The sequence below is a fragment of the Cornus florida genome, unplaced genomic scaffold (assembly GCF_030987335.1).
Source record: "Cornus florida cultivar Cherokee Brave unplaced genomic scaffold, ASM3098733v1 CherokeeBrave_3.0.0_Hap2_Chr11, whole genome shotgun sequence".
In the NCBI taxonomy this organism is placed as follows: domain Eukaryota; kingdom Viridiplantae; phylum Streptophyta; class Magnoliopsida; order Cornales; family Cornaceae; genus Cornus; species Cornus florida.
Window position 1 is genome coordinate 32,092,926 of NW_026775581.1, and position 72,089 is coordinate 32,165,014.

At 36.6% G+C, this 72,089-nt stretch overlaps 1 protein-coding gene and 1 pseudogene across 5 annotated transcripts; both read left to right on the forward strand.

The window, feature by feature from the left end:
* The first annotated feature begins 14,970 nt into the window (after positions 1-14,970).
* Positions 14,971-34,264, forward strand: LOC132282964 (putative disease resistance protein RGA1). Of its 5 annotated transcripts, none has more exons than XR_009471918.1 (4): positions 14,971-18,606; positions 18,921-19,105; positions 19,274-19,428; positions 19,544-19,999. XR_009471918.1 is itself a non-coding variant. In XM_059784813.1 (2 exons), exon 1 carries the CDS (start codon positions 15,085-15,087, stop codon positions 18,601-18,603), a length of 3,519 nt encoding a protein of 1,172 aa, XP_059640796.1. In that variant the 5' UTR covers positions 14,971-15,084; the 3' UTR covers positions 18,604-18,606; positions 34,098-34,264. The 5 variants fall into 5 exon arrangements, 1 of the variants encoding a protein (XP_059640796.1); XR_009471917.1 differs by having other exon boundaries at positions 18,963-19,105; XR_009471916.1 differs by having other exon boundaries at positions 14,972-18,606; positions 18,990-19,105.
* A 35,881-nt stretch (positions 34,265-70,145) lies between these two features.
* On the forward strand, positions 70,146-70,244 carry LOC132287299 (small nucleolar RNA R71; annotated as a pseudogene).
* The last annotated feature ends 1,845 nt before the right edge of the window (positions 70,245-72,089 follow it).

The window sequence follows — 72,089 nt, forward strand, 5'->3', positions numbered from 1 at the left end:
TGTATCAAATAATGCATACAAGGAGTAGTTGGAACAATTTAAAAAAAAAATCATATGCTGACTAGATACCATCACCATGCACGTGGAATCAGCAAGACTAGGAAAAACTGCAAGAGGAAAAGACAGTGAGAGAATTATAAAATAGAAAAAATTGCATGTTATACAAGTTAAATTTACAGCTAATACTACCAAACTTTACAAAATTTGACAAAAGATCACAACTAAAGAAAATATAATCAAAGACTAGCTATAAACAAGCCAACTAATTAGTTTAGTTAGTTTATTGTTTCTATATATATAAACAAAGACTGCGGTGTACTTCAAAGGAATACCGGTTGTCACTGCACGTCTTCGACACAACAATTGGTAAATTCTGAAACTAAGTAGAATAATTAAATTTCTCCAATACTTGTTACTGTAGTTGCATCACGTACAGCTTGAGATGCCGTTTTAAAGTCAACAGGCGGGCAATGTTATACTAGTTGCCACTACCTGCACATGCATTATTTGTGTGTGGGACTTTCTTCCAATCAAGAGAAAGACAGCATTGTTAAAGAATCAGCAATTGTATAAATTTTCAAAAATTCACTTTGGAAAAATCTTTTCAGTACTTTGATTTCACTTTTGAAAAAACTATTTTATTATTAACGAAAGATTCAAAAATATAATAATTTTAACTAAATAAAATTATACAAGTTATATCATTTTAGTAACTTATACAAGAAATTAATAGTCATATAATTTGACATTTAGCAAGTGACACTTAAAAAAAAAAAAAAATATATATATATATATATATATATAGATGAAATCATTGTTGTTGTCAGCATTTTGCCATTTAGATCTCACAATACTTTAGTTTCACCTCCTTTCTAATGAATCCAAAACTTGGCAATGGTGATTAGTATATTGTTTTAGATATTTTAATTGTAAACACCATAAATAAATATGTGACAAAAAAGAAAAAAGAAGTGAATGTATTTTTACTAAATATGAAGGTACATCAGTGTATTTTTCACCCATGAATTAACATACATGTGTATATATAAATGAAGTAATTATGATTATACTACAATTATAATAACTAAAATTTATTTTTCACGCTAAATAGTCCAAGTTAAATTTTTATATAAGTTTCAAAAGAACACAAATTCAACTAATTTTCAAAGTCTCTATTTTGAGGCCAATATATAATTGTTTTGAAAAAAAATAGAGGGCCAAGAAAAACTGTCAATAAATTTTAGGATTCTACGTTAAAACTTATTTGTGAATTAGCTAATTTTTAGGTGTTAATAAAATTTGGGGTCTCCCCCTAGCCCCCCCTTGGCTCCACCCCTACCCCCCATGTGATTGCAGCTAAGTGTGAAAAAATAAAAAATAAAAATAAATTATAAAATTAATATTCAAATTCCTTAAAATATGGTACTCCTAAGAATTGCCAAACATAAACAAAGACCATAAACAAATCAAGTACTTAAAGTATTAATTAAATTTTATTTATTTATTTTTTTGTGTGTCCAAATAGAAACAAAGACTATGAACAAGTTAAGTAATGAGCTCTTAAAGTATGCACTATTTTTGTGTGTGTGTGAGTGTGTATATTATTATATACATAAACAAAGACTTGGGACTTTAAGGCTTATATGTTCGTTGTGGTAGTCAAACCGGGCCAGATCGTACCTGTTTCGCAAAAATTTCACCATGTATAAAAAAAGTTAAAAAATTAAACATGGATCAAACTCATTTTTATCGAGTAACCCGTTTATTTATTTTTTTAATTTTTATTTTTATTTTTTCACATGGAAGATCATGATTCATTCTCCAGTATTCTGATTTTCAATCAATCATTTTTCGTAGAGCAATGAATTATTTTCTGAGAGTTTCAATAATTCTACCCTCTTGGTAAAGTATGTCCAAAGGACAATTTCAAATTCCGGTCAGCCCTCTTTATCTTGAATTTGATTTGATTAATGATTATATTGCACAATCTTTCCCAAACCCATCTATTTCTTTCTTCGGTGATTGCTAATACGTTTCACAACTGATCATTGGGATCCATCTTTGTTTGTTTTAGGTAGGAGTAATAAAATGAGTCAGAAATCAATATTTGTTCGTTTTTTAATAATTATGGGTGAATCATATTTAAGATAGGTCAAAAATAAATTGAATAATTTTTAATCACTTAATTTGAGAGTTAAGATGGGTTGGATATGATTACCCATATTCAATCCATATTTCACCCATCATATAATAGACACACAACACACATCTATTTTATATTACACTCAACTCACTTCTCTCTTTCACGAAGTGCTGCAAGTTAAGCTAACCCAACCTAACTCATATTTTGGGCTGGTCGTGCAGGTTTCACGGGTTTTTTTTTTTTAACAAATATACAAATTACATTTTCCTTTTCTATGTTTGTAAACATCAAATTTTTTAAGAAAATTTTATTTTTTAAACATCAAAATTTTGGGTGGGTAGGTCGGGTTTCACAGGTAAATTTTTTTTTTTTTTTTTTTTTTCAAATATACAAATTACATTTTCTTTTTCCATGTTTGTAAATATCAAAATTTTTAACAAAATTTTATTTTTTAAACATCAAAATTTTGGGATGATTAGTCGGGTTTCACGGGTCAAATTTTTTTTTTTTTTCAAATATGCAAATTACATTTTCTTTTTCAATATTTGTAAACATCAAAATTTTTAATAATATTTTATTTTTAAATATCAATATTTTGGACGGGTCAATCGGGTTTCACGGGTCAATTTTTTTATTATTTTATTATTATTATTATTATTTTTTACAAATATATAGATTACATTTTCCTTTTCCATGTTTGTAAACATCAATTTTTTTAAGAAAAATTTATGTTTTAAACATTAAAATTTTGGGCAGGTCAGTCGGGTTTCACGGGTCAATTTTTTTTATTTTTTTTTCAAATATTCAAATTACATTTTCTTTTTCCATGTTTGTAAACACCAAAATTTTTAAGAAAATTTTATTTTTTAAACATCAATATTTTGGGTGGGTCGGTCAGGTTTCAAAGGTCATTTTTTATTTATTTATTTATTATTATTATTATTTACAAATATACAAATTACATTTTCCTTTTCCATGTTTGTAAACATCGAAATTTTTAAGAAAAATATATTTTTTAAACATCAATATTTTGGATGGGTCGGGCGGGTTTCACGGGTCATTTTTTTTTTTTTTTACAAATATGCAAATTATATTTTCCTTTTCCATGTTTGTAAATATTAAAATTTTTAATGAATTCATGGGTCATAACGGGTTAACCCATATTTGATCCGTCCATTTTCAATCCGTTCGCTAGGTTAAAAATGGGCGGGTTAAATATGAGTCAAGATTCATATTCAACCCGCTTAGGGTGGGTCGAATAGGAATCTTAACTCATATTTAACCCGCTTAAAAACATATTCAACCCGCTCAGAAATGGGTGAGTTAAATATGAGTTAAGATTCATATTTAACTGGCCCGCTTAAAAATGGGCGGGTTAAGTATGAGTTAAGATTCATATTCAACCCGCATTTTTAATGGGTTAAATATGAGTTAAGATTCATATTTAATCGGCTCGCTTAAAAATGGGCGGATTAAATATGAGTTAAGATTCATATTCAACCCGCTCAAGGTTAAATATGAGTTAAGATTCATATTCAACCCGCTAGATTCATATTCAACCCGCCTGCTTAAATATGGGCGGGTTAAATATGAGTTAAGATTCATATTCAACCCGCTAGATTCATATTCAACCCCGCCTGCTTAAACATGGACGGGTTAAATATGAGTTAAGCAGGCGGGTTGAATATGAATCTTAACTCATATTTAACCCGCCCATGTTTAAGCAGGCGGGTTGAATATGAATCTTAACTCATATTTAACCTGTCCATGTTTAAGCAGGCAGGTTGAATATGAATCTTAACTCATATTTAACCCGCCCATGTTTAAACAGGCGGGTTGAATATGAATCTAGCGGGTTGAATATGAATCTTAACTCATATTTAATCCGTCCATTTTTAAGCGAGCCGATTAAATATGAATCTTAACTCATATTTAACCCGTTCATTTTTAACCTCTGAACGAGTTGAATATGAATCTTAATTTATATTTAACCCGTTCATTTTTAACATAACTCAAATCCGACACAACCGACCCATTACCCACCCTGCTCGCAGTCATGCTTCTCTTGTCAATTTATATGTTCCAAATTTGCACCTTTTTATGCATTCCGATATTGACAGGGCTAGCTTTACTAGTTGGCAAGCATGGCTTGAAGTTATAACTTTTAGATGGCCCTCCCTCCCCCGCCACCTCCTCTGATTCTCCTACAGCAACCATCACAATCCATTCCCTCCTCCTCCTCTTCACCCAAGCCACCACTTCTTGTTTTCAACACATCTAACAGATTGCCCATCCCTCATCCTCCGCTTAGACCAAGACTTCCCAGTTTTCCTACTAAAACACCACTTCATCCATCATCTAGATCCCCAATCAAGAAAGCTTTAGGCAAGACCCCATTTCCTGGTGACAGCTCTAAAACCAAGCTGAAGGCGCCTCTTACAGCACCCTCTGACAACCATGAATCACCAGACAAGCAACCTAGGTCTCCTTCAGACACGGCTTACACCATGGACAAGATCAAGAGAGATTTGCAAAATGACAGGATCCTTAATCCTTCAAATAAACCTATCACTGAAGTTTGCTACTTGCCAGATGATGTAGACGCTGAAGTTTTAGACACAACCAAGTTTGAGTTGATCTTGGAAGTCTCAAAGCTAAGAAGACAGCTGAAGGCACTTGAAGACGAAGTTGAGGTTTTAAGGGCTGTCTCATCCTTTCTTAAACCGCAAAGGGAGTTATGTTCAGACCCATCAGATAATGGTGCAAGGTATGTCACGCACTCCGAGCTTAATCTCTTTATGAAGAGAACAGAGACCAACCATGTTGAGCTCATGAAGACCCTCAAAGAGATGATGATTCGGACAACTCGCTCCCCAGCCCAGGATTCCAGCCACCGGCAGGAAGTTCAAATTTCAAATTTGATTGCCCATGTGTTACATCAGAGTAGGGGAGAGCCCCCTGACATACTGATCTCATCTAGTTCTGATTCCCCATATGCCATACCTTTGCAGAACGATGGTCAGAATCTTTCTGCACCTCTATCCTTAGGGTGTGGGCCTGCTTTGACTAACACGTTGGAGGTTTCCTCTTTGCATACTGTGCAATTGCCTCCTAGGGGGAGCCACATGGCTACAGCTGAACCTACCTCCACTCCCAAAAGAGTTAGATCATGGGCTGAGATCGTCCAACAGGCTCCACCTGCACCATCTTCTCATAAAATGATGTTTGAATACTTTGAACCATCAAGAACAGAAAATGGAACTATTGTTGAGCCTCCATGTGAGGTTGAGGATGAAGGGTGCTCTTCTTGGGAGGGGCTGTTAATTGGATGGTTTGCGCTTAAGAAACCGTCATTCAGCCTTGTGCAGTAAACAGCGATGAGACTTTGGAGTACTTTAGGGCTAAAGAATGTCTTTGCAGACGGGGATGGATTTTTCTACTTCAAGTTTGACAATGATTCATCGGCAGCTTCCATTTTGGCTTCGAGTCCCTATCACATTGTAGGGAAAACCCTCCAGCTCCAGAGATGGCACACTCAGCTACCTCAGAAGAGAGGAAAGGGCCAGTTGGTTCAAGTTTGGGTCAAGCTTTTCAACGTACCTGTTCAGTTCTGGACTGCAAAGGGGCTAACCATATTGCTAGTGCTGTGGGGAAGCCTCTTCATGGAGACCGAGCCACCGAAGGAAGAGAAAAATTGAAGTTTGCAAGAATTTGTGTTGAGGTTGACCTGGATCTCCCACTGGTTCATTCTTTCCCGCTAAGGAAGAGGGATGGTACAATTGTGGATATCTTGGTGGAGTATCAAGGGATTCCTAGATTTTGTACCTCCTGTTTGAAAGTTGGACACATCTCATCCACATGCCCTGCCATTCTACCGAGTGCAAATGTACATCCTCCCCTTAATCATTGGAAGACAGTATCTCCTAAGAAGAGCAAAAGCCAAAGGCAGGCACCTGTGTCTACCATTCCCTCCTCTCCTTAACCGACTCCTTTGGCTGCGCCATCAATTGCTCCACTGAGCTCGCCACCTGTTGTTCCACAATCATGTGTTGACACCTCAAAAGAATCCCTATCACCCTCTAACAGAATCTCGTTAATTCATACCAAGCAGCTTGCAAGGGCACTCTCTAGAGGGAAGGGCCTCAATGGCACCACTAATTATTGCCCTTCTCCACATGATAAGGGAAGCCAGTGCATCACTGCTGCTAAGGGAGACTTGGACCAAGCAGAAGGCACATCAGTTGTTGCTCCAGAGCTTCCAGAGCTTTCATTGCCAGCTTCATCTTCCTCACAAAGTTTGTCAAGCTCTACCACTTCAAAGAATACAAGCATCAGCTCAAAGAAAAGGAAAGGAAACATGGGAGGGCTGCACTTGAATGTCTTCCCCTTCAAGGGGCTAGGACATCTGAGAGGTAAGCACAAAGCACCCTCTCAATGAATCTTGCTACTTGGAATATTAGAGGCTTGAATAGCCTCCCCAAGCAGCTAGAGCTGCAGAATATTATAGCATCTTGTAAGCTTGATTTGCTGGCTATTCTAAAAACAAGGGTTGCTCATGAAAATATGGGAGGTATTCATAGGTTTGTTGCTTCTAGATGGCTGGCTATACATAATTATGATTATTCAATACTCGGGAAGATTTGGATTTTGTGAAATCCTGACAAACTCAGGATAATTCCAATTAATGTTTCAAGATAGGTCATCCATTACTCAATAATCTTATCTGACAATACTCAGCTATTTGCTTCCTTTGTCTACGCTGCCAATACCTACTTGGACAGGAGGGAGTTATGGGAGTCTATTAATGAACACTCTACACAATTTTCTGACTCACCATGGATTGTCCTTGGGGACTTCAATGTTACTCTTTGATCCAATGAGAAGAGTGGAGGTAGCTGGAGAAGGACAGTGGCCATGAATGATTTTGAGAACTGTTTAATGCACTCACAGCTAGAAGACCTAAGATTTTCTGGATTACAGTTCACTTAGAATAATATGAGCTTGGGCCATGCTAATATTGCTAAGAAGTTGGATAGGGCCCTCATTAATGAGAAGTGGACTCAATCATTTCCTATGTCAGACTGTTCATTCCTTCCCCTATCTCTCTCTGATCATAGCCCTATCCTAATTAAACTTGGGGCTACTAATGCACAAAGAAAGATCCCTTTCAGGTATTTTAATTCATGGTCTACTAGCCCCTATATCCTTCTTGTAGTGGAGCAGGCTTGGGCTACCCCTATAAGTGGAGTCACTATGTTTCAAGTGATCCATAAGCTTAAAATTCTTAAAGGGCTCTTAAAACAGAGGTGTAGGGTGGAGATCTCCCATGCAACTGCCCTTGTTACTCAGTCAAGACAGAGCCTCTCTTCTTGCCAATAGCTCCTTGATTCCAGCCCCTGGGATGAGAGCTTAAAAGTGGAAAAAAGAAGGCTAATGAAGGAATTCACTGAGCTTGCTCTTGCTGAGGAGAAGTTCATAAAGCAAAAGGCAAGAGTCAGGTGGCTAAAAGATGGGGATTGCAATAAAGCATTTTTCTTCAAGCTCTATAACTCTAATATCAACAGAAGGAAAAATACATGCATCACCGTAGCAAATGGGGATTCTATTGAGTGTGACAGCTTGATTAAAGCTGAAGTTGTTGCCCATTTCCATAGTCTCCTTGGGTGTTCTCCCCCTCACTTTCCAGGGAGACAGGCTCTCTAACCTTTTATCACATATCAGGTGCCTAGTAATTTACTTTCTATGTTGTGTGATATTCCAACTGATTTGGAAATTTAGTCATGCTTCCTATCTTTGAATAAGGAGAAATCCCCTGGGCCAGATGGATTCAATGCCCACTTCTTTCAGATAGCATAGCCAGTAATTGGGAATGATGTGATCAAGGCTATTCGAACGTTCTTTGTGAATGGTAGGCTACTTAAGGAGGTTAATAACTCATATATTGCTTTAGTCCCAAAATCCCCAAATCCTACTACCATGAATGACTTCCGGCCAATTTCCTGTTGCAACACTCTATATAAATGTATTGCTAAGTTGTTGGCAAACAAGCTTAACAGGTCCTTCCCTCCATCATTGATTCTTCCCAAAATACTTTTGTAAAAGGAAGGAATATTGGGAGTAGCGTGTTATTGGCTCAAGAGCTCCTTTACGGTTATCATAGGCAACTTGCACCTCCTAGATGTGCTGTAAAAGTGGATCTTACGAAGGCATTTAACTCAGTAGGATGGGATTTCTTATTGGATACTCTTGCTCTCTTTGGCTTTCCCCAGACATTTATACACTGGATTAGGGAATGCATTACTTCCCCATCCTTTTCTATCTCCCTAAATGGCGAGTTGCATGGACATTTCAAAGGGGTTAAGGGGCTAAGGCAGGGAGATCCCATCTCTCCTCTCCTATTTGTGGTGGCTATGCATGTGTTCTCATCTATAACCAACAAATTTATTGCCGAAAGTCAAGCGTTTAAATTTCACTCTAGATGCAAGAAGTTGGCCATCTCATACCTTATTTTCGCCGGTGACCTCCTACTTTTCTCACATGGGGACTTAGCCTCTATCTCTACACTTAAGCAGGCTCTGGACCACTTTTCTATCATTTCAAGTCTAAAGGTCAACCTTTCTAAAAGTCAGTTCTTTGTCTCAGGGGTGGAGCCTCCTATTGTCGAAGCATTTAGAGATCTGTTAGGGTTTGATCAAGGCTCACTGCCTTTCAAATACCTAGGGGTACCCTTGATCTCTACTCGATTAAAGGCTGCTGATTGCCGAGGATTGGTGGAAAATATCACTAAAAGAATTAGTCACTGGTCTTCTAACTTTTTATCTTATGCTGGCAGAATCCAACTCATCCAATCAGTGCTTTATAGCATGGTCAACTACTGGTCTAGCTTATTTGTGCTACCCAAATCGGTCCTAGCTGAGGTCAACAAAATAATCAAGAATTTCTTATGGACAGGAACAGAATACAAATACTCATGTGCAAAAGTTGCGTGGGGTAAGGTGTGCCAACCCAAGGAATGCGGGGGCCTTGGATTTCAAAGTTTGGAAATTGCAAATACTGCGGCATCTCTAAAGCATATATGGACACTCATATCTAACAGGTGAGACAATCTATGGGCACAATGGATAAGGTTACAGTTGATTTGGGATAGGTGCTTCTGGACTTTGAGCATCCCACATAATTGCTCTAGCAACTGGAAGAGAGTCTTACAGCTGAGGGGGGTTGCAAGGAACCTAATTAGATGTTCGGTTGGCAATGGGGACCTCACCTATTTCTGGGAGGACAACTGGCTACCAGGTGGGCCTCTCAATTCCAGAATTCCTGAGGAGGTCAAAATCATCTCAGCAATCTTACCTGGGCAGAAACTCTCTTCTCTGGCTTCAGATGGAGCATGGTCTTTTCCCAACTCTTTAGCTGAGTTTGTCCCTGAACTCACCAATCTTTGCCCGCCGACTACATCGCTGGATTCAGTTATGTGGATTCCCTCCCCCTCTGGATCTTTCTTCATGAGTCATACAATCATACCTTGAGACGCCTCATCCCCCGAGACACTGGAACAATCTTCTGTGGAATTCTCTATCGGTGCCGATGTGTAATTTCTCTCTTTGGCTTACGGTGCAGAATCGACTTCCTACACTTAACAGAAGTAGCATGAGAGATATGCAGGGCTCAAGGCTGTGTCTGTTTTGCAATCTAGTGAACGAATCACACGATCATTTGTTTTTCGCTTGCACATACACAAGGCCCTTATGGGTCTTTCTGCAGTTCAAGTGCAATTTCATCTCCTCAGCTTCTTCATCGACTGGTTTTGTTGATTGGGCTTCACAACGCTGGGTAGGTCGGAATCTACGAAATGCGGTGAACAAACTCATGCTCTCAACCACCATCAACAAGATCTGGATGGAAAGTGTGATACCCCTCGGATCCGAGACATGGGTTGATCAGGCCCAGGCCCAAACCCGAGGGAAATCAAATAATTAAAGTATTTTAAAACGAACACAGATGAAAAAATGAAATAAGAATAACTATTAAAAGCTGGACAGAATACTAATATAAAATCCTCAATAGCCTGATAAAACTTAATAAAATCCAACTTCCAAAACTTCCATGAATTACAACTCGGGAATCCATCTAGTGGACCCCTAAATAAAAATCTCAACTGAAACGTAAACAACTGACATAAAACCAAATACTAAAATATGGAAGGACATCCTACGTCGTCGGTGGAATGAATGATAATCCCTGCACAGCACGATCAAGCCTAAGACTGGAACCGTCCGATACCTGAAAAATAAGAGTGGGTCAGGCCCACGAACAAGTTCTAATCTAACTGCAATCCATATAGTGACCCGATACACAGATACACCTAAATACCTCACAATATCTATCTAGTCCATACATAAATATATCCACACTAGAGGACCTTCACTGGACTATAATGGGGTCTCAACCTGAGTAGAAGGCAACATGCAAAAACGCACCCAAAGGTGGGCATGAATACCTAGACCTAACCAGGTACACCTCAACCATCATATCCAGCTATGCATCCCAATGCATATACGCTCCCTAACCAACGACTCTGAGACTCATGCCCATATCGTGGTGCCATAACATATATATAAAGTCCGTCTAACCCAAGGTATGCCATTTTATTGTTTATTGAATTGACATAAGAATTTTAATCCAGTTTAGTCATTCAACTTAATCAGTCGATCTGACTTAAACACAACCAACATTTAATCCAGGTAGTCATTCAACTTAATCAGTCGATCCAACTACACACAAACACAATTAATCCAGATAGTCTTTCAACTTAATCAGTCGATCTGACTAAACAAGGTTTAGGATTTAATATTTTACAATCCTTCCCTTAAATCCAATAGGTTAGGTTTATGCGTTTTGAGCTAAACCATCCCTAGTATGACACCGTCCCATACCGGTTCATACCATCCTCCACAACCATGTAATTGACAGAATCTATTAATTCAGCAATTAAAATTCCACATATATATAATCCAAAACCAATATCCAAGTAATTGCAGGAAAACATTTAAAGTTTCAACAATTAAATTCAAGCATTAAACCATATAGTTGCAGATTGTGATTTCATAACTCAACAATTAACATTCAGATATGCATAGATCAAATCTAATATAGCACTGACTCTATCATGCATTTAAAATCCATTCTATAATCATATTATAGTCCAATAAATTGTTAAACTTATTTTAAGCAATTTAGTTCCTTCCATCTGGTAACAGCGTACTAAGTTGTATACTTGTACCCTGTTTTAATCCTTTTAACATAGGACCATACACTAATCCATAAGTCTAATTTGTTAACTAAAATACTTCTCCGTACATCTAAAACTTAATTTAGAATCATGCTTTAGCACCCTAAACTGTCAAATTAAAACTAGACAATTTATTACCTTCCGGCCGTCAACTGCATAGAAAGTTCACTAATTTTCTACTGTTTGTCCCATAGACTTAGAGGTCAATTTTAATCAATTTATGGTCTTAATGAACCCCAAAATAAACTATCTAATCCCTCTGTAAATTCCCAGAGGTTTCAAAACAATTCCAACGCTCCAACAGTAGCAGGTAAATAATAAAAAAATCAAAAATTGAAATTACAAGAGAGCCTGCTCAATTTTTGGAAAGAGCAGGCTCTTTTTAGAGCCTTGAGCCTGCTCCATTACTTCATGGAGCCGGCTCTTTACCTAGAAAAGATGAGGGAGCCGTCTCCCTCATTCCATGGAGTCGGTTCTCTCCCCTTCTAAGAGCCGTCTCCAACCTCTGCAATTCCTGCGACTCTCTGCTTTGCTTCTGGTCACTTTCCACCTCTACCAGCCTTTCTATTTGGCTTTAAAACAAATCATAATAGTCCTACTAACACCCAATAGCATCTCAATGGTTTTTTTACAGTTCGTTGGAATCAATTACAGAGATTGGACTTTCAACAGTTTTAATAGGCATACTGAACCAACACTGAACCCAGATTTGCAACTACCGTAACAGAGATCTAAAACAGAAATAGCAACCTTCCTATGAGATTTACATAACTCCAGTAGTCTTTCCATACTTAGTTTACAGTAGTTGCATTAAAAAACAGAGACAAAAACTACGACAAAAACCCTCATGCTTAAAGGACATAAAACTGAACCAACTTGCATGCACTGTAACAGATATTGCAGAAATCATCACAGAAATAATTCAAAGCATACATATGATTAATTTAATGTATAACATACATGAATGATTTAGTTGTTAATTTCCTTAAAACCCTAGAGCATATCTAGGTGCACAGAACACGGCTCAAAGGGAAAAAGGAAGATAGAACTTGCCTGAATAGGTTTGCAAACAAACCCTTGCTGCCGTTGGTCTCAGTTTTCTGACATCCACTGAAACTTGTCTAACCTCCTAGAACCTTTGCTCCTTCCTTCTCCTTGGTTAGACCTTGGAACCCCAATCGAAATTCTCACAAACTGCTCTGTTCTCACCAAAACTCCCTCTGTAACTCTCTCTATTTGGCAAACTTTTCCGTGTAAAAGCTACGACAATGTGTAACCCTAGGTTTAACATATACTGAGGTATTTATAATTGCAAGATTAAAACCCTAATCCACAGAGCCCTAACTTCGTCGGCCCACAAAGTAACCCAGTTTAGATACATATTAGATGCTTATGAGACGGCTCCAAAAACTCTAACTAAAACGTATCTAAAACCCTAGTTAATGGGAATTACATAATTACCCTGTTCAAAAATTAAATACTTAATAAATAATTAATTTAATAAAACCCATTAATTAAATCAAATAAGCAAGCAACGAATCACTTAAAACACATAAAAATAAATAAAGAATAAACTGCAATTAAAGAATAATTTAAATAATAAATCAACTAATGCACATAAAAAAAATAAAATCCAATTTAAACAATAAATTAAATACCAGGACTATCCTTTTGAAATCAGGGGTATTACAGAAAGAAATGAAAGAGCCTTTAAAAATCGAAGTTGCAATCAATCAGCGCTCCTCAATAAAATTACAGATATGATAAGGCATAAACTTTTATCGAAACAAGTACGGGACTCACCATCGACAAGACGGGTGATGCTTGAATGGAATCTCCCAGCTTCGTTCATCCGGCCGTCGATAGAGCCACCAGATGGTTTGAGTTAGGGCGCTGCACTGAGTTTTCGCCCTTTACCCTTGCACCGGAATGAGTCACGGCTTAGACATGAATAGTCTTCAAAACCTAGACTAGGAATGTGTTTACTAGGTGATGGGCTGGGCCCTGAGGTGTTACTCTTGTTTTTCTTTGTTGGTCTCTTTGTTATTGGGCCGTCTACATTTCGTGGGCTATGTCCATGTATTCTGTATTGCTCCATAGTTTTTTATATAAAGTTTATTTACCTTCCAAAAAAAAAAAAAAAGCATGGCTTGAAGTCCCATCTGTGAATTAAAACTATATGAAAAATAATAATAATAAATCCTATTAGATTCTTCAAATCGGGACCACTAATTTTTTATTTAGTTTTTGTTTGACAATGTATAAATAAGTTAGAATTTAATTTATTTATTTATTTTGGCTCTTAAATGACCAAATATTAAAATAGTAATAACAATTTCTCAATGCTGCCAATCCCATTCCCAACTTCAATATACATTTTTATATATTTTTTTTATATTTTTATTTTTATCAACCGGTAAGTGACCCAGCACTACCAAACTTTTACTTCTTAAAAGGAAGTCATGGGTTTGAGCTTTAATAGAGACATGAATGTGTGAGTATCAAATAAGAAAAAAGAAATAACTAAATTTTTTAATTTTTTACATGTCAAACTGCAACAAAAAATAAATATTAAATCAAAATAATATTGATTATGATTATAACTTATATTTTTGCTCTTCTTCATCATCATTAAACATATCTTAATCTCGTAGGTTCAAATGACATTAATTCTCTTTTCCTGTCGTGACTCAAATTCATAGGATCTGAGTCATGACCCGAAAATGATATGAATCGGGCTTTTACCCAAGCCCAAACGCTAAATCGAGACAAAATTGTCATTCCAAGACAAGGAAGGAGGGTGAACTAACTCTAAATAAGTCGAATGAGGTTAATTCAAGTCATCTTAACCAATTAAAGGCATCCCTAGAGATTCTAGCTACTAAAGTAATGATTTCTCACAATTACGCATTCTCAGTTTAAAAAATTTTCTAACCGACCTGCACTAAAAAGGGTATAACTTATTCTTTGATTGGAATTTGGGAATGGGATTGGTACCATTGAATAGATGGCTTAAAATCCTTGAAATTGTGCTCCAATTTGGGTTTGAAATGAAGGCGATATGGTCGATTGAAGTTAGCTCAAAATTGCTGATGAACAGGAAATGTAGGGATTGCAAATCAAAGTGCAGTCGGCTTCACCTTGAAATGAAGTTATTGAAGTCGCCTTGTGTAGTTTATTATAAAACGTCAATCATTTTATAATTCAATTTTTACTCCCTCCACTCCAAAATTTTTGGGTGTTTTGGGGAATTCAATTTTTTTTTTTATTGTAGGTTTTTAATATTTTTTTATTATATTGAGAAAAATAAATTTTTAAATTTATCTTTATTAAATGACAAAAGAGTACTCTTAAATTAGTATGGATTGTTTAATAAAGTAAATGTCAAAAAAAGTGATTTAAGAATGTTATAAAAAGTAAAACATCCATCTTATGAAGGAGGTATATACTTTGGAACATACCAAATAGAAAGATATTGACGTATTTTGAGAGGGACAGAGTAATTTATAATGCTCCCTATTCAATAATTGTGTATTTCATTCTCTTTTGCAGCAGTGCTTCTTTATAAAAGCTTTCTTCCACTTGCAGCCTTGTACCACTTCAACTTGCTTTTCTAGCATTCGAGTAAACACAGAAAAGAAAGAGAGAAAATATGGCAGAGGCTATTCCTTTTAGCATTGTAACTGAAATTCTGAAGAAGTTGGGCTCTTCAGCTCTGAAAGAGATTGAATTGGTGTGTAGTGTCAAAGATGAGGCTCGCAAGATGGGGGGTACGGTTTCCACAATCAACGCTGTACTTCTTGATGCGGAGAAGCAGCAATCGACAAACCATGAGATTGGAGATTGGCTTGCAAAGCTCAACGATGCCGTTTATGATGCTGATGACTTGCTGGATGACTTCTCCACAGAATCTTTGCGGCGGAAGGTGATGACTCAGAATAAAGGGGTCAAGAAGGTACGTATCTTTTTCTCAAGCTCAAATCAGCTTATTTTTAGTCTCAAGACAGGTCATAAAATTAAGGCCATTCGTGAGAGACTAGATGCTATCTCAGCAGATAGGGATGGTTTTCACTTTACTGAACAACCGCTAGAGATTGGATCTGAGACTAAGATCTCCAGGGAAAGTCATTCTTTTGTGTGTGTGGATAAAGTTATTGGGAGGGAGGATGATAAAAAGGCAATTGTAAAATCATTGATGAATTGTAATGTTCAAGAGAATGTGTCGGTTGTTGCAATTGTTGGAATCGGGGGAATAGGAAAGACTGAACTTGCAAAGTCGGTATACAATGATGACGAGGTCAGTAAACATTTTGAACGTAAGATGTGGGTGTGTGTTTCTGATGTCTTTGATGTAAAACAAATTGTTGAAAAAGTCGTAGAAAGTGCAAGCGGTAAGAAACCGGAGGGTCTTCAGATGGATAGAGTGCAAAATGACCTTAGGAGAGAAATTGAGGGGAAAAAATATCTGCTTGTGTTGGATGATGTGTGGAATGAGGATGGGGAACAATGGATAAGATTGCAAGGTCTGTTGATGGGTGGTACAAAGGGAAGTATGATTCTGATAACAACTCGTAGTGAATTAGTTGCAACTGTTTCAAAGACAAATTCAATGTATACTTTGAAAGGCTTGTCTGGGGAAGAGTCTTGGTCTCTATTTAAGCAACTGGCATTTAAAGACGGAAAAGAGCCCGATAATCCATGTCTAGTGGAAATAGGGAAGGAAATTACGGAGAAGTGTGCTGGAGTTCCTCTAGCCATAAGGATTTTAGGAAGCCTATTATACTCTAAAGATACTGAGAAAGAGTGGTTTAATTTTAAAGATAAAGATATGGCAAAAATAGCTCAAGAGACGGAAATTAAACCAATGTTGAAGTTAAGCTATGATCACCTTCCCTCGTATCTAAAGCAATGTTTTGCATTTTGTCGCTTATATCCTAAAGATCATATAATTGATAAGCAAGAATTGATCCAATTGTGGATGGCACATGGATTTATTCAGTTGTCGGATAAAAGTCAAGATATGGAGGATGTTGGAGATTCATACTTTATGGATTTACTGAGGAGATCCTTTTTTCAAGATGATGAAAGAGATGATTTTGGTAATGTAATAAGTTGTAAAATGCATGATCTTATGCATGACCTTGCGCAATTAGTTGCGGGAAGTGAGAGTTCCATAGTGAGTTTGGATGCAAAAGATGTTTCTTCAAGAACTCGTCACATGTCGTTTGATTTGTCTATGGGTATAAATTTTTTAGGGACAATTCCAACTCACTTGCTTAGAGATATCAAGATAAGAACATTTTTAATGCCAAGCACTACATATATGAAACTGGAAAAATCGGTGTGTGAAATGATTGTTTCAATTTTCAAAAGGTTACGTGTGTTGGATATGCATAACTTGGGGATGAAGACAGTGCCGAGTGGCATAAGTGAGCTGAGGCATCTGAGGTATCTTGATCTTTCCTACAATGGTGAGATTAAGACTCTGCCAAATTCCATTACCAAGTTGCAAAATTTGCAAACCCTAAAACTTAATCGTTGTGAGCATCTCAAAGAATTGCCAAGAGATATTAGAAAAATGGTGAGCCTTAGACATCTCGAATTTGATGGTTGCATTCGTGTGAGTGATGATATGCCGCGTGGGATGGGCCAGCTGACTTCTCTTCGAACATTAACACAGTTTAATGTGGGTCCATGTAACAGGTTAAGGGAATTGAAAGATCTAAACAATTTAAGGGGAGAGCTAAAAATTAACCTACCAGTGGAATGGGCAACATTAAAAGAAGAAGCAGAGGAAGCGAACTTGAAGGGGAAGAAATACCTCGAGTCACTGAGTTTGAGTTTTTGGAACTCTAAAAAGGAGGAGGAGGAGGAGGAGGAGGAGGAAGAGGAGGAGGTGTTAGTGTTGGAAGCTCTCCGGCCACATGCAAATCTGAAGGAGCTCAGAATATATGGGTATGGTGTTGTGAGATTACCAACATGGATGATATCATTGTCGTCCTTCCTCCCAAATCTTGTTCATGTTTCTTTATTTGAGTGTAATGGATGCAAACTTCTTCCAAAATTTGAGCAGCTTCCTTCTCTCCGAGCTCTTATTCTTGGTGGTTTAACTTCCATAGAGTACATAGATGACAATTACAGTACTTGTAGTAGTACTGGTACTGGTGGTGGTAAAGAATTAGATGATGAGTCCTTAATCTCTTCTTCTTTTCCATCGTCATCATCAAGAGGAGGAAGACGAGAGCCAACAACAAGAACATTCTTTCCATCACTGAAATGTCTCGAACTCTGGGACATGCCTAATTTGAAGGGATGGTGGAGGAGTAAAGCAGCAGCAGCAGAAGATGAAAAACAATCAACAGCAAACAATCAAGAAGTGCAACTACTTCTACCATCATTTCCTTGTCTTCTTCAATCAGAGATCACGGACTGCCCTAGGCTAACATCAATGCCTCTGCAACCAACTGTTGTAAAACTAGAATTGTGGAATGTCAGCGAGAAGGTAGTACAACAGCAGTTACTGATGATGCCAACACCAACTACTCTGACAGTTGCAACGCCATCTTGTTCTGCTTCACCTGTTCCTCTTTCCAACTTAGAGGAACTGTATATAGGGAAGATAGAGGATCTAGTTACTCTGCCAGAAGTGGCATTCCAGCGCCTCACTTCTCTACGGAGACTAAAGATTTGTTATTGTGGAAGACTAACCTCTCTGTCCAGAGGGATGCGACATCTCACCACCCTCCGGTTTCTCGAGATCAACTGTTGCAAAGAGCTTGATTTGTCAGACGGTGATGATTATGGCATGCATTTTCAAGGCCTTAACAACCTAACATCTCTTGATATTTTCACGATCCCAAAGTTGAAGTCTCTTCCTGCGGGGCTTCAGCGCCTTACCACTCTCCAATCTCTATTCATCTCAGATTGTGACAATTTGAGAAGTTTACCAGAGTGGATAGGCAATCTCACATTACTTCAACAACTTTACATTTCCAATTGCCCGAGATGGAAAACACTGCCCGAAGGGATGCGTCGGCTCACCGCGTTACAACATCTGCAAATTGAATATTGTTCACAGGAACTAAATGATAGATTCCAAAAGGAAACGGGTAAAGATTGGCGCAAGATTGCTCACATCCCAAATGTTCAAATACGTACATCTTACACATAGAAGGTACGTATCATTCGTAATCTGAATTCTTTATATATCCACCTTAAAACTCTTCATCTTGTTCGTTGTTGCTCTCTTACCTTGTTCAACTTTCAGCTGATTTTTTATGTAATATGGTCAATACAGATACATATTTGGACATCTATATTTTTGTAATGTTTTATCTTTATCTTACATTAATTTTATATTAAGTTTGTGAGAAGCATGGCACAGTTAGAATCTCTTATTGGAAATCTAATCAGAATGTTCTCATTTTTATTTCATTTCAAGCTTGATAACTCATAGAATTCCACTTTCAAAAAAACTCAATCATGTAGTAGATGCAAGCATAGCATGAACAGGGCCTCTCATCTGTGCAGTCTCTTTTCTTGATGAACATTGAACAGGGCCTCTCAGCTTTATCCACTCTATTTTTCACACCAAATTCTTGGATCCACGTACGAGTGTAGGGATCATCTGGAGTGAGAACTCATTCCATGAGCAATGCAACTACTCAATAGAGGTGGGATAATTTTTAATTAGAACTCATTCCACGAGCAATGCAGCTACTTATTAGGGTTTAAGTTCTTGCCATTTTGTTTTTGTTTTTTGTTTTTTTTTCTTCAAACTTCTTGCCCCTTTTATATTAATTACAAAAGCTTGATCTCTATTTCATAAATTTTCTTTGTAGAAACATGTAATCCAGCCTACCCAGACCAACAAAAGGATCCAGAAGTGCCCACGTTGCTAAAATCTACTGCGAAGGAAAGCTTGCTCCAAACTTGTAATCAACTAAAGAAACTTAGTCCCGAAGATTTATGCAACTATTACGCGGACACGTGGAAGGTATCCATCCTCATCTGAATCTTTTATCCATCATAACCCATGTCCAGTGGTCCAGTGGTTTCCTCCCCCAATGGGTTGTCTAAAAATGCAATTTTGATGCCGCCTTTAATGCTAGGACTGCTGAGGCTGGTGGCGGTTATGTGATAGGGGGTGAGGATGGTTGTGTTGTCAAGGCAGCTGTGTTCTTTTTCACTCATGTGGCTGATGCTTCATCTGCTGAGGCTTTGGTGCTGAAACAGACTTTGACAGTTGCTGCTCAACAAGGGTTGGTGAGGTTTTGTATTTAAATTAAAGGTGATGCTCAAGCTGTTGAATGAAGGTATTCCAGCTGTTGTTACTGAGGATATCAGAGTATTGAGTGCCAATTAGCAATCGAATATATTCCTGGAGTTGCCAATCTATTGGCCCATGATCTTTTGCCAATGTGGTTAGCTGAGGTGGTGAATCTTTATTGTAATTTCAAAATTTTGATTAATAAGTTTCTTTTGCCATGGAAAGAAAAAACAAAAGTATGTGTTCGTTTCTCAAAGCCGCCTGTGTGTAAAATAAAATGCAAGAGTATTTTATGGTATCAGGTGTCTTATTTTCACTTTATATTTCATTCAGCTAGACTGTTTTAGGATTCACATTTTAGAGCTTCTGTCTAAAGTAAAATTTTCTTTCAACTCTATGTCATTTCTATGCAAAAAGATGTAGATCCATATTTTGACTATGAAACCGTAGGTATGGAAAGCAAGTGGTAATTCCTAGGGAGAACCCCATACAGAAAAGCAATACGCTAAAAGCGGCACTGAATAGATGTCTTGGATTTGGAATTGAAAAAAATTTAATACAGATTTTCAAATCAAAAGTACCGATTTAATGTTCTTGAACATAATATTAGGTTATTTTAATATTATTATAGGGTAAAGTGAACTAAACCCCCATAAGCTTTCCTCTCTTTTCCAAAAAAACCTCCCTAAACTATGTGAAATACACTACACCCCTAAAATCACAAAACTATCCTATACAATCAAATTGGCGAAAAAAAAAAAAACCCACCAAAATTAAATAGGTCCTCAACTATCAAAACTCTTCATTTTACCCCCAAACCCATGACTGCCATTAATTGGACTTAGAAATGACAAATTTGACCTTATTATTTAATATTAAATTAAAACTTACAAATTATTTTTTTAAGTTACAAATTATTTTTTTAAGTGACAATTTTACCCTTTCATTAATCATGACTCAGCGTTGTTTGTCACCAAATTGTTTCCTTCTCTGTTCAATTTCACGCAGAGACTTGTATTCATATATCCATATATATATCTAAGGTTAAGTGCAAAAAAACCTCTGATATATAGGATTTGTGCAGAACTAGTCCCTACTTTTTGAATATGTGCATATTAGTCCATAAAATAAAATAATAATAAAAAGGTGCAAATAAGCCATTCTGACCACTTTTTGACAAAAAATAAATATGAAAACCCTATTTCACCTTGTTGATTCCTATTTTACCCTTCACCCATATGTGCATATAACAACCCCCTAACACCCATTTGGTCGCCCCTCTCTCTCTCTCTCTCTCCCTCTCTCTCTCCATATCTACATATTATAATAAAAATTGATAAATAATAAAAATATAAAACTGATAATATAATAAAAATTATAATAAAACTGACAATATAATAAAATCTGATAATATAATAAAAAACTGATAATAAAAAAATATAATAATCTGATAATATGTAAAAAATATAATAAAACTTGTAATACAAAAAATATAATAAAGTGATAATATAATAAAAATATAATAATCTGATAATATATAAAAAATATACATAAAATCTGATAATATAATAAAATTGATAAGTATAATAAAAATAAAAAATATATAATAAAAACTGATAATATAAAAAATTCATAAAATATAATAAACTGATAATATAATAAAAATAAAATAATCTAAAAATATATTAAAAAAATATATAGAATCTGATAATATAATAAAAAAATTATAATAAAGTTGATAATATAAAAATATATATATAATATAATAAAATGATAATATAATAAACTGATAATATAATAAAATATAATAATCTGATAATATATAAAAAGCATACAATATTTGATAATATAATAAAAAATATAATAAAACTGATAAGTATAATAAAAATAAAAATATATAATGGTTTTTTAAGGGTATTATCATCATTTTACATGGCCCGGATATATAGTTATTAATTTATTCAACTAAAGTAAGAGTATTATCATCATTTTAAGTCTCCAAGAGCCTATTTGCACCAAGATCTTTTTGCACTGTATTGATAGTAAAAAGGGATTTTGTGCACTTAACCTATGTATCTATGCACCCTCCCGTGTATTAGCAATGAAGTTACTTGGTAAAACTCTGCCTGCTACATAAGTGTAATACCTCTAATTTTAAAATGATAGTCTCGGTATTTATTTATTTGTTTTAATTGTGAATTAAATGTTTTCTTTTCTTTTATTATTTTATTTTATTTTTCTTTTATGGTTATGGTTAGTAGTAATGGGCCAACCAATTGGGCCCCATGGACTACTTGGATAGAGGTTGGATGTGTATGGATTATTACCCATGGATAATGTATGTATATATATAGATATATATTATATACATATATAAAAAGAAAAGTAATTTATTAATTATTTTTATGATAACTTGGGTAGTAATATTTAATCTGATGTATATGTTTTATATTTAAATAATAAAAATATACATAGATTTGATACGTGTTATGTTTTAAGTTACTTTATAATATTATGGTAACCTAAGTATTATTGAATAAAAATTTATTTATTTAATAAACATATACTTAAATTATATACGTAACATATTTTACTTACCTTTTTAATATATATATAAAAGAGAAAGTAATTTATTAATTACTTTTATGGTAATTTGGGGAGTAATATTTAATCTGATGTATATATTTATTTAAATAATAAAAATATACATAGATTTGATACGTGTTATGTTTTAAGTTACTTTATAATATTATGGTAACCTAAATATTATTGGATAATCCATTAATAAATAATGGAATGTGTATAATTTATTTATTTAATAAACATATACATAAATTATATACGTAACATATTTTGCTTACCTTTTTAATATTTTTATTTTCATTTTTTTTAGTTGACTTGGATTGGGAAAAGGGTTAGGGTTATTTTATTTAACCTATAAATATCTAGCTATAGGTTGTAAAAGGGGGTTAGAAATATTCACGTGATATATGCTGGAGAGATAGTGTTAGAGAGGGAAGGAGGAAAAGGAAGGAATGAGGAGAAAAACCCTATAGAGAGAAGATCAAGGAAGAAGAAGTTAAACTTTCAATCCGAAAGTTTAAGGCAAGTTCTTCTTCTATCTCTTTCCCTTTGATTCGTGTTTCTGTACATGCCTAGGAAATTCCAGAATTTATTAAACACATAAGATTAAATAATTATGCATGTTTAATTGGGTTAGAACATAGGTTTTATGAAATTGGTTCATATCTGTTCTTGTGTTATGAATTGATAAAATGCATGATTTTGATTTGATTTCTTATGTGAATTTTTACATGTTTAAATTATGTATTTTTTTTATACCTGTGGAATGATGGAACGTAGAAACATGCCTAAGATTCTTGAACATTAAATTGGGATTAGGTTTGGGTTTTAATAAATTTAAATAGACTCAATCATAATGATGCTTGCTATTTGAATGTTTTAAACAAACGAATGGATTTAATCTTTTAAAATATTTTAGCAATTGAGATTAAATGTGTAGGATGAATTGGATATGGAGAATCCTTATTTAACGGTATAATAAAATATCATCATGTATAAGATTCAGTTTGTGTAGGACATATGATATAGGAAGTTTAAAGAAATAATAAGTCATTCCTATTATGTGATAACTTGATATCATATTTATCATAGTTATTTATGGAATGTTTGATGTATTTCCTTAATTGTTACATCAATTGTTGGATTGTGTGGTTTAATGTACCGGTATGGGACGGTGGCATTCTAGGGATGGATTAACTTATTAGTTAAGTCCTACCTATTTTATATAAAGGAATGGATTAACTAAAATGTTAAGTCCTACTTATATTTAAGTCAGGTCAGCTGAACAAGTTGAATGACTTATGAATGATTAATTTATTATATAAGGGAATGGATTAACTAAAATGTTAAGTCCTACTTATATTCAAGTCAGGTCAGCTGAACAAGTATGGTGCCATGATATGAGCTTGAGTCTCAGGATCAATGGTTAGGGCGCGTATATCGTCAAGGATATGTAACTAGATATAGTGTAGTTGTGTACCCTGGTAGGTCTAGGTACTCATGCCCACTATATGTGCGTTTTGCATGTTGCCTACTATTCAGGTTGAGACAACCCTATAGTCTAGTGAGGTTCCTTTAGTGTGTATATATATATACGGACTACTAGTTACTGTTGGATTGACTAGGATGTATACGTGTATCGGATCTCTGCTTAGACTGTAGTAGAGTAGAACTTGTTTGTGGGCCTGACCCACCATTATTTTTCAGGTGTTCGTCATGAGTAAAGGTTGTTCGTGCTGAGCGGAGATCAGTCTACTTCATTCTTCCGATGCTACATAGGAGTTCCTTTATGATTCAGTTTCCTGTTTTAGATTACTGTCATTTGTTTAGTTTGGATTTTCTAGGGGTCCACACAGTATGGATTCCAGAGTTGTATTTTGGAGGATCAGTTGTATCAGAAGAGTTTATTAATTAATGGAAATATATTATGAGGTTTATTATTAGATTATCATTTTAGTTTCTTGTCAGCATTTTATTTATTCTTCTTTATTCTTTTGTACTCTGTGTTCGTTTATTATCAATTTGTTTTGATATCCTCGGGTATTCGGGAGTGGGCCTGGCCAACCCGCATTCGAAAATTTGGGGGTATCACAGTTGGTATCAGAGCAAGCCAGGTTCAAGTGTCCTTAGGAGTGTCTTTCGTTATGTGACTTCCGCGTTGCGTCTCTTAGAGCCCATATTAGGATTCGTTGTACTTTATTTACGGTTTGTTAGGAGAAGCTGATGTCAATTATATTCTATAGTTATAGAATGGTTGGCACTAGAAAAAGAATGGGTTCAAGGTGAAAGCAATAAAGACCCAAAGGAGTAGAGGAGTATGTTATTGATTTCGTTGCCAGAAGGCAGAGTTAAGGATTGACGGTTTAAGTTCGTTTGGCGTTACTTTAAAAGTATAAGCCAAGGAAGGATTTAGGTGTACGTGATAGGTCACCGCATATCGGGACCAACACGACTTCAGTTAATCTCAAAAAGGAGACAAGCAAGGAGTAGGAGCCGAAGAGGATCCTAATGGAGGAGATTTATGTGTATCCAATAGAGAGGGTACTAAATCTTGAAGAGGGATGATTGCGCGAGGTGATCTGAATTGCTAGTAGTATAGCGAATGTTATTAGTAAAATTGGGGTTGATCAATCTATAAATAATTAAATCTTTCTTATCATCTCTAAAAGAGGTATATAAGAAGTATTGTTCAGGAGTTTGGGGATTGGATGTGTTCTTATCAGAACGAAATACATAATTTTTAAATCACATACAAAAAGGCATTGGTATTATGTTGTGACGTTCTAATTAGATTTATAAAGTCAAGTAAGACAGTTTACATTCCGCATATAAGGAGGATGAGGGTTAAGCCCTTGGTATTTGCTTAGGAAAACATTTGTGCTTTTAAGCGATGTTTTAAAGGATATGTTTCGAGATTGAATGATTATTTACGAAATTCTAAAAGGAAATTTTGAAACAATCTAGTAAGGTTGATTTCAAAGGAGAAGAAAGAACGATGTCTTAAGTAGGAGTATATTTTGTTCTATTGTGTTTATCATACGTGTTTTATTTTATTTTTTTGTTAATTACTCGGGATTTGGTATGTGGTTTAGTTGGGGACATAAGTGTGTGATCAACCAATTATTGTTTTAATAACATGGAGTCATAGCGCTATTTACGCCAAATTTGTGAGCATGCGGTCATAGGATTTGGTAGATACACATAAATCTAACCAATCTATTGGACCTGGACATGTGTCATTATGGTGTGTTTTGGGATGGGATAATTAAACCATCACTGCGAGTCAAACAATCTAGAACTATTAATTTGATATACTTTACGTTAGGTATGGATTCGTATCATATTACAACGTCATGATATTGGTGATTGTTAATGTTTCGGTATGCGCGAGGTAGTGGTAAATAAAGATCACTAAAATGCCATGATGATATATCAGAGGTGCTGAATTTGCTGAACATTTTCTTAAAAATTTTAGAAGTTGTTACCAAGTCAGAAGGAGGATTTAGTACTGGATTAAGTACTTATTGGAATGACACCGAGTGAGGATAGGAGACTGAATAAATATTCATCAGTAAATTCTTAATCAAGAATTTATTCAAGAGGGTGTGTCATTGGGAGGAAATTGCCGGTGTTGCACATGGAGGAGGAAACCGAGTCTCTTCATTTCCATAAATAAAATGGAATTATTTTTTTAGTCACAATTTGCAACAATTAGCTGTTGCAAGGAAATTGATGACTTATGTAGAGGATGGGAAGATTTCATATTCTTTTGAAGTTAGATAAAGAAGTTGGATTGTCATTAACTTGTCTTAAAGAAGCAGGGCGTGTCAAAGACAAGATGGTGAGACCAAATACTTATATAAAGATGAGGTGCATGGTATGTATGGGAAGGTCGTAGTTTGTTGACTTTTGTTGAGTTAAAGTCATAGTTAACTATTAATAAATTGAATTACTGATTGATTTTTAATATCAGCAAGTTTATCACGGATCAGTGGTGGATAGATTTAGTTACAGAATTTGCTTTTGAAGATACTCCAATTTAAACAATGGGTACAGACGAAAGCTGGTGGTACCGGACTAATGGTACTTTCTGTAGACAAATTTGATGGAGGATGTAAGGATTGAGTTTCACAACTCTTAGTTCTTTATTCACCTTAGTAGAAATATGATGCTTCACAGTATGAAGCAGATGTTTGGAGGACAGGCTAGAAGAGGAATATAGTGTTTTTTCTCTAAGTCTAATATATATTAAATCGTATAGATGGACCATCAGAGATCACTGGATTTTTGCAGCTATTTTCTATACTGAAGTGGAAATGACAGAGCATTTTCACGAATTTAGTTGAGGGATTGCTGATTTGATGCAAGGGTCAGGATTCTAGATGGGATATTGGTTGACTGATAAAATTAAATCAGTTTCATTTTGTCTATTTTGATCGAGCTGGTAAGATATCAGTTCATAGGAATATAACGGATCATGAGACGGCTTAGATGGATGCAAAGTGTGAATAATAACACTTGTTATTACCAAGGTAGTTCAGGAGGTCAATTTTTAATATCGGAGCTGACCCTAGAGAAGGTGTTACCTTACTCAGATGGAGTTTAAGGTACTGGAGGAGGAGTTAGTAGTTTCTATAAATAGTGATATGACTGTCGGGCGACTGAGATGGAAATTTATAATTTTTCTTGGTACACCCAGATGGTTAGAAGGTACATCACGACATCAAATGTCAGTTTTGGTGAACAGGTACGGATAGGGACGTGTATATAATTGCCCTAAGTGTAAAACCTGCTACAAAGGTGGAAAGTTGATCATTAGATATCATAGGAATCTTTAGCCACTTCCTATAACAAATATGATAGTTGGTGGGAAGGATCGACATTGATTTGGAATTTCAATTTTCCATATGGAATCCGAGTGGTGGATTGAGAAAGATCGCTTGAGGACATAAATTTGAGTGATGCTTATTTTAGAACTTCATAGTAGTTATATATTCAGTGATAGTGGTGTTATATCATGTGGATGTCCATATTAGTGGATGCAAAATGTTATTTTGAAGGAGCTTTATAAAGATTTTGGAGCAGCAGCTCTACTTCATATATATAGACGGAGGAATTAATCGAGAGATTAAGTTAGACCATAAATGATATGTTTGAGGCGTATATCCTAGATTTTCATAGACTGTTGGAAGTGTTTACTTCACTTGTCGGAATTTTGTCTGTGATATTGTTGGCACAAGGAGGTTAGTGTGACAACTTTGGAGGTTTTGTATCTTTCACAATGCATACCTCTCATTTGTTGGTTGGAAATGGAAGTAAGGGTTGTACAATCAGATCTCGACTTCATTTAAAAATATGTCGGAAATAGATACTTCCCTTTATAATGAACTGCGCGCGGTTGGGAGGCAACAGTAGGATGTTGTAAATAGTTAAACTCGTATACTAGTGTTTTTCTATCAGGGAGTAGTTTGCTCGTTCTGTTTTCTATGTAGAAAGAAAGGCGATTTTTTTAGAAAGGTCAATTTTACTTATTACATTGACTTTTAGATGATTGTGTTTCGCAATTGAGGCAGTCACCTCTAAATTAGCGTTACCAAATTATTAGCGCTGGGTGCATAGGAGTTTGTGCGTATATTCTATGGCACTTGGAGGTATGTAGATCATTCCCTTATCGACATAGGAGGATTACGTTGTTATTTGATACAACCTACGCATTGTATGATTATTGTGTTTCTTAAAATATAGGAACTCTGTATACCACTTGGTATATTGGAGTTAAGTGGAGCCCTTATTGTGAGGTTGCGTCTATTTGGGAATATGAGGATGTTTTTCGCTCACAGTTTTCAAGTATAATGGAAGAAAGTAAGGGCGAATTCCAAGGACGGAATTCCTTTTATTAAGGGGGAAGAATGTAATACCCCTAATTTTAAAAGGATAGTCTCGGTATTTATTTATTTGTTTCAATCGTAAATTAAATGTTCTCTTTTCTTTTATTATTTTATTTTATTTTTATTTTATTTTATTATTTTATTTTATTTTTCTTTTATGGTTATGGTTAGTAGTAATGGGCCAACCAATTGGGTCCCATGGACTACTTGGATAGGAGGTTGGATGTGTATGGATTATTACCCATGGATAATGTATGTATATATATAAATATATATTATATACATATATAAAAAGGAAAGTAATTTATTGGATTGACTAGGATGTATACGTGTATCGGATCTCTGCTTGGACTTTAGTAGAGTAGAACTTGTTTGTGGGCCTGACCCACCATTATTTTCAGGTGTTCGTCACGAGTAGAGATTGTTCGTACTGAGCGGGGATCAGTCTACTTCATTCTTCCGATGCTACATAGGAGTTCCTTTATGATTCAGTTTCCTGTTTTAGATTACTGTCATTTGTTTAGTTTGGATTTTCTAGGGGTCCACACAGTATGGATTCCCGAGTTGTATTTTGGAGGATCAGTTGTATCAGAAGAGTTTATTAATTAATGGAAATATATTATGAGGTGTATTATTAGATTATCATTTTAGTTTCTTGTCAGCATTTTATTTATTCTTCTTTATTCTTTTGTACTCTGTGTTCGTTTATTATCAATTTGTTTTGATATCCTCGAGTATTCGGGCGTGGGCCTGGCCAACCCGCATTCGGAAATTCGGGGGTATCACAATAAGCTTCTGCATCAACTTTTAGATGCTCAAATTTGACTTCAATTGTGGCCAAATCAAGTCCAACTATGAGTCCCATATATATATATCTATCTATCTATATATATATATTGCTCCAATCGCTTGGTTTTATTGACGGCTAACTGAACCCCAAAGGATTGTGTTGACTCAAAATTAACTCATCATATTTTCATCCCAACCAAACTTACCAATCGGCACCGTAATAATCATGGGGCTTTCTGTTCATGAGTGGTGATCATAGCCGAGCCAAGAAATTGAATGGGTTCTTTGTTTACAAGTCAGATTTAAAGAAATCCTAAGTGGGTTTTTCATTAAAATCGCCGACAACACTCAATTTCCAGGCCAAACTCTTTCCACCATCCGTCGCATTTCCACCTCTCCTCCGTCATCTCACTGGTTGTCTAATTCGAAAAGCTCCATCTCCACTGATCCGCCGACATCGAATTCATTGATCGTGACTAGTTGTGAAACGAGAATCCATGTGTGGTGGCCATGACCTGGTGGTTGATTGATTTTGGGTTTAGGTTTTGGTGGCAGTTGCTGACATAAACGAACCAATGGAGGATGAAGACCAGCTCCAACGTTAATGGAAGAAAAGGAGTTAAGAGGTATTTTTGTAATTTTATAATAATAATTATAAGTTTTAATTTTAACATTAAATCATAAAGATAATTTTTGTCATATCACACGGAAACGGAGTGACATTTGATTTTTTAATTTTAATGGGGAATTTTTTTATACCAATTTAATAATAGAGGGGAGTTTTGTAATTTTATCCCTTTGTTGCAAATGTTAAGTCACCGTCCCATGTTTGTGAGGGGGCAAAAATTTTTAAAAGGCAAAATTAGCCTTGATAATAAATGGGCAAAATTAGCCTTGATAATAAATGATATATATATATATATATGTATTATTTTTCCTCTTCTTTCCCTTAACACAGCCTTTCATCTTTAATGAAATAAAGTGTACGAAACCTCCCCTGAATTTTAAGGAATGCACTTAACTCTCTAAAATATTCTATTTGTTGCAATTTCAATCTCTATTAGTTGGCCTTTTGAGAATTAACGGTGGGAGTAGGCACGTGATCCATGTGCCTTGGTCAAAATATATATTGGCATATGTACATTTTTAACATATTGGCATATGTACATTTTTAACATGGATCACGTGCCTACTCCCACCGTTAATTCTCAAAAGGCCAACTAACAGAGTTTGAATATATATATCTATATATATATATATTCATCATATCGCATTGTACTAGAGCACCCCCAAATTCAAAGCCTTAATTTTCAGTCTCAGCAAATCCTTTCTCATTCGCCATTGATTTTCAGCAAATCTTTCTCATTTGCTCTCAAATCTCCATATCCAGTTCAGTTCCATTGCTCATCTGTAAGCTCACCGGCATCTTCCAGGTTCGTCGCCACCATTGCTGTACTTCATTGAAGCTTCGCGACTCCTACAGTCATTACCGCCACCGTTTTGATCCGCGACCATTGTTAACAACTATCGTCGTCGTCCCGTGGGTTCATCCTTGCTTGCCCGCCGCCATTTCTGTTTAACTCACTATCGTCTGCCCTGTGGTTCAGCGCCGCCATCGCGAACAGTCAATTGTGTTTGCCGGTAAGCTCGCCGTCGCCGAGCACCTCTGTCACTACCGCTGTAGAATAGACCCACCTCTCACCGAGTTGTTCCTTGGTCGTTGTTCCTTGCATTTCAGCATCATCCATTAAAGCATACTATTATCACGGAGCATATAGGTTGTAGTTAGTCACAGCCGTCCCATGCGCAATGCCGATCTTTGCATCACCGGTTTTTCCTTGCTGTCACCGGTTCTATGCTTGATTCTTGCCGGTTTAAACCAATTAAAGGGACTTATTTACAACCAAAATAAGTTTTATTGTTCGTATTGATGCTGTCTTCAACAAACTAACAGAAAACAGAATTCCTACAGCCAGCTTTGGTTTTGTCTATACCTTGTTGATTGGGATGGGAAATGTACGTTTTGGTCATTGTTTGGTGCAATAAAAGGGTGAAATGCAAAAAAAAACCCTGATCTTTACTCTCTCTCCCAAGAAACCCCCCTGAACTTCTATTTTTTAAGTAAACCCCCTGAACTATCGTGATTTTTGTAAAAATCCCCCAACCGTCAATGTTCCGTTAGTTTGTCCACCTGAAATTGGTTTGTGATGTAAGCAAAAATTGAAAATGACAAAGATACCCTTAGTACAATAAGGTTAATAAATGAATTTTTTTAACCCCAAATCAATGGATAGAGACGATGCAATGCCTCTTGACGAACACCACCTCCTCCTCCTCGGCCAATCTCACCTCGCCATGTGTCCATTCTCCAGCGACACACTCCGTCGCTTCCGCCGCAATAAGGGTATCTTAAAAGAAGAAAAAAAAAAAATCAACTCCATTCTCTGTAATCAATTCGTTCTCAGTTGTTGTGATCTACAATCGATTTACACATTTATATATATGAATGTATATAAGACGTTCGAATTTGTGAGAAAATCAATTATTTAACTACTGGACTCTGACTCTCTCATTCATCAACCTCATCGTATTTTCTATCTTCCTTATTCTTCCTCTATATCACCGTTAATGGAGAAAGACGCGCACCAAATCCAATCAAACACCAGCTGTTCTTTGCCGAAACTCAAGACCCAAGTCCTCTTCTGCAATCTTTGGTTTATCTCACGATTGTAGCATCCGTCAATGGAAAGAAACGTTGTCAATCAACCCCAACATCATCGTCAATGGAGAGACCCGCTATGCACCAAATTCGATCAACCCTGATATACAACCTATTTAAATTGGAACCCATTTTGATATTTTGATAGTGTAACCTTACAATTCCCTCTCAGTTTCTTCAATTGCTTGTCGGTGCCAGAGTTGTAGGTTGCGCTCCAATCTCAAACACTCTACGGCCGATTCTTTCACCGTCGGTGGAGACCTCTAACTAAATTAGTAAAAAGCCATTTGCACCATAAAGTCTCTGTTCCTAATCTTGGACCACATCAACACCACACCGTCCAAGAGTTGTCATCTTGCAATGAGTGATTTAGAATTTGCAGTAGGTGAGTTGATGGTGTTTGGCCCTAAATCGGGATAACAGAAGTAAGATGGTGATATTGTGATAAGGTTTGATGCGCTGTCTAATTTTCATTGGGTATTAGGATTGTGGACGACACGTCAGCAACTGAAGGTAAAGAAACAATAAAATGGTCTCCTTCTGTTAAGGATAAATGGGTAATTTACTGTGTACTTAACGAAAACTTCACATGTTGTCCTTAAATGCATTTTTTTTCATAGTTTAGGGGGACAGTTATTAATATAGGGGGGTTTTATGCAATCAGCTGATAGATCAGGGTTTTTTTGCATTTTACCCGCAATAAAATGTTGCTGGGCATCGTTTGGTGCCATTTTAATGTTGTTGGGCATTGTTTGGCGCTATTTTGATACACACAGTCTTATTGATATGGTTAGGTGGCTAGGTGTCACATGTTTATTGGTTCTACATACCCACGTCATCTTATCAACAAAAAAAATAGTTAAAACAATGCTGTTGAAGTAAGGGCTAAATGGTCATTTTCTTTTTTTATTCACGGCTGCTGACATATAATTAGTGCGTGCAACAAAGTCATACTTTCAGGGAGTTTTGCTTACTTCGGCGGGGGATTTATTGTAATCAGATCATACTTAGGAGTTTAATACACTTTACCCTAACTTATATAAGAAAGATGAAAATCTCAGTTTTGCTCGCAGACATTCACGGTGGGTTAAAAATTTCTTCCACTTCCAACTTTGCTAATTGGGTGATAAATAAAACATGCACTTCAATTTGGGAACTACTGTTTTTTTTTTACTGGAACTTGTTCCTTCGTGAACATTGAACTCCACCACACTGCGAGGAAGAAGAGTAAAGCAACATAGAGAGTAAATAAAGAATTGAAATCCCACAAACCAGATCTCCAAAGATCCAATTTCATCGTAATTTGAACAACTTCAGCAAATCGGACTGTCAAATTGCGATGGCACGTATGGGTTCTCCGGAGTAAATTATCCTGACTGTAATGGGGATTCGATTCCATCGGATTCTTGGTGTTCGATCACGCCGGCTGTGAATATTCAGTGTCTTCGTCGGTGTCTCCGATGATGATTGCTCTAGTTTGGGATTTTTGTCACCGGAAAAAGGACCTGCCTCTTCCTCGTTTCACCAGAGATGGTGGTTCTGTCCTCTGTCAGAAAATAGCCAGAAAAAGAAGGGAACGAGAGAGAAGGGGATAAAAAAAATTAAAACGACAAAAGAAAAAAAAAATTAAAAAAAAAAATGATGATAAGGTGGATGTGCTGTCCATTGAAATGGTTTTGCCACGTAGTAGCTGAAGTTGGATGGAATTTAAAACGGCATTGTTCATTTAAGAGTTAAAAGGTAATTTAAATTTTCCTTTTGAGGCTTTATTCTTAAGCGTAACAAAATGATAATTTAAGGAGGTTTATCTTACTTCAGAAGTTTCTTGGAATCTGGTCATACTGCATTTTACCCAATTATTATATAATGTATTTTTTAGAGTTCACATTTATAACTTTTGTTTAACTTGAAACTTTTTACTGTTCTTAATTGGTCATTTTCCATATAGAACAAGTATAGCCAAGTTGGTACAAGCTTCCTGATATCATCCAGAAGTTTTGTGTATCATTTTTTTGGAGCATATTAACACTTTATTCGTACACTTGCCCATACTCGTGGTTCACAGTTGCCGCAAGTATTCAAAAGGATTATTCCGGCCGTAAAGAGGGTGGGGACACCCTAATTTGGAGTGTCATGGGTATCCAAAGGGATCAGTCCCGCAGCTCCCGCCCCTGAACAGTGTGAGAACACCCTCCTTAATTAAAAACAATAAAATGTAACATAAAAAGAAAGAAAGATAAAAATAAAGCACAACACCACACATTTAGTGGAAATTGTTTCTTTCCACCTTCTGTCATTTCCATACAAATAGATGATAGATACATATGTATAGAAGTGGTAGTGCTTTTTGTTAATGATGATAACAATTTATGTTTATTATTATAATTATAATGGAGTTTGTCCTTTCATAAACGCAGGGGTGTTTTACTGTGGGGCACCAGCACTTACAAAGGAGCAAAAAAAGTAGCTTCAAAAAAGAAAAAGAGAAAAAAAGCTATCTTCAAATATGATTTTCATAAAGAAAACTTAAGATTCGATGAGCCAGACAAATCTCTAGATTCCCACCACCATTATCATCCGAATCTCTCTGTCAAGGAAAGCTAAAGTTGATGTTGTTGGGTTTCAAGTACTACTTTACAGATGGAGAATTGTGACATATCATGAGTGAAAGTGTTGCAGGCAGAATATATTGGAAATGGGGATGATTCTTTTGGATGGGGGCCACCTTCCACTAAACTTGGATAAGGTAGAACCGTGAGGTATAAATTTTGCAATTGACAAATTTTAGTGTCAAAACGTATTTCATCGAGTTGTAATTTTTTAATTATTTTTGAATCTTGATGTCGGTAGCTGAATTACAAGTGTTGCAACATGCAAACATACTTTGGGTTGATGAGAACATCATTTAGTCAAGGTAAGTGTGTGAGGAACACTTGTGAGTATATTTAAAGTTAGGTATGAGAGTTTAGGTTGGAAATAACATTTAGCAAAGTCCAACCGGTTGCACTTCACTTTAGAACCGGTTGCATTTTCTGAGCAAAAACAGTTTTCTGAATTTTTCCAACCGATTGCACTTCAAGTTCACCCCGTTGCTTTTGCTTGAATGTACAAAAATCAGTTTTTCGTAACTTTTTAATTTTTCGTTTTTACCCAAACTTGTAAGGCAGTCCTTACACGATTTTGAAAGCACTTTTTACCTATTGTAAGGACTCTCTAAGTCTATATAAACTATCTTTCTCTTATGATTAATTAGGATTCTAAAAGAGAAAATTAGTTTTCCTAGTGAGAGGTTTTTTAGAGTATTTTCTACAGAAACCATCTTGATTGTTTTGTATATTTTGATATACTTGATAGCACACACAATTACACTAGAGTGGTCTTAGGGTGGCATTCTTAATCTAATCGGAGTTTAAGCTTATTGGAGATTCAATCTATTCCATTCATAAAAGCAGGATTTCTATTTTTATCTTCATCAATTCAGGTTTGAAGAAAATGCGGGAGCAATCACACTTCGAAGGGATCAAGACATTCGTGGAGTATTGGTTGATCTACCAGCTATCCTTCTATAGAGATCAAGAGTAAACCTGAGGCCAAGAGCTGTTGGACGGGGAAGTCACAAAACCAGGAGGGTCGCAAAGCCAAGTATTATTAGCAATTTGTTTTTGGTAGTGCGAGAGGGTGTGAGGCTAAGTCAGAGTCCATTATACTTTGCTCCAACTATAGTGGATCATTTCAGTCAAGACGATGAAAGTCTCCATGGTTTTCATCCAGATTGGTCGGATTTCTTCCAACTAGGGTTTTCACGCACAAAAAGCCGGTGTTATCTCCCAAACTTTTTCACTTTACTTTCACTTTATTGCTTTGTGGGTTTGATTTTAATTTTATTTTGGTAAAATTAAAATAAGTAAAAATTGGATAAATGAGCAAGTAAAACTAATTCACCCCCCTCTAGGTTTTTTTTTTTTTTTTTTTTTTTGTTGAAAGAAAAATAAAAGTTGAATAGAGAAATTATAACATGAAGAATACAGAATATAATGTGGTTTAGCCACTTAGGCTTACATCCACAACACAAAGAGCCCGGAGGGCTACATCTCTTTCATTACATCCTCTTTTAATTTTGTTTACAATAACCACCTTTATTTATAGGTTAATTGGAGATGACTTGTAGCTATAATAAAGGAATTACATAGAAAGTCAAATACAAATATGGCAATAACTTGTTGCCCAAGTATTATGACTTAATATTCTATTAAGGAGTGATTTAAGGGCTTAAATCACTTATATAATTATTATCCAACACCCCTTCTCAAGTTGGTACATGGATATTTAACTCAAGTGTCCAACTTGAAATTAAATATGAAGTTGTCGAGAGTCTGAGACGAGTTGATATTGAGATCCGAGACAAGACGAGTTGATCTAAAGATCCGAGACGAGTTGATCCGAAGATACAAAACGAGTTGATCCGAAAATTTGAGATGAGTTGATCCGAAGATATAAGACAAGTTGATCCGAAGATCTGAGACAAGTAGAAAATAGAGTAGGGAATTATAAACCTGTTTCAATATAATGCTGAAAGAAAAATAAAATTTGAAAAGAGAAATTAAAACATGAAGAACACAAAATATAACGTGGTTCAGCCACTAGGGCTTACATCCACGACACAAAGAGCCCGGAAGGCTACATCTCTTTCATTACATTCTCTTTTAATTTTGTTTACAATAACTACATCTATTTATAGGTGAATTGGATAAGACTTGTAGCTATAATAAGGAATTACATATATAGTCAAATATAAACATGGTAACAACTTGTTGCCCTAGTATAACAACTTAACATTATATCAAGAAGTGATTTAAAGGATTAAATCACTCACATAATTATTTTTCCAACATTTTTAATACAAACTTCCACATCCATTCCGCATTGCGTAACTCACAATTGGTATCAGATCTCAAAATACTTAGTTGCTCCTTACAGAAGGTGTTCTTTTTTTTTTTTTTTTTTTAAAAAAAAAAAGAAAAAGAAAAGAGAGTTATATTTGTTTTCAAAAATTCATCATGAAAAAACTTGTGAAAGAGGGTGAATTGGATCTTATATATGATAGTTTAAGCTCTGATGAGGAATTTTCTCTCTTATCTTAAAAATATGGAAGACTCTTTAAGAATAAAAAGAATAAAATTTGTAGTAAATGAGAGTTTTCTAAATTTAGAGAAAAGAAAAATAAGAAAGATCCTTCTAATGGTTTTCTTGCTTATGTTGATAATGATATTGCTAATGATTCTTCTTCTTGTGTAGGGGATTCTACCAAATTTGGAACATTAAGCAAGGTTGGTTCTTATTATTCAGATAATAAGAAAATTGATGGAGAAACAAGTGAAAGCAATACGCTAAAAATCTTTGAGGCACTATTAAAGGCTAATAAGAAGCAGCTTAAGGAACTTGAGTTGGTGGAAAAGGAGAGAGATGCCTTGAAGTGTAACGACCCTAATTTTAAAGAACTCGGTGCATCAGCGAGTAACCCGAAAAGTGACCCGATAACGGATCTGGAGGATTCACGATAGGAGTAAAAGAAAGAAGAGAACGGAGCTTATGGAAAGCTTCAAGGCATGATTCATCAAAGATAAAAGGAGCATCCTTTACAGGTAGATTACACAAAGGACGATAAATTTTACTAAAATCTTTGATGAAGTCGATAGAACCCGACGTGCCCAAGAAATGATTGCACTCCCCTTACGGAGTTAGGAGGAGGCAATTTAGAGATTAAATCTACTTTGGCTCTATCAACTTCAATATCTCTCTCTGAAATGATATGTCCTAAAACAATTCCCTCTTGAACCATAAAATGACTTTTATCCAAACTAAGAATAAGATTTGTTTCCCTATAATGTTGAAGCACTAGGGATAAATGTTGGAGACAGTTTTCGAAAGTGGATCCAAAAATAGAGAAGTCATCCATAAAGACCTCAAGAAAATTTTCAACCATGTTTGAAAAGATAGACATACACCTTTGGAATGTTGCAGGAGCATTACAAAAACCAAAAGGCATTCGTCTGTATGCGAATGTACCGAATGGACAGGTGAAAGTAGTTTTCTCTTGATCCTTAGGATCACTGGTGTGATACCCCTTGATTCTAGAGCCACGGGTGATCAAGTCCGAGCACAGATCCGAGGGATACCAAATAATTAAATATTTAAATGAACACAGAATACAAAAAAGAATTAAGAAATAAATAATAAACTGAAAGAATTCTAAAATATAAATCCTTAAAATTAAATAACTAAAATCCAGTAATCCCAAAACCTCAAATAATTAAACAACTCGGGAATCCATCTTGTGGACCCCTAATAAAATCCCAAACTGGAAAGTAACAATTGAAATAAAATCAAAAGCTAAACCATGAAGGGAAATCCTATGTAGTCAGAAGAATGAGTGACTATCTCTGCTTAGCACGAACAAGTTCTAAACCAGGAACTGACGAACACCTAAAAAAATAAGGGTAGGTCAGGCCCATGAGCAAGTTCTATACTACTACAATTCAAATAGAGACCCGATACGCATATACATCCTAAATAACTTAACAATAGCTATATAGTCCGTACATATATATATCCACACTAAGGGACTCTTGCTAGACTACACTAAGGGACTCTCATTAGACTACAGGTCAGTCTCAACCTGAATAGAGGCAATATGCAAAACGCACCTGAGGTGGGCATGAATACTTAGACCTAACAAGGTACACCTCCAACCATCATAGCCAGCTATGTATCCCAATGCATATACGCTCCCTAACCGTCGATCCTAAGACTTAAGCTCATACCAAGGTACCATAATTATATAATTAAAATCCATCCAAACCAAAGTAGTGTTGCTTAACTGTCCGTTGCCTTGACACGACATATCAGTAGGATTTAACTTTATAGTTAATCCATTCCTTTATTCCAGAGTAGGTAGGACTTAGTGTTTTGAGCTAATCCATCCCTAGTATGCCACCGTCCCATACCGGTGCATATAATCCGTAAATCTAACAATTGATCATACATATAATAAATGTAAGTATTAATTGATCCGTAATAAGCATAATAAAATTATGTAAATAAACATGCTTATTTGATACTACTTCCACAAAATCCAATAAATTGATGAATTAAACAAGAATACATTTAAACATCAATTAACTCACAATGAGCATAATTAAAATATATGAAATAACATGATCATAATATGCTGCTAATACATGCTTCAAACTGTATTATCTGTCACAAAAAATTGTCAAAATAAAGCTAAGCAATTTATATAACCATCTCCAGTAACAATATGCAAATTTATTAAAAACCTCATATTGTTTAAAATTTCTAGCAATAACAAGTTTATTATGTATACTGGACTTAAAACTTGTCCCTGTAAGATAGTCAAAACCTCCCATAGCAGTTCCTAATTGAATCTGGAACTTAAAACTCAACTACAGTAGCAAAAATCATCACCGAAAACCTAAAAAAAATAAATTTCAGCGAAGAGCCGCCTTCCTAACAAAGGGAACCGCCTCCACCCTCATGGAGCCGGCTCCCTTGGTTAGGGAGCCACCTCCCCAATAGCCTAGAGCTGGAGAGGCGCCTCCACTCCATGGGAACCAGCTCTCTCCAAGAAGGAACCAGCTCTCTCCCTTCTTTGCTTTGTCTTCCACTTCTCCGGCGACTTCCACACATCCAGTTCCTCTCTGTTAAGGTTCCTGGTAGTCCTAGCTAAGTCCTGAATTTTCCTAGACAGTATTTAAGTCCATTATGTATTACTAACATTAATTTAAACAGATAATTATGCAAGAAATTGTAAGTTCAAGCAATTAGAAATTTATTAGCACACATACTGTTATGATCAGATTTTAACATACATGATAGATAAATTTATCATTCAATTAATCCTGGAATTATTTAGGCATGTAAAGAACACGAAGCCTAAGGGAAAGAGTTAGATATAAAACTTTCCTTTTGGTTTTAGTTTAAAACCTTTCACCGACTCCTCTGAGTTTTTGGCAAATTCCTAGACTGCCGTTCAACACCTCTGTTGCTGTTGGTTCAACCCACAAGCAATCACCTTCCTTTCTCCTTGGTCTGAACTTTAACTATGGCTAAAACCCTAACCAATTGACTCTGTTTTTCTCTCAAGTCTCTCTCTGTAAACGCGAACTCTCTGTATACGTGAATAGGTTTTTTCTTAACCCTAGGCAGACTTATACAAGTATATTTATAGGCTTCAACCAAAAACCTAATTCTAGTTATAATAAGAGACGGAAAACTGAAAAATAAAAATATAACTAGTCGGCCACCACGTGATTTCATAAAAGAATATACAACCCTAAACTATATACAACATAATTACCGAAGACTGATCCCAATTTAACACTATTAAGAATTAAATTAACCTCATCATCTAATTAAACAATTAATGAAAACTAAATAATTAAATTTCCACATAAGCATACATTAATGAAAACAAATAATTTAATTAAATAAAATAATTAAAATAAATAATTCAATTAAATAAAACAATTAAAACAAATAATTCAATTAAATAAAGACAATTAAACAATTAGGCAAATAAACAAAAAATCAAATAAAAATGCAATTAAAATACTGAGACTATCGATCCTTTTAAAATTAGGGATATTACATTCTTCCCCCCTAACAAAAGGAATTCCGTCCTCAAAATTCGCTCTTACCTTCTTCCATTATTTCAAGAAACTGCGAGCGAATGACATCCTTCCATTCCCAAGTAGACTCAGCCTTAATGTGGTGACTCCACTAAATATGCACTGAAGATATAACCTTATTGCGAAGAATTTGATCCCGACGGTCAACAATACGACATGGTGGCTCCAAACATGTTGCATCCATCTGCAACTCAATCTCCCTAACATCGATATGCTGATACCGATCCTCATCTCGCTGAAATTTCCGCAATATGGAAACATGGAACACATTGTGCACACGATCCAAATGATCCAAAAGTGCCAACTGATAAGCGACAACTCCAACTCGATCCGTAATCATGAATGGACCGACAAACCGCGATGACAACTTCCCTTTCTTCCTAAAGCGCATTACTCCTTTCATAGGAGACACTTTGAGGAAAACTTGATCCTTAACCTGAAACTCCAATGTACGACTACGACGATCTAAATAACTCTTCTGCCTACTATGGGCAGTGCACATGCGATCTCGAATAAGAGCGATCTTTTCGAAAGTATCCTTAATGAACTCAGGACCTAAAAATCTGCTCTCTCCAACCTCCATTCAACAAACAGGAGATCGACATGGTCAGCTATATAATGCCTCAAACGGTGCCATACCAATAGTCTTCTGAAAGCTATTGTTATATGCAAACTCAATCGGTGACAAATAATCCTCTCAATGGCCCTTAAAGTCAAGAACACAAGAACGAAGCATATCCTCCATAATCTGATGAACCCTCTCGGTCTGACCATCTGTCTGAGAATGATAAGCAGTGCTAAGATGTAACTCGGTACCTAAAGCCTGCTGAAAACTCTTCCAAAATTCTGACACAAAGCTTGAATCACTGTCCGATATAATAGATAACGAAATGCCATGTAACTTCACAATCTCTGTAATGTAAAGTCTTGCCAACTGTTCCTAAGTGAAATTAGTGCGAATAGGCAAGAAATAAGCTGATTTAGTCAACTTATCAATGATGACCCAAATGGAATTGTGATCATTGAATGAATTAGGCAATCCCTCCACAAAATCCATAGAAATGCTCTCCCATTTTCACTCCTGTATAGGTAATGGCTGTAGAGCTCCTAGCAGTCTCTAACGATTAATCTTGACCATATGACAAGTACTATACTAAGAGACAAAAATAACAATGTATTTCTTCATACCTGCCCACCAAAACTGCCGCTTCATATCCTGATACATCTTGTCTCCTCCTAGATAAATAGAAAACTCAGAATCATGAGTCTCAGTCATCACATCCTTCCTCAAATCATCAGCAAAAGATACCACTAAACGCCCTTTGTACCTCAAACCTCCATCAGTCCCAACATAATAAAATGGAACCTCCCCAAAAGCTATCTCTGCAACTTTGTCAATGCACTGCTGATCCGTGAGCTGTGCCGTTAAGACTTTGCAAATGATAGAAGGTGTAACTAGTATACAAACCATATAAGCATAAGATAGCTCATCGACTGACTTTAAAGCATTCCACTCAGTGGTGAATAAAGCAGAAAGACTCGCATAGGGTCGACGACTAAGTGCATCTGCCACCACATTCGCTTTCCCTGGATGGTATTGTATAGAGAAATGATAGTCTTTCACGAACTCTAACTATCGACACTGTCTCATATTCAACTCCCGTTGAGTGAAAAAATATTGCAGACTCTTGTGATCACTAAATAATCTAAAGGACTCTCCCAACAGATAATGCCTCCAAATGCGTAAAGCAAAGACCACAGCTACCAACTCTAAATCATGTGTTGGATAATTAAGATCATGAGGCTTAAGCTTACGAGATCCATACGAAATTGGCCGTTCCTCCTGCATCAAAACACACCTAAGACCTTGCAAAGAAGCATCTATGTAAACAAGATACTCTATCCCGCTTTATGGAATAGACAAAATCGGTGCAAAAGTCAACTTACTTTTTAGCTCATCAAAAGCTTCCTGACAGTGTTCATCCCATACAAACCGTACACCCTTCTTAGTCAAATGGGTGAATGGTTCCGCTATCTTCGAGAACCCTTAGATGAACCTATGATAATATCCTACTAATCCGAGAAAACTTCGAATCTTGGTAGGTGATGTAGGTTGTCCCCACTCTACCATTGCTAAAACCTTGGCTGGATCTACCGCTATTCCCCTTTCTGACACTACGTAACCCAGAAACTTCACTTCCCGCTGCTAAAATTCACATTTATCGAACTTGGCATTTAACTGGTGTTCACGAAGCGTCTGCAACACTATGCGAATATGTCTAGCATGATCGTCCTCCAACTTAGAATAAATCAAAATATCATCAATGAAAACGATGACAAACTGATCTAAGTAAGCCCTGAAGACTCTGTTAATTAAATCTATGAAGACTGCTGGTGCATTAGTTAATCCGAAAGGCATGACACGAAACTCATAAGAACCATATCTAGTGAGAATTGTTATCCTAAGAACATCTTGCTCCCTAACCCGTAGTTGATGATATCCAGAACACAGATCAATCTTAGAGAAGTACGTAGCTCCCTTTAACTGATCAAAAAGATCATCAATTCTGGGTAAATGATACTTGTTCCGAATAGTCACCTTGTTCAACTCCCTGTAATCTATACACAGATGAAGTGAACCATCTTTCTTCTTCACAAACAAGACTGGTGCTCCCCAGGGTGAAGTACTCCTATGAATAAAACCCTAGCTGAGTAATTGCTAAATTTGATCCCTTAGCTCTCGCATCTCCACCAGTGCCATCCTGTATGGTGCTTTAGCAATAGGCGTAATGCCTGGAGCTAAGTCAATCACAAAGTTTATCTCTTAACTTGGTGGCAATCCTGGAATCTCTTGAAAAACATCCGAAAATTCCTGTACAATTGGTATGCTATCTAATGACACAGTACTCTCATTTTCCGTTTCCTCCTCGACATAAAACAAATAGGTGCTAGCAACCCTATTAGAACGTGGCATAGCAATGACGTACATATCCTGACTAGGTATGGTGAAAACAATAGACCTATCATAACAATTAACTTGGGCATGGTAGTAAGATAACCAATCCATCCCAAGTATCACATCATAAGTGTGCATATCCAGGACCAATAGATTGGCTAGAAATCTGAGTCTACCAATATCTAGTGTCACAGGTCCATCACTTTCATATAGAATGGCAGTATCGCCTAAAGGTATAGAAATACTATGAGGCTGTGGCGGTGCTGGTAAAGCCGGATATGTCTGTCCCTAAATCCGTGGAATCTGTGGAGCGAGTAAAGGTACTGGTGCCCTCTGTCCCTACTGCCCATGCTATCCCTATCCCTATCATGCTTTAGGACCTTCTTGAAAGTATGACCAAACTCTCCACAAGTGTAGCAACTACCCTGGAAAGTGCTAAATGGCCTTCTCTGTCGGTTAGCCTGTGGCTGACCCTGTCCTGCTTGTGGTCCCCCATCTTGCTGCCTTTGAATAGGTGCCCCATTTCTGTGAGCATCTGAACCACCCTTATGCTTCTTCCAAGACTGTTGTTCCTAGAATTTGCCCTTATCATTCTATCGGTGTCCATTGCCATTCCCTTTCTCAGCTGACTAACTAGCAGAGTCTCTGTCATCCTGTTTCTCACCCCTAGCTTGTCTGAAGTCCACGATCAACTGATACTGCTGTAGAGCGTCGTCTACCACCTGAGCATAAGTAGTGTAGGATGGACTACCTGTAATAGCTCGCTTAATAGACTACATAAGTCCCTTAACGAAACTATTATGTTTCTTTTCCTCTGTATCCACCTCATCTAGTGCAAAAAAAGACAAGCACGTGAACTACCACTATCAGGTTCCCTTGGTGTAGATTCAGGAACTCTATCTTCATAACTGTCCTGACTGCATATGGAAAGTACTTTTCATTGAAGCGAGTACTGAACTGATCATAGGTCAATAATTTCCTCTCCTCTGCGATGGTAACTGACTCCCACCACTTGAGTACATCTCCAACAAGCTTGAAAGTAGTAAGCATCTACTTCTGAACCTCTGTACACTGAACCATTCAAAGATGTTGCTTGATATCCTTCTTCCACTGATGAACTGCTTTTGCATCGGTGGAGCCTGAGAACTCAGGTGGGCTTCCAATCGTGAAAGAACTCCTAGCCTTTTCCCAAGGATCAGTCTAAACCACTGGTGCTGGTACAGATGCCTGCTGAACCTGTGGTTGATTCTGAAGTGCAGTTGTTACCCTTGCTTCTATATGAGGAGGATATTCTGGATCTCTTCCCTGATCCTAAATTTGCTGAACTTCCTCCTGCTTAGGGATGGCAATAGGGCGGGGAGGGCGGGGATCTCATTCCCCATCCCCATCCCTGCTGCTATTTTTAATCCCCATCACCACCCTTATCCCCACTTAAAATTCCACCACCACCCCCATACCCGCCCCCGCCCCCTTATCCCCATCCCTGCCCCATCCCCGATTAACATATATTATTTTTTTTTAAAAATATATTTTTTTCTTATTTTCATATATATATTAAATCTAATTTAGTAATAAATTATTAAATGTAAGGGTATATTAGTAATTTAACACTTAATTGGGGTGGGGCGGGGCGGGTTTACCCCATCCCCGTCCTCGCCCCCGCCCCTGCCCCCACAGGATTTTCAAAATTTACCCCTATCCCCATCCCCGTTTACATAAAAGGGTCCCCATCCCCACTATAAACGGGGCGGGGAGGGGCAGGGTGGGGTGGGGACCTAGCAAGGATAGGGAATTTACCATCCCTACTCTTGCTCTTCGTGAAACTGACCATCATCATCATCCTGAAACCCAGGCAATTGCTACTCTTCCTCCATTTGTGGACGCTGTAGGAGATATAGTTGCCTACGTGCCGCTTTCCTCTGCCACCTGTTCCCTTGTATGTTCTATCCTCTTCTAGCATTAACCATTCCGTTAATACAGAAAGACAGACATTAGTACGATTTTAAACGGACCGTAAAGGAATACAATGAATCCTAAACTTAAGCTCTAATAAAGAGAATACGCTATGCGAAAGTCTTATAGGATAGAATCCTAGAGACACTTGAACCTAGAGTGCTCTGATACTAACTGTGGTACCCCTTGATTTTAGAGCCACGAGTGATCAAGTCCGAGCACAGATCCGAGGGATACCAAACAATTAAATATTTAAATAAACACAGAATACAAAAAGGAATTAAGAAATAAATAATAAACTAAAAGAATTCTAAAATATAAATCCTTAAAATTAAATAACTAAAATCCAGTAATCCCAAAACCTCCAATAATTAAACAACCCCGGAATCCATCTAATGGACCCCTAATAAAATCCCAAACTGGAAAGTAACAATTGAAATAAAATCTAATGCTAAACCATGAAGGGAAATCCTACGTAGTTGAAAGAATGAGTGATTGTCTTTGCTCAGCACGAACAAGCTTTAAACCTGGATCTGACGAACACCTGAAAAAATAAGGGTGGGTCAGGCCCACGAGCAAGTTCTATACTACTACAATCTAAACAAAGACCCGAAACGCATGTACATCCTAAACAACTAGACAATAGCTATATAGTTCATACATATATATATCCACACTAAGGGACTCTCACTGGACTACAAGCCGGTCTCAACCTGAATAGAGGCAACATGCAAAATGCACCTGAGGTAGGCATGAGTACCTAGACCCAATAGGGTACACCTCTAACCATCATAGCCAGCTATGCATCCCAATGCATATACGCTCCCTAACCGTCGATCCTAAGACTCAAGCTAATACCAAGGTACCATAATTATATAATTAAAATCCATCCAAACCAAAGTAGTGCCGCTCAATTGTTTATTGCCTTGACACGATATATCAGTAGGATTTAACTTTATAGTTAATCCATTCCTTTATCCCAGAGTACGCCATGATAGATTGGGACGATTTCTCCAGCTAGGATTATAAGTAGAAGAATATGGATTATAGGCTGGTTTGGAGAATACGTCATTTACTTGCTCCTGAGGGATCTCAGATGATTGTCCCATCATAAGGCAAGTATCAGCAAGATGTGATAGATTAGCACAGATCGAACACACTTCCATTGGCAAAGAAGCATGCTGAGTAGTAACAGGAACATAGCCAGATGATAAAACTTGGTCAAACCATCGATTCAACGTTTCTATTTCAGTGGCTAACTCACTAGATTTCTCGACTTCAAATAACTTCTCGACCTTATGGATACCAAGAGTAGACCTAGAGGACAAAGCTTGTTGCATATAATTTTTACTTAGGGCCTCAAACAGTTCCCAAGCGTTAGCTGCATTTTTATGAAAAAAAGCTCCATTACTAGATGCATCAACCATGTTCCTATGTTGATCAAATAATCCAACATAAAAGATCTGTACTAAGTGCCATTTACAAATATTATGGTGTGGACATTTCTTTAACAAATTAATATACCTTTCCTATGAATCATGGAGTTTTTCACTCGGGATTTGGGAGAACGCCATAATCTCTCTTCTCATTTGTGTGGTTTTGCCCATAGTGTAGTACTTTTTTAAGAATTCATGTTGCAACATGTCCCATGTAGATATGGAATTATTTGGTAGGGCATGCAACCAAGTTCTTGCCTTGTCCTTGAGAGATAACTGAAAAAGTCGCATCCTGAATGCGTCATCTAAAAGAGTGGACAACTTGGTACTCAAACACAATTCCAAAAACACATCCAAGTGCTTATAAGGATTCTCTGTTACAAACCCATGGAATATAGGAAGCATTTGGATCATAACAGGCTTGATCTCAAAGTGGGTAGCATCAAACTGTGAAAATTGAAAGCACGAAAGGGATGTATATGATATGGGAATGTAATGATCCCTCATTTATGGGGGAGCAGCTACATGTGGTATAGGTTCTCTCGGTGCATTAGTATCATCAGCCATGTTTGTCCTAGAGGATTCTCCAAACAAATCAGTAGTCACTTGCCATTCTTATGTGCCAAAATTGATGTGTGATTTGGTGGCCAAGGTTAAGTTTGAATTTATAAAAGCCACTACCTAACTACTAACGTAGTAAGAACGAGCAAGGATCGTCCCAAGGGATTTGCAAGGTATTCTGGAATTAATGTTGGATTAGTAAGTCGAATGATCAAATAGGGTTTGGTTAGTTGAATTACACTAATGGTTCAATTAAAACAATGCAAATTAAATACAATCTAGAGATTAGGGAAAAGAGTATGAGAGAAAGGTCTTGGGGCTTAGAGTTCACCACTAAGCTTTGCTTCACCAAACATTAGCAATTGTAAATTAAAGAGGAAATTCATGTTGTAAATTGTGTGTGTGTGTCATTAATTAAAAACTAAGCATAGATTATCTAATCAATCTAGTGAGTAGCACAACCTATCAAATAAAACCATTAACTATTCCAATAAACCACAATTAATGCACACAAAAAATCTAGAGGAATGTACTACTTGCATTCATAAGCATGGATCATCAAACAACAAGAATGGATTGTCCACCTATCTAGGAAATTAAAGCAATTACACTACAACTATGCTAATGACATGAAAATTAATCTAATTAAGCTAAGGAGGTAGCATAATCCATCAAGAAATAAGCATGATCCATCAAACAAACTATAAGAGTAATCAATTAAGCACTATGCCTTGACTATCACTAGATTTATAATTCCAACACACATAGACATGCATCAAACTCATAAAATCTAGAGATAAGCACATGAACATTCATTCTAGCATATATAGACATATGGATAGAATTATATGATCAATTGAAAGCATTAACAAATCATGTAAAAACACAAGATCTATATTTATTCATTGTCAAAACATCAATTACAACTAAAATCCCCAAAAATCACAAAATGCTAGGTTTAAAAAGCAATCTTAGGGGCTATCTCAAGCCCCAAGAGAAGGATTTAACCACTCATGGTAGTGGCCATGGAACCCTCAAGGGTTGTCTTCAAGTTTGGCACCATCTTCTTCTTCTTTACTTTCTTCCCAAGACCCTAGTTCTAGAGAGAGAAACTATTTCTATAATTGGTAAAAATCTAATTGAACAACTAGGGGAGGAACCCTTTACAAATTGGTTCATTTAATTTAAATACAATGCTCTTTAAGTAGGCAAAAAGTCAGAAATAAGGCTTTTGATTGGTGAAAACTCGCAGCAACAAAAGTTGGTAGAGTCCGGGCGCTCGGGAATTAGACAACACACTGCCAGCAGTCACTTCGATCGATCCAACACTTGCTTTGATTAATCGAAGCTGACGTGGCAAGATATTTTTGACACCTGGCAACCTTATCCATTGGCTGGCACCGCCTTAATTTCGATCGATTGTAGCTTCCTTCGATTGATTAGGACTTCCTCCGATTGATCAAAGTTCCTTCAGTGCAATTTTTTTGAATTTTTCCTGGATCTTCTCCTTAGCTCTAAAGTTGAGCTAAAAGGCTCTTTTTAGCCTATTTAAACCTTATTAACCTGAAATAGACAAAGACACAAATAAATACTAAAACATGAAAGTAAGATAGATGAATAAACTAAAATACCTAATCTTAGGTGTTAAAATGCATCACATTTGAGCATGTATCACACCCCAAAACTTAGACATTGCTAGTTCCTAGTAATTAACTACAAAGAAAAGAAAGAAATAAACAACTACACAACTATGAACTAGAAAGCAATAAAAAGATAACGCCACTTTCGTAGGGAACACAATTGTATTTAGCGCATGCAACAAGCCTTTTAAACCCCTAGGTTACCCTTAATGGACGAGTGAAGTCTCGTGAGGGTTTCTAAAAATGATACCCACAAACATTGAGCTCTTTCTGACTAAAGGGGCACCAACATACAAAACAAGCATTGGGAGAAAACTGCCTCAAGTATGCAATTTTTCAACCATCTCCAAGCAATTTTCCAAAATTTTAACATCAAACAAACAAATATGGTCCTCCACACATCAAGACAATGATCATGCAAATCAAAACAACTCTAGAATCCTTTTTAAGTGAACTGGCATCAAATATGTTGCTATGTAAGCCAACCAAATAAATGATCACATCCGGCCTCAAACTAGCATACAAATCTAGTACCCACTATCAAGACAAAGAATGGACCTTTTATTAAAGCTTTATTCAACTAGGTGCACTTATTATTTTCACTCGATCTTTATTTTTATTTTTTTATTTTTTTTAATTATTTTTTTTAGGATCAAATATGGAAGCAATGTGCAATGTGTTAATCTATTAAGCTTTCTAGCTATTCATGAGGTAGAGCGTTAGGTGAATGACTCCCAAACCGGACGGCTTTAGGGCACTTGGTGTAAAAACACCCCTAAAGACTTACAAACTCAAATCAACTAAGTTACAAATCAAAACAACCTCCATCTAATCATTTCCCACTTCTCACCTTTTGAGAGAAGTCCTCACTTTTATTTACTTTGCAAATTTTATTTTATTTTATTATTATTTTATTATTATTACTATTATTTTTTAACCTAGAGTTTGGGCCATTTACCTTTCGGCGTGAGAAATTCAGTGCTTAATGAGGCTAGAATCCCAGCTACTTAGTAAAAAGGGTTTGCTATCCACTTTTGTCAAAAAGGAAAGTTTTCAATGCACTACTAGCTCAATTGGGATATAACCAAATCAATAGTCAACAAAGCATGTACCCCACAAATGAATGCTAGTGTGTGTCTGTGCTAGTTTAGAATCCTAGAGTGAATCTCAAAATAATCACAAGATCTGGATGATGTGGACCACAAATGCAAGCAAGATATCAATCTTTCAAAACATTTACTCCTAAATGGAATTCATAAAGCATACAAGGAGAATTGGACTCTCAAGTCAAGCAATTTTTAAATTCTAAGTATCATGATCCTCAAAAGTTCAAAATCATGGCTTAAAACTCTCAAGTCATACCATATGCATAGAAACGAAGTGCGACATGTAAAATATGCTAACACACCCCGAAACTTAATCTGTGCATTATCCTCAATATGCAAAGAAGTATTAGATAATGGAAAGAGTATACCAAATGGGTGTAGCAAATAGGACCAGGCAACAGAAGCTTAGCTTTGGAAGGCACACCCCCAAACTTAGATTCTGAAAACCTGTTTGAAAATGGTCATACTAGCAACTATCAAAGCATATGCATCAATGATATAAATGAGAGGTGAAACTGAGAACTAGACAAAAATCATGGCATCTAGCAATGTAAAACTCAGAATATCCAAAACCCATATCAAAATCCAAAAATCCATATATATCAAATAAATCCAAAACCATAATCCAAAACCAAATATATCCAATGCAGTGCAAAATAATATCCAAAAATATCAATGTGAGTGCAGTAGAATAGTCAAAAACATCCCTAAAATAATAGTGTATCAAAATATCAATACAAGTAATGAGTAATAGAGAGAGAAAATGGTGGAATTAGGGAGAAGGATCCGGTGTCATCATGTCGACGATGTGCTGTAGCATGTCAGACATCTCGCGGCTATGTCAAGTGAAAGAAGTCGCAAGGTCAATCCGCAATGCCCCAAAGTCTCGCCTAACCTCGGCTATGTCTGTCCTTAAGTCATCAAATCGCCGGACTAAATTATTGTGCCTCCCATGCTAAGTCATCATGTCTCCTCACCAAATCATCATGCCGCCCGATCATATTAGCTCTGAAGGAAAGGAAGTTTGTATGTAGCTGAGTGATATCTAATCTATAGCTAGAATTTGAACTGGCATGTCGGGATCGAGTGTCAGCTTGTGGCATTGGCTATATAGGAGGGACATGAGAAGGGCCAACCTGCGGAGATGCAATAAGTACATCTGGCTATGAAGTAGATGCAGTAGTAGTAGTGTGACGCCTCTGTCTAAGAGGTGATCCATCGGCTGTATCTTCTGCAACTACATCTTCCTCGGCTCTCTCCTGATCTCACTTCCTCTTCTGATCTCTGTTCTTCCTGTTTTTGAGGCAAGAATTATAAGTCTTTATCCATTTTGTAATGTCATAAGCCCTACCTCTCTGTATATAAGTCTCTGGAATCCTATCCAGGTCATAGTGATAGCCCTGGTCAATCAACAGTTATGTAATCAGGTGGCCATATGGTAAAGGCCAAGCATCAGCTCTAGAACTAAGCGTGAAGATCAGATTTTTCCAGAATTTGTGAATAAGCTCCCAGATGAGAGCAGGAACAAAAATCCAATAACCCTGGCTTAAACAGTATAAAGCCTGGAGAATCCCCTCTAGCCTTTGTGTACCATGGCCTGAGGGAAAGGCATTGAGGTGAAGCACAGAATCTATAAATCAGTATTGGGGATCAATATCATCTGGGTCTGCAAATGTATTGCCCTCAAAGGTAGCATGTGGAGATAAAGTCACAACCATGTTCATCTCGGAGTGATAAGGTGGAGCGCTAGGATATAGTGGATCCTAAGCGTTAGCGACCAATGGAGAGAGATGGGGGCATCGGCAAGTAGCAGCTATGGTAGGGATAGAAATGTCGATATCCTGACCATATATAGTTGTATGCATCAAAAGTCAATCATCCTCATCCAACCAGAGGTGATGGAAGAACAATGCAACCACTCGAGGATAGACTACAGTGTCTGCCGGTGTCATGATAGCATCGATACCCCTACGGGTGAGCTCATCATAAGACCACTGATGATCACTGAATATTGCATATTCAAGCCCCTAAATATACGTATGTTTAGACCTAAAGTGATACTTTAACCTATTGTTAAACTGATTTATGTTTATTGTGTATTTATAGTACTTTCCCAGAGAAATGGTTAAAACCGGGACTTTATGATAAAAAGATTAATATTGAAACTTACAGAGTCGTTGCCGGTCATTCAAAGCAAGCTGAGAGCTTAAATGATGAAGTTTGGAAGAATTCAAGTACCAAAGCTCAAGCCTAAGTTCTAAGGCTCGAGCCCTGCAAGAAAAAGAAGAAAATCAACAAGGCATTAAAGATGGTGCCTTATACCTCTAGAGCTCGAGCCCTACTCAGTGGTGCTCGAGCCTTACCCCAGAGTGGTCGAGCCTTAGCCCACTAGCTCGAGCATGAGGTGTCAGAATTTGAAGAGTTAATTTTCAAGAAAATCAAGCCCCCAAGGCTCGACCTCGTGCCAGACCTCAAGGATCGAGCACTATCATTGACGATGGCTGTTCTTATACGCCAAAATAATGTAGTGAATGCACGATTCAAGAAAAGCCTTTTGGGTCAAGTTTAAATTTATAAAAACCATTACCACCACTACTACTAATGTAGCAAGAGTGAGTAGGGATCATCCCAAAGGTAGATTGTTTGGTTGATTAAACTACAATTAAGATTAAGCAAGCTCAATATAAAACAAGTAATTAAAGGATAGAGAAAACCAGAGAGAGAGGTCTTGGGACTTAGAGATCGCCACTAAGCATCACCTTTCTATACTCTCAATTCACAATTAATGAGGGGGAAGACATATGTTACAACAATAGTGAGTGTGTGTAGTTATTTTAACAAGCATGGATGACCAATTAAGTATATATTGTTTAAATAACACAATGAATAACACAATACATCAAACTAAGTCATTAATCCTTCTTTAAGCTCACAATCCAAACACATCACATAATTAGAGAAATATACTACTTGCATTCATAAGTATGGAACATCAAACAACAAGCATGGATTATCCTCCCATTTAACAACTAAGGTAATTACACTACATCTAAGCTAATGACATGGAAATTAAACTAATTAAACTAAGGGAGAGGCACAATCCATCAAGAAATGAGTATGAACCATCAAATAAACCACAAGAGCATTCTATTAAGTACTATGTCTTGACAATCTCTAGATCTATAGCATCAACACACATAGACATGCATCAACAACACAAGAGATAGAGATAAACACATGAGCATCTATTCTAGCATACATAGACATATGGATAGAATGAAATGATCAATTGGAAGAATTAAACCACACAAATCATTGAATAAACAAGATCTATATATATAAATATGTCAAAATATGTATTACAACACAAATCCCTTAAAAAATACATAAATTAAGGTAAATAAAGTATGCTTAGGGCTAACTCTAGCCCCAAGAGGATGTCTAGCCACCCATGAATGGTGTCCTCCAACCCTCAAGGGCTATCTCCATAGTAGAAATGCTCTTTTCTTGAAGTAGATGAAAAACCTCCCAAGAATGTGTCTCTAGCCTCCTCTTCTCTTTTCTTCCTCTCTAAGAATACTCAAAAATTGTATCTATCAACTCATAAAAGCATATAAAAAACTATAGGTAAAAGTGGCTCATAATCTTTATATATGTAGCTCAAATGTTACTCCCAATGGTCTAGGCTCGTACATAAGGGCTCCTCCAATGATTGCAAGTGAGACAACTTTTAATGAGCTGGAAATTAATTTAATTTGCACTTGAGAGGGTTCGATCGATCAAACCTATACTAAGATCGATCAAACTTGGCTGAGATTTTATCAAACCTTGGCTGGATCGATTCTCCCATAGCTGCGCCTTCTTGGATAAGGACAGATCTGAGATTTTTTGGGGAAAGAGACAAAATTGGTAAGTAGGGTGGTACAACAGGATAAGATGGAATCTTTTCGATCGATTTGAGAATTGTTGGATCGATCAAACTTTGTGGGATCTTTGGATAAGGACAAAAGAGCTTGGATCCATCTTGGAGAGTCTAGATCGATAACCTTTCGATCGATCGGAGTATTCTTGAGATCGATCGAACATACTGATTTCCACACTTTGCTTCATTCTGCTTCCACTTTGCTTCTTTCTTCCATCCAGCTTGAGTTAGCTTCTTTTAAGCTCTTATTTGGCTGAATTAGCTTAAGGGGTTTAAATGCGCACTTTTCAGCACTCATCACACCCCCAAACTTAAATATTGCTAGTCCCTAGGAATGAACTATAAAGTAAATGAATGAAATGAACAACTATACAAGTATGAACTAGAAAGCGATAAATGGATAACGCCACTTTCATAGGGAACACAATTACATTTAGCGTATGCAACAAGCCTTTTAAACCCCTAGGTTACCCTAGTGGACGAGTGAAGTCTCATGAGGGTTTCCAGAAATGATACCCATAAACTTTAAGCTCATTCTCACAAAAGAGATACCAATGCTGCAAACATGCATTGGGAAAAAAACTACCTCAAGTATGTTATTTTTTAACCATTTCCAAGCAATCTCCCAAAATTTCAACATCAAGCAAGCAAGTATGGTGCTCCACACATTAATAAAATGATCATGCAAATCAAAACAACACTAGAATCCTTTTTGAGTGGACCGCCATCAAATATGTCGCTATCTTAGCCAACTAAAGAAATAATCACATCTTTACCCTCAAACTAGCATACAAATCAAGTCCCAATCATCAAAACAAAGAGTGCACCTTTTATTAAAACTTTATTGATCTAGGTGCGCTTATTCTCTTTTTTTTTTTTCTTTTTTTTTTTAATCTATCCCTAAAGATCAAAGATGGAAGCATGGTGCAATGTGTTGATCTATTAAGCTTTCTAGTGATCCATAAGGTCGAGCGTTAGGTTAATGACTCCCAAACCAGACGACTTTAGGGCATTAGGTGTTCAAACACCCCTAAGAACTTACAAGCTCAAATCAACTAGGCTGCAAATTAAAGCAACCTCCATCTAATCATTTCCCACTTCTCACCTTTTGGGAGAAGTCCTCTTTCTTTTCTTTTTTTTTTTTTTTTTTTTTTTTAAGTTCAATTATTAACCTAGAGTTTGGGCCCTCCACCTTTCCGCGCGAGAAATTCAGTACTTGATGAGGCTAGAATCCTGGCTACTCAATGAAAAGGGTTTGTTATCCACTTTTATCAAAATGAAAGTTTCAATGCACTACTAGCCCAATTAGGATATAACCAATTCAATAATCAACAAAGCATGTACCCCACAAATGAATGCTAGTGTGCGCCAGTGCTAGTGTAGAATCCTAGAGTGAATCTCAAAACAATCACAAAATCAAGATGATGTGGACCACAAATGCAACCAAGATATCGATCTTTAAAAAAATTTACTCCTAAATGGCATCCACAAGGCATACAAGGAGTATTGGACTCTCAAGTCAAGCAATTTTTAAATTCTAAGCAATATAGTCCTCAAAAAATCAAAGTCATAGCTAGTTATGGACCAATCATAGATAATCCCTCAAATACACAAGTCATGCTTAAAATTTGAATTGAAAGCAAATACTACAATAAACACCATTACCCCCAAACTTAAATGGTACAATGTCCTCAATATGCAAAGAGAACAAAGGAAAGAGTATACCAGTGTAGCTATGGCAAAGAATGGCCGGGACACAAGTATCCAAAGTGGGTGGTATAACCCCCACAAACTTGGGATTAACTATAGTCCTGAAAAGATGGCACTTGGATAAAACTCATTAATTAACAAAAGGGATAATAATAATGCGCAGTGAGCATGCAAGTGTAAATAGGACAAGAATTGAAGTAAAGAGAGAGGAAAAAGGGTGGTCTTGAAAATTTGGGCATGACTCTCTCTCACTGAAGTCACTGGAATGCACCTGATGGAGTCAATCACAAACAGATATATCAATAGAAAGATATGACATCCAAAATATAACATGTATAGAAAAATAAAAATAATGTACATCACAATATCTGGGCCAACAGACTGGCCGCAAAAATAATATAACAGTATCAAAATAGTATGAATGTATCATAGATATATAACATGATAAAAGAGAGGAATAGAGATCAGGCAGATGAAGTAAGGTGAGTTGGGCGTGATTCCCTAATATCTCTGGATATGCTCTGTAGCGCAGCTAAGACATCAGAGCGGAGAGATGCCACATTTGACCGAAGAGAGACAATTGCGTCCTCCAAGGCCTGGATATGCTCTCCAAAGCCGGGTGTCGGTGCTGGAGCCTTAGGTATGACTGGATCAGGAAAATGATGTGCATCCTGAGCATGCTCCTGGAAATGTAATGGTGACCCCGCTGGAGAGTGATGTAGGATCTCCTCTGCTAGAGGCTCCTGCTCTAAGTCTATGTCCATATGTATGGCTGCCGGATTGACTGTTAGGTCGTCCGCTGCTGCTGCTGCTATCTCCTCCTCTTCTGCCTCCGCAGCTACTATCATAGTATCCTCTAGGAGACTCTTGATAAGAGCATTGTAGCTCTTATTCCAGTCCTTCTTGCCAAAGTGGCAAGCTCCTGTCTTTGGGTGCTCATCTAGATGGAATGGATAGTGCTGATCTCGTAAGATCTACATGATAAGGTGGCCAAAAGGAAAGTACTTAGCCCGCTTGGGCTTGGCCTTGTTAATGTAGTCTGCGTAGAGCTTCATCATGACGCTCCAATATAAGGCCGGAATAGAATCTAGTACCCTGTGTAGAAAGCATACAGGCAGTCAAATAGTCGCCTCGCCTCTGGACCTTATGGCCTGTCATACATATATTTTGGTACAAGACCGAATCAAAGAACCACAGATCATTGGGCAAATAGGTTCGAGTAGCAAATATCTCGCCCTCACTGTAATGGTTTGTAAATGCCACCACCATGTCTACATAAGAAGGCCTCCTCTCCAGAATGGGATAATCAAGCTCAAGCTCAGGAGGGCAAACATGTAGGCATTAGCAAGATCTGGCCAGAGTCTCCACTGTAATACTGATAAGATGGCCATCAACGGTAATGCGCAACTCCGTCAGATTACTCGGGGCAGGTCGGAGGTTCTGGAAGAACATCTGAATAATCCTCGGGTAAACTGGGGATGTGACAGGGGCTAGAATGGCTGTAATGCCCCTCCAGTCTATGTCCTCGTAGGCTGCCCGAGTTAGAATGTATCGGGAAAAGAAGGAAATATCAAAAACTAAATCATGCGCCACTATAAGATGTGAGTATCTCAGCAGAGGTCTGTCTAAGGCCTAGCCTGGCTGTGTATGAGGCGGAGATGAAGAAGGTGATGGTGTATACTCAGCCTCATTATGAGATAATGAAGATGCAGAAGTAGAAGAGTGTAGTCTGCTATTTGATGAAGACTGGGCTTGAGCTAGTGATATAAGCTGCTCAGGCTGCTCAGACTCAACAGGCTACTCTGGATCCTGGACATAAGATGGTCCGGCCTACTCCTCTAATCTGGGCCTAACTTGGTGATGATAATGTCCACAGGCAACAGTCTTGACCCTAGCCATGGCCTGCAAAACAGAAAGAAAAACACTTGTAATATAAGTTAGTAACGGCATAAAGAAGTGAAGCATAGTATATAGAAACATATATGTCAAATAAGATAGATAGCACAAAACATGAATCTACGCAAGTGATGATGGGGCTAAATAAATAGTGACATTTAGTGAAGCATGCTAAATAATATAAGTATGTAATGCATCCAATGTGGAAGACACAGGCATTGGGCATGTGTGAGATAGCATGGAATCACAAAAGAGAGTGTGTGAAGTGTGGGATGCAAATTTGTGAAATTCGATCGATCATAAAAATATGAGATCGATCTCTGTGAGATTGATCTAAGATAAGTTCAATCAATCTTTTAGTGATCGATCAAAGAAAACTTCGATCAATTAAATTGGTACGGAAAATTTGAAAAGTCACATATCTGTGACGTGGATGGCACGGGGGCACCCAAGCAAGCTTGTGGGGCCCCCTCACACAACAACACAACAGGATTGGTCACTTGTTTGGCCTGTGACCCCCAAAATCAAGTCAAAAACAAAATATATACAAAAACCTATACATATATATATATATACACACATATATACAAGAGCTTGAAAACTTTAAATATGGCAAGGATTAAGCATGACAACTCTAGATCTAACATGTAAAGCTTAGATTCATAAAGATTACAACTTGAAATCAAAAGAAAAACACTCGGGACTTACCAAATCCGAGAGAGAGAGAAATCGAGAGAGATGGACGAGATCTGAGACGAGAGATGATGTGGAAGTTTGGGATGGTCGCCGGAGGGTTCGCCGGGGATAGGAGAGGAAGGGTTTGTAGCAGCGAGGGCTATGAGGGCTTAGATCAATCTTGAAATCGATCTAATGACCCTAGGGTTTTATTTTTAAAAACTGGTCCCAACAAGTTCAATCGATCAGGGAAAATTTCCGATCGATCGATTATAGATCGATCTGAAAAATGTTGAGATCGATCTCCCCTCACTAAATGACAATTTTTTTTTCTTTTCTTTTTTTTTTTTTTTTTTGAAATATTTTGAATTTTAGGCAATTAAAAATTAAAATTACAATTAAAACTATTATTATTTTTTTAATTTTTGGAAATAAAACAAAAGAAAATTGATTTTTTTTTTGGGATTTTTGGAAATTTTAAAATGAAAATAAAATAACTAATTGAAAATAAAAGTGAAAAATAAAATGAAAATCTTTTTGGAGTTTTTGAAAGTAAAATAAAAAAAAATAAAATAAGCACTAAAAATAACAATAAAAATGCAGTCAAAGTCAAAGTCAAGGTCAACAAAGGGTGCAGATCGATCAAGCTGAGATCGATCGAGAAAATGGTTCGATCGATCAAACAGGTAAAAACTTATAGAGAAGCTCGAACGATGCATAGAGAGGCCTTTTTTATGGATCTCAAAAATATTTCTAAGTGTGGAGTAAAGATCGATCCAAGAAAAAGTTGGATCGATCTAGGAACTTTTAGATCGATTCAAAGAAATTCTCGAATGATACACAGATGGTTGATTTATGCAGGAAATTTCAGATCGATGGAACAGAGCAATGATTGGTTGCAGGGATGGGTGTTCGATCGATCGAACCTCTTTTGAGATCAATCGAACAGGGACAAAATGCCTATTTTCAGAATGAAAGTGCATGCATACTCAATCAAAATTCCTAGCCATGTGTATGAATTCCAAAACATATCTAGACGATGCAAGAAATGAAAGATAAAATAGAAATGAGGGAGGAATAGGGTTGTAAACCCTACGAAGCATTTATTAGTCTTTAACGTCTCTAGCAAGACATTGAGCTCTTTTAGCCTGGATCAAACATCTTATAATGCATCCCCTCCTTGTCGGAGTGATAAGTACTTTGAATTCCACCCAACAAACGGTTTCCTAAAGAACTTGTTGGATTAGGTTCAAAGGAATTTGTTGGTCTTTTGTCAATGTGAGCTTTGGGCTTCCATGCCCTCTTAGAGCAAGATTTTGAAACATCATTCTTTAGTTTCAAGGTCGAAGATGAACTTTTTGAAGTTTTGGTTTCAAGCAAAGACTCCATTCTTTCACATTTATTATCTAGACATTTTTCTACAACATTTACTTCTTCATGCTTGTCAAATGAATTTGGGGTCAGATTGAAGATATTCAACTTCACTTTCATATGCCCAAATGAGATTTTCATTACCCCCATCCTACAATTGATGTTGGCATTTGTGGTGGCCAAGAAAGTACGACCAAGGATAATAGGAATTTGCCTCTTGGGATTTGGAACCGGTTCCGTGTCAATGACAACGAAATCGATCAAGAAGAAGAATTTATCAATTTTAATCAAAACATCCTCAATAATACCCTTAGGCTTTTTGATGGATCGGTCGAAAAGTTGTAAAACCACCGACGTCAATTTCAAGTCTCCTAAGCCTAATTTAACATATACCGACTATGGAAGAAGATTAACACTTGCTCTTAAGTCTAGAAGAGCTCGATTAATGACATGGTCACCAATGATGCTAGAAGTAGTAGTTGAACTGGGGTCCTTAAACTTTGGAAGGGTGTTATGTTGCAAGATGGAGCTCACTTGCTCGGTCACAACCACTTTCCTAGGTGATTAGCTCTTGTTCTTCCTCTTTTGGGTGCAAAGATCTTTTAAGAACTTGGCATAAGTTGGAATTTGTTTAATTGCATCCAAAAGTGGAAGATTAATCTTCACTTACCTAAACATTTCAATGATTTCATTGGTCCTGGTCTTTTGTTTATCAAGATAAATGGATCCTTTCAAGGCATCCGGAAATGGAGCTCTTGGCTCAAAAACATTTTCAAAACTTTTCTTTGAAATATCATCAACACAAGAATTTTTAAAATCCTTTTTCAAAGCTTTTGTTCAATTCATCCTTCAAATCAATTTTGGACTCACTTTTAAAATCACTTTCTAACACTTTCTCATTTGAATGATCTACATATGCAATGAAGGAGGAATATGATAAGAAACGGGACGGGTGTCAATTTTTGGTTACACCGGTTCACGCTCTTCATTCGGAATACCTACTTGGTTGTCCACAATCTTCCCATTTCTTAAGATTGTCACCGCATTGACATGCTCAATTGTGTACCCTTCCAATAAGGAATGAGTTTCCATAACACATTGTTACTTTAGTGGGGCATTCAAAGGCATCTTCCCCTTCTCTCTACCATTTAAGGTATTAGCTATTTGCCCTACTTGGGTTTCTAGCTTAGCAATGGATTGAGAGTGAGAATAAAGCAATTGAGTGTTCGCCTCTAGAGTGCCTAGAGCGGTCAAAACTTTCTCTTCAAAGGTGGAACTCCTTGAGTTTCCTTGGGAATAAGATGGTTGATTTGGAAAATGAGAATTAGAAAATTAATTTCCATGTGATTGAAATGATGATGATTTAAACCTTGGGAACCTTGGCCTTGCATTGGTGGCGGAACGTACTTCCCTTAAAAACCACCTTGGGGAGGGTTTGAGCCTTCCCCTTGGCTTTTTCAAGAAAAGTTCGGATGGTCCTTCCAACTTGAATTGTAATGAGTGCCATAGGGATTATTCCCTTGATTAACAAATGTAGCATTAACTTGCTCATGGGGCTCACTTTGCACATGTCTATGTGGACAATTGGAAGTAGAATGCAAGACACTCGAACAAGTCATGCAAGATTCATTAGATGCACAATGATGAATATGAGTAGGGGAGGAAGATACTTGATTCGTCGAATTTTGGTTGATCAAAAATTGATCAAACCTTTGAGATAAGGATTTCATCTCGGTGGCTATGTCATTGGAATTGTCAACTTGATATAAGCCAACATTCTTCCTTCCACCTAGGTTTCTACCATTTTTAGAAGATAAAGACCTATGCATGGAATTTTCACTCATACTTTCATACAATTGCCACACATTATTTTCGTGTTTATCAAGATAAGAACAACCCATAGATGCATCAACCATACCCTTGTGATTATCCGGTAAACTTTCAAAGAAATATTGGACTAATTGCCACTTAGGTATGTCATGATGAGGGCACTTTCTAAGCAAATCGATCATTGAACCTTTCCCATGCCTCATGAAACATTTCCCCATCCCCTTGAGAAAATTCTCTAATTGAAGTTCTCATGGCATTGGTCTTTGAAACCGGATAGTACTTTTTTAAGAACTTTTGTTGCATTTCCGCCCAAGAGGTTATCGAAAAAAGCCTAAGATTGTTGAACCAATATTTTGCCTCATCTTTAAGGGTGAAAGGAAAAAGTTTAAATCTTAAAACTTCTTCTGGCATGTCCGTGTATTTCATGGTGGAACACACTTCAAGAAACTCATCCAAATGCTTATAAGGTTTTTCGCTAGGAAGTCCATGATAGTTAAGAAGCATTTGAATGGTTTGATTTCATAGTGATGTGCTCTAAATGAAGGCAATTGAATGCAAGTGGGTGCATTATATTCATTAGGCACATAATGGTCTCTTAATGCAATGGGAGGATTCACAATTGGTGGTGCTACACGAACACCTTGATTAGCTTGAACCATGGGAGGTTGTGGAGCAAAGATTGGTTGAGGCATTCCCAATGGAATTTTGCCTTGTTGTTATGGTGGAATGAATGGTCTAGGCATGCTTAATGGTACTTGAACATTTTCATGATGCACATTAGGGTGGAGGATGCCTTGTTGGTCTATGTGACCAAGGTCTTCCACATGATCGTCATTCAAATTCTCCATTGGTAAAATGGAGTGATGAGAACTACCTCTTCCCCTAGGACTATGAACAACCGATTCAAGATGATAATAAAGAGGGACAAGAGTAGGATTCAATGACCTACAACCATGCATGCACTAGCAAAGACAAATAATAAGAAAATAAGTAAGTAACAAACACTTCGCCCCCACAACAATCAATCAACAAATCTCCACATACAATGATCCCATGCTCCTATGCTTGAACAATATGCAAAGCAAAGTAAATAGCCTCCACGCGGGCTCACGATTTATCTAAGAAATGAAAAACAAGCCTCCACGCGGGCCGAATATTTAACTAGAACTTGAGTTAGAAAGATCTCACAAAGGGTCCTTAAGCAACTTCAATTCATTTTCAACTTCCAAGCTTTGCTTTGCTATGCTTTGCAATTTTTTTATATTTTTAGTCCTTTTTGTGCTTAGCTTAGCTTCTTGCTTTGAATTCTCCTTTGCTCAACTTCCTTCACTCAATTCACCTAGCCAAATAAGAGCAAACACAATAAGTAACCAAAAATAAAAATAAAGTAAAGACACGATCAAAAAAGTACTAATCCCTAATTGTTTCCAAAACACGGCGTTGCCAATTCAAATCCCCGGCAACGGCACCAAAATTTGATGGTGGCCGTTCCTATACACCAAAATAATGTAGTGAATGCATGATTCAAGAAAAGGCTTTTGGGTCAAGTTTAAATTTATAAAAACCACTACTACCACTACTACTAATGTAGCAAGAGTGAGCAGGGATCGTCCCAAGGGATACTAGTAATGGAAACAATGTTTAGGGTCAGTAAGTCAAGTGATTAAAGGTAGATTGTTTGGTTGATTAAACTACAATTAAGATTAAGCAAACTCAATATAAAACAAGTAATTAAAGGATAGAAAAAACAAGAGAGAGAGGTCTTGGGACATAGAGATCACCACTAAGCATCACCTTTCTATACTCTCAATTCACAATTAACGAGGGGGAAAATATATGTTGTAACAATAGTGAGTGTGAGTGGTTGTTTTAACAAGTATGGATGACCAATTAAGTATATATTGTCTAAATAACACAATGAATAGCACAATACATCAAACTAAGTCATTAATCCTTCTTTAAGCTCATAATCCAAACACATCACATAGTTAGAGAAATATACTACTTGTATTCATAAGTATGGAACGTCAAACAATAAGAATGGATTGTCCTCCAATTTAACAACTAAGGTAACTACATTACATCTAAGCTAATGACATGGAAATTAAACTAATTAAACTAAGGGAGAGGCACAGTCCATCAAGGAATGAGTATGAACCATCAAATAAACCACAAGAGCATTCTATTAAGCACTATGTCTTGACAATCTCTAGATCTATAACATCAACATACATAGACATGCATCAACAACACAAGAGATAGAGATAAACACATGAGCATCTATTCTAGCATACATAGACATATGGATAGAATGAAATGATCAACTGGAAGAATTAAACCACACAAATAATTGAATAAACAAGATCTATGTATATAAATATGTCAAAACATGTGTTACAACACAAATCCCCTCAAAAATACATAAATCAAGGTAAAGAATGCATGCTTAGGGCTAACTCTAGCCCTAAGAGGATGTCTAGCCACTCATGAATGGTGTCCTCCAACCCTCAAGGGCTATTTCCATGGTAGAAATGCTCTTCTTCTTGAAGTAGATGGAAAACCTCCCAAGAATGTGTCTCTAGCCTCCTCTTCTCCTTTCTTCATCTCTAAGAATACTCAAAAATTGTATCTATCAACTCCTAAAAGCATATCAAAAACTATATATAGAAGTGGCTCATAAACCTTATATATGTAGCTCAAGTGTCACACCCAATGGTCTAGGCTCGTACACAAGGGCTCCTCCAATGATTGCACAATGAGACAACTTTTAATGAGCTGGAAATTAATTTAACTCGTACTTGAAAGGGTTCGATCGATTGAACCTATGTTGAGATCGATCAAACTTGGCTGAGATTTATCAAACCTTAGCTAGATCGATCCTCCCATGACGGCGCCTTTTTGGATAAGGACTGATCTGAGATATTTTGGGAAAGAGACAAAAGTGGTAGGTAAGGTGGTACAATAGGATAAGATGGAATCTTTTCAATCGATTTGAGAATTGTTGGATCGATCGAACTTTGTGGGATCTTTGGATAAGGACAAAAGAGGTTGGATCCATCTTGGGGAGTTTAGATCGATGAACTTTCGATCGATCAGAGTATTCTTGAGATCGATCAAACATTCTGATTTCCACACTTTACTTCATTCTGCTTCCACTTTGCTCCTTTCTTCCATCCAGCTTGAGTTAGCTTCTTTTAAGCTCTTATTTGGCTGAATTAGCTTATTTTGGGGATAAGCACCTAAAAAGGATAATAACATGAAATTAGTCTAAAACAGGAAAGTAAGATAGATAAAGGTCCTAAAATACCTACGCTCAAGGGGTTTAAATGCGTACTTTTTAGCGCTCATCAATCACTCAAAGCTCGAGCCTTGAGTCCCAAAAGCTCGAGCTTGGTACCTAAAGCTCGAGCCTTATGAAGCTTGGATTGAGCAATGTTAAAAGAAGAAAACCCTAAAAATATTTTAAGTGTTGATGGAAAAGATGCTTCGTAAAATAGTTAAAGAAATTTGACTAAGTACAAAATTAGATATCAAGCACCATCTTTTAAAGCTCGAGCAATAATTCAAGAAAGCTCGAGCTTTATTCCTAAAGCTCAAGCTTGAGCCTTATAACTCGAGCTCTACTTCTTAAGCTCGATCCTTCCAGGACAGATTGGATTTAAAGTTATTGGGATTATTCTTTTCCATGTTGTATTTCACTCCAGATGGGCCGGAAGACCTAAAAGCCCACCAAACCCTTATTTCTTCTATAAAAGAAGGCACCGGCCTTAATAAAAGAAGTCCTTTTTTCTCGTATTATTCAAAAGGCTGATATTGTGGTGGCGGCTTTTAGGGTTTCCATAACCTTAGAAGGTGAAGATCCGGAAAAGAGAAATGTCATCCGTGACGATGAAGACGACAACAACACAGATGATATTTTGCATCATCATGAGTAGCTAATTCCTCTCTTAGGGCACTGATGTAACCCAATCTAAGTACTATCGTTTGATTATTTTAACTCTGGGATATTTTTAATATATATTATATTTCTGATTACATGATTATGAGCAATTGAGATAACTCAATTGGATTTTAATGTTATAATAGTTTTCGAATTGTTATTACCTTGTCTTAGATATAACTATTCGTAAACTATACTCACCCCATTTTATTAGATGGTGTCTGGTGAAGCCCTGCCAGACATAAGAATGGAGATCATGTAATTGTGTTCCAATATTTTTTTATAAATGAATGTTTTCATAGTCTATGCTTAGGAAAGATGGATTGTTTACAAAATTAGTTAAAGTAGTTAAAGTAGGTAGGTGGATAGTCGATGCTAATCACAGATAGGTTATAGTTAACTGTAATTTGTAAAACATCTTTCTTTAAAAAATTGAATTGAATGAATGTTATTGAGTTCAATTCATTTGAAATATAACTTTTTAAATTCCTAGAGTTGAAATAGTTAACCATAGTATGAAGGTTGTGGTGAAGTTAAAGCTCTAAGACCTTTTCTCTCTCTGATCACTTTAGTTTAATTTTAGTTTAATTTTATTTTATATTCGTGCCAACCAATCAATCAATCAATCAATTTAACCAGTTACCTGTAAGCCAAGAAATAAGTTTGATTAGTTAAAAACAAAGCAAAAAACACTTATCTCCTTGTGGGATCGACACCCTTTATATAGTACTACCCAACGAAGATCCGTGCTATTGCGCGTGGTATTTTATTATTGGTAAATAAAGGCACACATCAATTTTGGTGCCGTTGCTGGGGAGATTTGTTTATTTGTTTAGTTTTTAATAAGTTTAATATTTTTGGTTTACCAATCTTCGGACTTTCTGATATCTTACCTTAATTCTTTTTCTTTTCAAATGTAGGAAATGAGCAGTGAGGACAAAGACGCTTAAGGGATAATAAGCTTCAGTTTATAAAACCTTCTGTGAGTTTTTACTGTTTTCTTTTGCTTGAAAATTTTCTTTTTGTTACTATTAGGGTTATTGGATTGGTGCATGTTAACTCGTCATACTCAGTCAGAACCTTTAGTGCATGATCCTGAAATAGAGAGAACTCTTAGTCAATTAAGAAAACTTTAAAAGGATTTAAATTCAATAGAAAGTTCCTCTAACAACATGTTTGATAATCATGATGTACCAGATAATGGTAATGGTAATGGTAATAGAGAATGAGTGCCACGAGCACCTGTTCCTCCATAACCACAATTGAGGGATTATTTTATTCCAACCACATACACTTCCCCTTTGTGCTTTGTATTTCCTGATGTTGATATAATCTATTAAGAGATCACGCCTGCTATGATCCAAATGTTTCCTACTTTCCATGGGTTTACAATAGAGGATCCTTATACGCACTTGGATGTATTTTTGGAATTGTGTTCAACTACCAAGTTGACCACTCTTACCAATGATTCATTATAGATACGACTTTTCTATTTTCTGTCAAGTACAAAGCAAGAACTTGGTTGTAGTCCCTTCCAATAAATTCCATATCTATATGGGACATGTTGCAATAAGAGTTCTTAAAAAAGTACTACACAGTGGGTAAAACCTCTCAAATGAGAAGAGATATCATGGCGTTTTCCCAAATCCCGGGAGAACAGTTCCATGACTCATAGGAAAGATATAGTGATCTTCTAAGAAAGTGTCCACACCATGATATTGCTAAATGACACTTAGTACATATTTTCTATGATAGTCTTTCTTATTCTCATATGAACATGGTTGATGCATCTAGTAATGGAGTTTTTCTTCGCAAGAGTCCGGCTGATGCTTGGGAACTGTTTGAGGCCCTAAGTGAAAATTCAATGCTTCATGCTTCTTCAATAAACAATAATAATTAAAAACTAATTGAAATATTTTTTAATTTTTGAAAACTTTTTGAAAAATAACATAAAATGAAAATAAAATAAAAATGAAAATATTTTGGATTTTTTAAAATTTGAAAAGTCAAAACAAAGTCAAAATAATGAAATGGAGAACAGAGATCGATCAAAACAAGAGTTCGATATATCAGACAGAGAGCAAAAATATGCAGCTTTTTGGCTCAGAAAATTGGCTAAGTGTTGGAACTTGAAGATCGATCGAACTTTGAAGTTAGATCGATCAAAGAACTTTCAGATTGATCTTAGAATGTTTCGATCGATGAGATAGAGAGGTGAAATATGCAGGTTTTTGCAGGCTCAAAATTTTTCTAAGTGTTGAATCATGAGATCAATCGAACATTAAAGTTGGATCGATTGAAGGTCTCTTGATCGATCTAAGAGCTAGTTCGAACGATGGGATAGAGAGGTGATTTGGATACAGGTTGGAGTTTGATCGATCGAACTCAGGTTTGAGATCGATCGAACTATGCAGAATGCTCAATAATGACATGAAAGCTCATGCAATCCTCACCAAAGTTTCTTTCAATGCATATGAACCAAAAACAAGTATCTAGACTTCGGAAGAAATGAAATTTAAGATAGAAATGGGGGAGGAATAGGGTTTTGACACTGTATGAAATGCTTTTGCTAGTCCTTAACGTCTTTAGTAAGACATTGGACTCTTTTAGCCCGGATCAAAGATCTTATAATGCATTCCCTCCTTGTTGGGGTGATAGATGCTTTGAACTCCACCTAACAAATGGTTCTTTAAAGAACTTGTTGGATTAAGCTCAAAAGAAACCTTTGGTCCCTTGTCTATGCAATCACAACCTTTGAGCTTCCATGCCCTTTCAAAGCAAGAATTTGAAACAAGACTTTTAGAATACAAGGTTGAAGATGATCCTTTGGAAGTTTTGGTTTTACACAAAAGCTCATTTCCTTGACATTGAAGATCATCACATTTATCTACAACATTAACCTCTCCTTTATATTTGTCAAATGAATTGGGTGTGGGATTAAAGATATTCATCTTGACCTTCATGTGGCCAAATGAAATCTTCATTATCCCCGTCCTACAATTGATGTTGGCATTAGTGGTTGCCAAGAAAGGATAACCAAGGATAATGGGAATTTGGCTCTTAGGATTGGGGATCGGTTCCATGTCTATAACAATGAAATCAACGGGAAAGAAGAATTTGTCAATCTTTATCAAAACATCCTCAATTACACCCCTAGGCTTCTTAATGGATCGATCGGCAAGTTGAAAAACTACCGACGTCGGTATAGGCCCAATTTGACATAAACCGAGTATGGAAAAAGGTTAACACTTGTTCCTAAGTCAAGAAGCGCCTGATTAATGATATGATCACCAATAATGCATGATGCAGTGGGTGAACCGGGGTCCTTAAACTTTGGAAGAGTGTTATGCTGCAAAATTGAGCTTACTTGCTCGGTCAAAACCACTTTTCTTGGTGCTTGGCTCTTGTTCTTCCGCTTTTGGGTGCATAAGTCTTTCAAGAATCTGGCATAAGCCAGAATTTGCTTGATTGCATCCAATAGTGGAAGATTAACTTTCACTTACCTTAACATTTCCATAATTTCATTGGTTTTTGCCTTTTGCTTGTCTTTTGAAATGGATCCTTTTAAGGCATCGAACTTTTGGTTCAAACACTTTTTCAGAATTTTCTTTTGAACTCTTTTCAACACAAGAAGTTTTCAAATCATTGTGTTCCAAATCATTTTTTAGCAAAACTTTTTCAACATCATTTTTCAAAACTTCTTTTTTAAACACATTTTTCAAGACTTTATCATGTACAAGGTCATGTATATGCAACGAAGGATGAATGGGATGTGAAACGGGACGGGTGACAACTTAAGGTTGCACCGATTCACTCTCTTCATTGGACATTCCAACTTGATTGTCCACAATCCTCCCACTCCGCAAGTAGTCACCGCATTAACATATTCAATGGTGTGGCCTTCCGATGAGGAATGGGTTTCCACAACACATTGTTGCTTGGGTGGGGCATTAATAGGCATCTTTCCTTTCTCTCTTGCATTGAGAGTGTTTGCTATTTGCCCTACTTGGGTTTTTAGCTTCGCAATAGATTGAGAGTGAGAATGAAGCAATTGTGTGTTAGCCTCTAAAGTGCCCAAAGCATTCAAAACTTTTTTTCAAAAGCGGGACTTCTAGTAGTACCTTGGGAATAAGATTGGTTGGGAAAATAAGAATTAGCAAATTGATTCCCTTGTGATTGATAAGGTCTATAACCTTGAGATCCTTGGTTTTGAAGTGGAGGTGGAATGTACTTCCCTTGAAAACCGCCTTGGGAAGGGTTTGAGCCCTCTCCTTGGTTTTTCCAAGAGAAATTCGGATGATTCCTCCAACTTGGATTATAGTGAGTACCATAAGGATTGTTCCCTTGGTTCACAAAAGCTGCATTGACTTGTTCATTAGGTTCATTTTGTAATTGTCCGTGAGGACAATGAGAAGTAGAATAAAGAACACTAGAACAAGTTATACATGTCTCATTTGATACTTGGTTAATCAAAAATTAATCAAAAATTAATCAAACAATTGAGATAAAGACTTCATTTCGGCGGCTATTTCATTTGAATGGTCCACTTGATGTAAGCCAACACTCTTCCTACCTTGTGAATTTCTACCATTCTTGGACGATAATGTTCTATGCAAAGAATTTTCACTCATGCTCTCATAAAGACGCCACACGTCATCCTCATGCCTATCAATGTATGAGCCACCCATGGAAACATCAACCATACCCTTATAGTTATCCGATAAGCTCTCAAAGAAATATTGAACTAATTTCCATTTGGGCATGTCATGATGTGGACACTTCCTAAGCAATTCATTGAAGCGTTCCCATGCCTCATGAAATGTTTCTCCATCCCTATATGAAAATTCTCAAATTGAGGTTCTCATGGCATTGGTCTTAGAAACCGGATAGTACTTCTTCAAGAACTCTTGTTGCATTTCTGCCCAAGAAGTGATTAAAAAAGGCCTAAGATTGTTAAACCAATATTTTGCCTTGTCTTTTAAGGTGAATGGAAAAAGTTTGAGTCTTAAAACCTCTTCCGGCATGTCCGTATATTTTACGATGGAACATACTTCAAGAAACTCATCCAAATGCTTGTAAGGTTCTTCACTTGGAAGTCTATGATAGTTAGGAAGCATTTGAATGGTTTGTGGCTTAATTTCATAATGATGTGCTCTAGATGGAGGCAATTGGATGCATGTAGGTGCATTATACTCGTTACACACATAATGGTCTCTTAAAGCAAGAGGTGGATTAGCTACTTGAGGTACAACATGAACACCTTGGTTTTGAATTCCTTGATTGATGATGGGAGGTTGTGGAGCATACATTGGCCTTGGCATTCCATATGGAACTTGGCCTGGTTGTTGTGGTGGTTGGTGAATGAATGTCCTAGGCATGCCTAATGGTACTTGTATGTTCTCATTATGCACATTGGGATGAAGGATACCTTATTGGTCTATGTAACCAAGGTTCTCAACATGATCATTATTATGGTCATCCATTGATAGATTGGCTCTATTTAAACTTCCTCTTCCCCTAGGATTTCTAACGATGGATTCAAGATGCAAATCAAGAGGGACAAGAGTTGGTCTCAATGAACGACGTCCATGCATGCACAATGCAAAACACAACAAACACAAAGAATGACAAACACTATGCCTTCACAACAATGCAATTAGACTTCTTCCACAAACACTTAAATCATACTCCCATGCTTTAACAACAATGATACAAGAACAAATAAAAACAAGCCTCCACACGGGACGACGATTTAACTAAGGGATTGAGTAAAGAAAGTCTTACAAAGGTCTTTTAGTACTTCAACTCCAAATTTAAAGCTTGGCTTAGAAAAATTTTTAAATTTTAGCTTTCTACTTTCTTTGCTTGCTTAAATGCTCCTTTGCTTGCTTACTCTCCAACAATGCACCTAGTTAAGTAAGAACAACACAATAAGTAACCAAAAATAAAAATAAAGTAATGACACGATCAAAAGAGTACTAATCCTAATTGATTCCACAAATTTGATGTTGTCAAATTAAATCAATCAATCCCCAGCAACGGCGCCAAAAACTGATGAGGGGTTGTCGTCGGCCTATCATAAGCTTAAGAGTGTGCATTAAGGCGAGGGCCAAGAGTTTTACATTTATAGAAGCCACTACTACCTTTACTAAAAATATAGTAAGGGTGAGTAAGGATCGTCCCAAGGGATTGTGAGGATCGAATAAGGTCGTGGAATCGTTATTAGGACTAGTAGGTCGAGTGATCTAACAATTGATTGGTTGGTTGATTAGAGAACAACTAAATTAAACTAAGTGATAACAAAAGAATGCAATTAAGAGTAAGTAAGAGAGAGAGATATCTTGGGGTTTAGAGATCACCACCAAGCAATGCATTTCTATATCATTGACAAGTGATTAATGAGAGCAAATAGTGTGTTGCAATATTGGTGTGTGTGTGTGTTTGGTTGATTCAACATGCAAGGATGACTAGTTAAGCATGTATTGTCTAAACATCATGTGAAAGGCACAATATATCTAAGCAATGAAACATATATTGTCTAAACAACATGTGAAAGGCAAAATATATCAAAATAAGTCATTAATCCTTTCATTAAGCTCCTAATCCAAATACAACACAAGGATAGAGACATATGCTACTTGCATTCAAAAGCTTAGATCATCAAACAATAAGCATGGATTGTCCTCCCATTTAACACTACACTAC

Excerpts from the sequence above, each read along its gene's own strand:
- LOC132282964 (XM_059784813.1), top strand. The coding sequence starts at position 15,085 with ATGGCAGAGGCTATTCCTTTTAGCATTGTAACTGAAATTCTGAAGAAG.